The 64920-nt window shown below is 43.3% G+C and overlaps 2 protein-coding genes across 3 annotated transcripts; one reads left to right on the top strand and one right to left on the bottom strand.

The window, feature by feature from the left end:
* Positions 1–32046: 32046 nt before the first annotated feature.
* On the bottom strand, positions 32047–38607 carry oat (ornithine aminotransferase). 2 transcript variants are annotated; one of them, XM_034570263.1, is made up of 10 exons: positions 38433–38607; positions 36877–37102; positions 36520–36744; positions 36336–36431; positions 36012–36139; positions 35265–35387; positions 34052–34180; positions 33795–33908; positions 33513–33657; positions 32047–33277 (listed from the first exon to the last, which is right to left on the bottom strand). In XM_034570263.1, the coding sequence occupies exons 2-10, from the start codon at positions 37088–37090 to the stop codon at positions 33117–33119; spliced, it is 1335 nt and encodes a 444-aa protein (XP_034426154.1). In that variant the 5' UTR covers positions 37091–37102; positions 38433–38607; the 3' UTR covers positions 32047–33116. The 2 variants fall into 2 exon arrangements, with proteins under 2 accessions (XP_034426154.1, XP_034426153.1); XM_034570262.1 differs by having other exon boundaries at positions 38384–38605.
* Positions 38608–40116: 1509 nt separating this feature from the next.
* Positions 40117–59463, top strand: lhpp (phospholysine phosphohistidine inorganic pyrophosphate phosphatase). Its single transcript, XM_034570265.1, has 7 exons — positions 40117–40457; positions 40693–40880; positions 41560–41713; positions 41811–41874; positions 41978–42070; positions 42886–42977; positions 58853–59463. The coding sequence occupies exons 1-7, from the start codon at positions 40327–40329 to the stop codon at positions 58947–58949; spliced, it is 819 nt and encodes a 272-aa protein (XP_034426156.1). The 5' UTR covers positions 40117–40326; the 3' UTR covers positions 58950–59463.
* The last annotated feature ends 5457 nt before the right edge of the window (positions 59464–64920 follow it).

Consider the following 64920-nt stretch of genomic DNA (forward strand, 5'->3'; position numbering starts at 1 on the left):
CTAAAGCTGATGTGCGCTTAGCCCAGGTCAGGGTTGTGCAGCAGTAGTCTACGTTACATGTTATTTGTTTGGACAAATACCGATTGCCAGCAGGCCCCACAGGCTCTCTTTATAGTCTTTAATAGACAGAAATGATCAATACTTCTTTGGACGCTACAATTATATACTGTGCAGCATCAGAGCAGAGGCGCATCACAGGCTACATCCATACCAATAGGTTTTTTTTTGTATAATGTCATTTTGTCCGTCCAGACAACAACACAGTCCCAAACTAAAACTGGGGCCTGCAGCTTTTCCAAACTTAAAAAAACTTGTAAACGTGGAATAGTGTGGACACCAGGCATAAACGTAGCAACAGCAATATATTTTAAAATTTAAATGTTGTGGTGTGGATGTCGCCTCGGAGTTGCAAGGTCCTATCACGGGACTAGAAGAGATTTGAGGAGGATTTGGTGTCAAAGTGAAAAAGTAAAGGCAATAGATTGGAAGTAAACCCACTGCCAAGAGGGAGCATGATAAGATTAATGAGGCAATCTGCAAACTTCACTTCAAATCTACACACACACACACACACCCCTGAACACCTTTTGACACATGTCGCTTCTTGTAAAATGTCTGGTGCAAAAGGTTACACCGGTGTCGTCAGAGGTTTATAACCTGGGAGGAAAACTTCCACACTGTTCCGTCCCTGGCCCAGATCAAAAGGGAAAACTTTATTCTATGTGTTAATCTACTATAATGTGCTTTCAAATACTGGCATCAACAATCACAGGGAGACACCAGTACCTGACTCCACAGAGAACAGTGCTGCCTCAGCACTTCAGCAAACCGGGAGATTCGATCCAAGCTGCCACACTCCATCGTCCCCGTCATACCTCTGTGCTTCAGGAGGCTGCTCTTTTCACATCAGGCGGATGAACGGAAAAATGTAATAATTCTGTTGCAATTCTCAATAGAATCAGTAAACCACGGCACGTGTCGACTCAGCTGAGCTCCCAGAGACGTTGGAGGGAAAACGGAAACAATTTTCTCCTTGAAATACTCGTTCGATTTATGTGGGACTGCTTATGCTTGTGGAAAAAAAAATCTTCAAGGGTTCCTGTCTCTGTGGAGAGTCAGTAGAACCTAATCCTGTAGCGTTGGACAGGATGTCATTCATCAGTTTACCCAGCAGGGTAACAGTATGCATACACAGTCCCAAAGGGGATACAACTTCTTATATTGTAACATAACACTGAATATACATATAATGCATGAATGAAAGCTTAAAGAAGAGAAAGAGATATTAAGAAAACCTGTAGATTAATGGATTCAGTAATGGTTTGTGGAGGCAGAACCGCGATTAGTCAATTAATCACTTAAAATATTTCTAAGTAGCAAATATTCTTTGTTTTCAGCTTCTCACATGTGGGGGTTTGTCAAATATAATAAATGTCTTCAGGTTTTAGATTGTATATAAAGATGCACGACGCTTCTCCACTTCCTCCCACTATCCAGAAATGAGAAATTATCCTGGATACAAACGCTACTATCTTGCGGATAAGGAAGCAAGGTCCCACCCAGGACACACCCTTGATGAATCATGAGTCTCTCTTCGCTGTCAATCATTATGTTTCACCCCGTTTTTATAGAAACAAATAAATGATGAAAACCAAACTTACCTGAAAAATGTAAACATACAACAGTGTGATCAGAACTAACCTACACGACAGAAACCATCTTCGGGAGAAATATGTTTGACGTGTACTTTTGACGTTTGGTCCATGTTCCATCCATTAACAGGAAGGACGCAGGGTTTATGACCTATAATGTAGCCAGCCACCAGGGGGCGATTAAGATGATTGGCTTTACTTTTGGGACAGGGTGATGTTATCCATCTTTATATTCATTCTATGTTTTGAACTATCTGTCAGAAAATTAGGAGCAAAGAAGATGTTTTTCAACATTTTTTAGATTGAACAAATTATATAACTAATAGGAAATGATTGGCGGATTAATTGGTGCTGGGAATAACTTTTAGCTGTCAAACAAAACTGAATAATTATCGGTTCTAGCTCCTGAAATGTGAAGATATTGTACTTTTCTATGTTTTAATTGCTTGAAGTAAAATTATGGTTTTAATTTGAAGTTGTCTCGTTGGCCTCTGGGTCATCGTGATGCTGTGTATTGTATGAAATATTATGAACTAAATAATACATAAAAACAAAAGGAGAGTTTTTAGGTAATCACAAAGGAAAGGATTCATCAGTTGCAGTCCTTAGGCACAGAATGTCTCATAAACACCCACACACAACTTGAGCTTTTCCAAAACAAACACTGAGCCAAAAAAACTACACCCCGAATGTGTTTCTTTGCCTAAAAGTGAAGTGATGAAAAGGCTTTGTGAGAGAACTGTTTGCCCGTTTCTTTGTGTGTCCACAGACTGATGTTTTTAACAGGCCTCAGTGAATGGAAGCTGTCACTATCTTAACCTTGAGCTCAGTCCCTTTTCAGATTTGAATTGTTTCTTTGTGATGAGAGAAAAAGGAGTTTTCGAAGTCGTACAGATCTCGAGGGGCCAAGCGACGTTGAGCGAATGTGTAACTTAGCAATGACAATGACGCATTTTCTTAGCGTTCACCACTCGCATATTATTTGAACGGCTCCGCCTGTTACATATATATTATTGTTACACACCATAATAATCAGCAAAAGGGCTCTCCTAATGTTATTGCCTTTATCAATATCAATAGTTGTTGCTCCAGAGAAACTTGCTGGCACAGGAACTAAATATTTTTCCATGTAATTGGAAATAAACACTATTCTATTGGATGAGAAATTCTTCCTCTAGCGCCGTCCGTCTTCTTCGGGAACATTTTACACCAGATGCCAGGTGCCAGGAAGCAAACACAGTGGGTTTGCGAATGCAGATTTTATTAAGCCGACAAAGGAATTCAAATAGCAACCGAGACACAAACATGAACTGGAGGATGGCTGGAGGTTAATAAGAGTACATATCACTTGCTCGGATTTAATACGATTTTTAAATGGCATGATCATGTAAATACACTGAAGACTCTAAGATGGTTATGGCAAAGCAGAGTAATGATAACCTTTCTTTACTGGTTTGATAGGCCACAGTGAAACCCTGCTTGTTCACTCGCTTGAGGAGTATTTTTTCCTGACATTTATGTTTGATGTGATGGAGACCACATGAAGGCTTTTTGAAGCGATGCAGAGTTGTGAGTTCACCGCTGCGTCGCTGTGTGCCAGAGCATGGATGCACATGTTGTTTTTCATTCAGCTCGACTTTAAATCTCGTGCTCAGTCTTTCAAAGTGTGCACCACAGGGATCACATTTCCTCTGCTTCATGTGAGACAGTTTGATGGTGTATCCGGTTTTTGATATCCCCACCTTTGCATACCCGCATCCTGCCGGTGGAACTCACGCTCGGAGGATCCGCACACTTTGTTGTCTTTCTTAGCTTCCGAATCACATTCTCATCCTGTGATTGTTGACTTCACTCAGGGCACAGAATAAGAAGTAATGAGAGATACTTTCAGTGGCGTAGCTGCGTGGCTATTAACATCAGTCAATATCAATTTATATGCAAATCAACGTGATTAAAGCGGATTTCACAGCCGCAAGAACTCTTCAGTGTTTCGGTCACAGATCAAATCAATCACAGATCAAAAGGAGATAATTGGATTAATGCAAAGGATTTGCACCTTTGCATTAACAGCACAATGACTGCCCGCCACCATGTCTGACCATGGAGAAATTAACACAGTTCTGATGGGTTAAGATACTGCCATATGCCCGAACCAGCTCAGGCAGAGATAGCCCAGCCGAGTGGCTAACCACAGCCATTTCATTACACCTCATGGCCTGCTTGAGGCAACTAAATTGGATTTTTTAGCTCTGTCATCACTGGAGAGCATAAGGTCATAAAGCAGATGAATTTCCCAACAAAATGGAGGATAATTTTCATTACTGTGTGTACTTACAAGGCACAGCAAGCTATTATATCTCTAAACGTGAAGAGAGAGCTGCTGCCGAGTCTGTTGTGTGCAGCAGCGCATAAAACTAGACAAGATTAGGGTGTTTAAGGGTCACTAGTGCTAATCAGAGAGTAAATATTTTAACTAATTTTAACTAAATTTCTTTCCTTAAACAAAACACATAATTTGCATTATTACTCTTAAAAGAGCAGATCAAAACATTTTAGAGTTGTACTTCAACATGCAATATGTGACTTGGCCACTAGGGGTCTCCCAATCAAATCATGAACAAAAGATGATGATGAGAGACTTAAATCATGTTTAGGGATGAGGTTATGATAAAGTTTTATTCACCTTACGACACAAACGGCAATATATAATCATGACTCTTTACGAGTGACAAGTACAAACAGTGGAAGAAAAAAACAGCTAACTGGCTAGCAGTTTGTTTTTCCTTCGTCATACGTCATTTGCCCTGAAAGTTATAGCAGAGAAGAGCAAAGCCACGGGTAAACGGGTTAACATCTTCATATTGTTTGAATTGCTTATTTTATCCAACTAATAACAAAACAAGCCCAAAACGTTCATGTTTGACCAATCGCAATAGAATGGGCTTTATTGGGAGGGGGTGTCTTTAAGAGACAGGAGATAAAACCAAGCATTTCAGACAGGGGCTGAAAAGAGGAGCTGCAGCAATGGACTGTATTAGGAAAGTTATGTGTAGGAGCATGTTTACCTTTTCAAGGAATAAGCCAAATTAAAGTTATGAACCTAAATCTGAGCATAATATGTCTCATATCATGCTCATATTCAGGTTATAAAGGAGCCTCTCCTTTAATTTGATAGATTTTCAGTCTATGAATGTATTGATTCATTGTTTCAGCTCCTGTAGAACACTTCAACCAAGTTCAGTGTTTGTATCAAACATGCCAAGACAAATGGAAAGTGACTTAAGATTGACAGACAGTCCTCCCTCCATGGAGACATGCTCTGTAACTTCAGCTTCTGAGCAGAATGGAAGAAAGAGTCCTGAGGTTAAGGATTCAGGAAAATCCAGCCGATGGTGCTCATACAAAAGAGCCAAAGTCAACCTCTGTGCAACAGATTATTTGATCAGGTTTCAGCAGAAATGCGTACATCCTGCTGGACCTCAGAGTGCTGCCACGTGTTGATCTCTTATATTGAAGAGACGGACAGCTCTGGGTATAATTCTGCATTCAAGCTGCATTGTCAAATAAGTTGGATGCACGTCTGTGGTTGCTGCTCGGTTGTATAAATAGAAAATGGGGCTATTATCTAACCGGCCTCCACTCCACTGGTGTCGAATGGGAACACAGGTGAGTAAATCTGCACCGGAGCAGCGGCCCGTAGTCAAAATGGCTTCGAGGCTGATGGTGTTTGAGATTAATTAAATGGCCTGTCTCCAGGAACGCTGTCTGCCAGGCTGTGCGGCTGCTTGTCCGGGCTCCCAAGCTGAAATCTGTCAGTCACAGACGGTGAGACAGCTGCTCCGTCCAGGTGCCAACCTGTGTTACTGTGCCAAGGGGGGTGACTTCACATCCTCCATTAACACTGAGTCCCATTCATTCACAACTGAAAGAATATATCAAGCAGGCAAGAGTTAAGAAAAAAAAGGAGGGGAAGGAAATGGAAAGTATAGACACACAAAAAAAGAAAATTGGGAGAAAAACATATTGTGCTCACTTTTCACCTGTGAAATGGAAAATACTGGTCAGACAGGACATGACCTACCTGAGCGGTGATCCTTTTCATTATGGATACATCTGTTGAGGACTTTGGTATTAATTAATTAGACATGATCAATTTAAAATGATCAGTAAAGATGGAAAAATGCCAAAATATCTAGGTGTATTTTTTCTTCGACCCAATATTAAATTCCCACTGATATAAATAGGAATGAATATCACTTTGTCTTCATTCTTAAACTGGTTAAGATTGATTTTTTTTTTGCTTTGTGTTTGGCTAATCCTCATTCATCATTCCTGTTTAGTGTCCATTTGTTTGGGTCAAAATGTAGAATCCCAGCTGAATGACAATGACCTCTCAGACAGATGCGACTCCCCCGGGGATGATAATTAAAATCGGCTCAAATTAGAAGCCGCCACAGCAGGATACTCTTGCTTCTCGTCACCGTAAACAAGCTTGTTCCATTCTGATACGTCGGCTAATTTCAAGTTAAGGCCGAGCAGCAATGGAGAGATTCAAATTTGTGAATACTCAGATCTGGCTGTAACCTTCAAATCAATTCTCTACAAACACCCACAGGTCTGCACACACACACACAGACGCACACACACACACACACACACACACACACACACACACCTCCTCTTGAGCATTATCGTGATAGCTTGCTGTTTCACACTCATTCAGGTGTCGTAGCAGCAGCGCTCTCAGCAGCAGCAGTCTGCTGACTCAAACAGATGCGGGCACATGTCCAAAAGTCATTATTTCCCTTCCAAGCTGCTGTTTCCAAAACACAGCTTTGTGCACACTTCCTGCACTGATTCATAGTTTTTGTCATTATCTCTCTAATCTTAATTTTGGGGGTATTGAGATTATGAAAGAAAGTTGTTCATGGTTTGATGCTGTCGTGGTATTTCTAAAAAATTTAATGAAAAGCTGGAGTAAAAGCAAATAGAGATATACTTGTACTTAACATTTCCAAGTTTCTCCATTTTTGTGTAAGAATTTAGAAACACAATTTCCGTGGAAGGCTACTACATGTTCTAAGACTATAAATGTCACCATTTTCAGACAGCAGCTGTAAACGTTCAGGTATGTTCAGACTAAACATCACTTCGCTCCACTTGCACAAATTTGTCTGTAGGACTCATTGTTCGACTTGTGCTAATCTGAGATATGCGAGGTTTGGCTTCAATCTAACTCTGGGAAAGTCTGTGAATAAGTCTATTTCCCCAAACTGAACTTCTCCTTTCATATTGTGATCCATTTTTCTGGTCATCTGCTTCCATTAATTTGTCCGCCCTTGTTTCAGCTCTTTGTCATGTTCCAGACTCTTGTATGTGCGAGGCAAACCCAATCGGATTCCGCCGCTCGTTCTCCTTTCATATCGGCGAGCCGGGAGAGTCCTTTCAACCAATTAGCTCCGACAGCAACAGTCTCCGACATGCGCCGGGAGGAGGGCATGTAAAAAAGATTTAAAGCTTTGAGAGCCAAATTCGCCCTCACGTCTTATCTCATCCCCCAGGGCTTTGGCCACCATACAGCGTAGCCAAAGGCTTTATTGGCGGATAATGGCGTGGTCCGAGCTGCTTTCATGGGGGAACAGTGGGAAGATGCCTGCTGCGTCTGGCTGTGAGAAACTGGGGCATTAAGTTCAAAGTTGTGGCTCAGCTGTGTGTCCCACAACACAAGCGGAGTGCCGCACTTTTTTTCCTTGCAAGAGTGACTCAGTTTACAGACCCATGCACATTGAAGCAACTTTATGCGACTGCACACACTTACAAAAGGGAGAATGGTTCCTCTTTCTTACCCACTCTGTGCCTCCCAACACCTGCTCGTACTTAGAAAGACTTAGAAGTCATTAAAAACTCACATAATAAGCACAGAAACTTTAAGAATATCACAAATTATCGATGGATGTGTTTGTTACTGCGACGGCACTTCTGGTTCGCCATGAGGAAGATCCACCGTCCTGTGTCTCACTACAGTGAGTGGGACTACGGAGTCCTTGTTCTAATCAAGCAAATGATAGGCTTTGTTTTCCTGAACATGAAAACCGCCTCACCGCTCTGACTCAGTTTTAATTAACACTTGTGGCTTGAGAGGCTGCAGTGGATCACATAAGGTTAGCTTTGCTTTAAAGCCTGTTTATCAGTGTTTGGTGTTTTTTAGTGGTGTGATTACTCTGCAACTGATGAAACTTGAACTAGGTCTCAGGATTAGTACTGTAACCACGTGTCATCCTCCTTCCTGTTCACCACGTGTTAGTTTCGATTTCATTACCACTGTATGCTTAGTGTTGATTTGTCTGTAAATTCTTACGCTGACACACAGAGTTCCTGCTGGGAAATCCTTTCTTTTTGTTTACAAGTACAGTTTCCACTGCACATTCAGGGATTACTATGCAAATTATTACTATTAAAAATGCAATCCACGCAGTGCTTCTACATTTCTAATGCTGGACATACACATACGTTTATGTATAGTTCCAGGGCAATCGTCACAACGGCATCAGTCACAGTTTCGTGCTCAAGACACACAACATAGCCGGCTCTTGTGCTAACATGCCATGCTAGCTAGCTATGCAGTACAAACATGGGAAATAAAATCCCCAACCAGATGAACACACAGCTGCCTCTGCCTCCTCTCTTATGTATTAAGCAAGATGTGATTGGCTGGTACCTCCACTGCCACATGAAAAATTGAGGTCTCTTCAACTTGAAGATGCAGCATGAGCAATGCAACACAACCGAACCACAGTTTGACAATGCATGATACCCCCCCATTCAAAGTGAACGAGCCACGTTTTGGTTGAAGCCTCCAACGTATAGATGCGAGTCCAGTGTAAGCTCATTGGAGTTTGTCCTTGTGGGCCAGTGAACTGCACGTTTGTTAATGCACTAACTCGAGTAGGGCAAAAGTAGCACGCAGCACTGTATAAATTATCTACCCCCCACTGAATTTATAGTTGTACAGCTGTTTGTGTAGCGACTGTGCATAAGTACACCGAGTGTGATGTAGCTCCATCACAGCTTTCTTTCCCATGATGGAAGACACGATGGATTGATCGACCGCCCTGCAGTGGCCCGTTATGGCATGTTAATGGAAATAGCATTTCAACCACTTACAAACCCATGAGGGGCTCTCTCTCTTTCTGCCTGTCAGTGCAATTTGAACATTTATTATGCTCATGTTTCTTTAATGTGGAAAGTATGAGGGCCACCATATTCCCCTGGAAACTGTTCTCTGGTCAGCGCTGATGCCCTCTCAGGTTGCCAAGTTTTTTGAGCTGTCGGTACAGAGTGTCTCAGAACATCTACGCAGAGTTTCCGGCCCTGTCACTCGAGAAAAGGTCAGCGTTGTGCTCTGCAGCTGTAATTGCAACTGCTCGCTTATGTGTTTCTATAAAGGAAGCAGTTTTGAGGAGGGGACAAATGGTAGGATGGACTTGCTTGTTTACGAAGTTAGCGTGTTTTCCTCCTGCTGCCCTCGGCTTTCTGGTGGAAAACATCTGCAGACTGTTTGAAATAGAGACTTTTTGTCTATTTGTCTGTCATGTTCTGGGCAAAACTGTTTGGAGGCGACATGCTTGGTTAAACTGTCAGACACAGGATGTTAGCAAAGGATTAGATGGAGACAGATATGTTGTAGTTTCTTCCAACCAATACCTGTAATTACCTCCACCGAGGAGGTTATGTTTTCACCCCTGTCCATTTGTATTATGGTTTATTTGTTTGGGAGCGACATGACACAAAAACTATCGGAGGGAAGCTTTGTCGAAGGATGTGGTTGCGAGAGAAATTCTTGACATTTTCCTTAATTTCTCAGAGAACAATTCATGGAGCTTGATGTTATCTGGCATGTTTAGGGGACTGATTTAGTTTTAGACTTTGGATTTAGAGTGTGTGTGCGATTTGGTGCAGATTCAAATAAAAATCCAGATTTAGTGAATTTAAATGAGGTTTCAAGGTTGGGCCTTGGCGGAGGTGCATTCTAGTTTCTTATGTGTCCACATGCTTTCTAACATGTTCTTAAATGACATATTACCTGAGTAATGCCAACACTCAAAGTATGTCCATTATTGTATTGTAGAGTGCCCACATGATTTATATGAACTAATCTGCCACAGGAATCTCTGTCAGAGTAAAAGTCTAAGGAAAGATAAATTAAACAAGGCGATCACAGAGGATCAAAGGAGACCTCTGAAGTCCCTGAAAAGCCTCAGGTACGTATCTGCATAGAGCTGATAAAGAGCCACATTCTGTTACGCTCGTAACCCCCCGCTCATGAATATTCACGAGGCTGCATCCTTAATTGTGGATAATCCCCTGTGTTTGAATTTTCAATTTCTAGCTAAATATCGCACATGGGATTGCTGATGTCAGACCATTAAATAGCGCGATCATCCGTCAGCCTCACTCTCCGAAACCTGAAATGTTTAATCAAACCAATGTCTGTGATTTATGATGTAACCTAAATTCAAATTTTTCTGTCAGTGGCTCAATCGCTTGTTTGCTTGTTTCACATTCTTCAGATGGTGCTGCTCACCTTTAAAGGTCCCGTTCTACACCCCAGTGTTTTATTTGCAGCTTTGACATATTTGTTGTTTTAGGTGCCAAAAATGTGTGTTGCTTTAGTTTTTTTAGTTTTACTCTGCTTGTTTGTTAGAAACGTCTTCAACACGCCTGCTGTGAATCCATAAAACATTATCTTGCTGTATTCTCACGCGGGTGAGTGAGTTTTTTCTCTTGGGGACTGGCAAGAAATAGTGATTCACATTTTATATTCACTTAGGAATCATTTTAATGGGCACAATACTGTTTTGTTTTATCTTTGCTGCTTCCATCCAGTGCATCTTCTGCTAGAATATTAGTGTGTTGGGTATTTTTCTTTTCCACAGCTTCACACTATTCTAACTCTGGCTCCGCTCGAGCGGTTCCTGATCCGGGATGGCCCCTGTAAAAAAAACAACAACCTCAAACTCCAACATGGCGGCCGCTCACACGCCTCAAGCAGACGGTGGCAGGTGCTATTATTGGAGGCAGATACTCAGAGAGACCCCCAGCTCACACATGATTGTTTTTTCAGCCCAGGAGGTTAGACTGAGGCATTATGGACTAGATCCCCGTGGGAAGCAGTGCAGAGTTTTACGGCTGCTGCCTCCCACAGCAACCCTCGAAAATTAAAATAATATTGTTTCCAAACAAGCCCAGAGGCAAATTGGAGGCTTTGTAACGGAGAGTAAAACTGACACCGTGGACCTGCTTCACCTGCTGAACACCTGAACTGTTTGAATGAGACTGTGGCCTCTGGAGACAATAAGGAAACGCCTTTTGAGGTGAATCGCCTGCAGTGATGTTATCTGACATGAACAGGATGGCATCGCTCGCTTGGAACTTTTTATAGAAAATCTTTTAAAACATATGCATTGTTATAATAAATAAGAATATGATTACCCCAGTAACTGCACAAATTCAGAGCCAGCCTAATCTAGTTACATTAAAAGACTGTAACACAAAGAAATGTGTGACAGACAATTTGTCCTTCATCCTAATTTACACATCATTCAGTAGATACTTGTAATTTCACGTATTTATTATGTAAAGCTGCACAAAAGCAGTTTGCTGTTTATCTGAAATGGATGCCACATTATTTGATGCACAAAATGAAATATCCTGTAGCTTACTATTCAGCTGCATGCAGCCTACAAATTTTGAATATAAATGGTGCAGTTTGCTTCCCTTTGCATATTTTCTCACCTTTTTCTTCTGGTGATACGAGGAATGTGAGAATCTGCCGAAGCTCAGTTCGGTGCCGATGAGACTATTAACAGCACAGAGGATCTCAAAGGTCAGGGCGCTGGTACGGAGCTGACACCAGATCATACATTTATTGCAGTCGCTCACTTCAAATTGCAGTGAGAAAGAGGGGGGAGGGGGTTCCATGCTAACGTGAGAGGGGGGGATTCATTCTTTGGGCCAGATTTTGAACCCCAGGATAGAGAGGAAGGGAGGAGATGCACATCGCCATAGTCTAAAAAAAGAGATTGACCTATGCTGTAAACTAAAAGTCAATCTATCCTGGCCTTAATTAGATATTTATATGGGCTGTTAATATTGCAGCTGGGTAGATAGTAAAACACAAACAGTACCTGAACTTTCACAGGACTCCATTAATGAGCTCACTTGTGATAGTTACTCTTAACTCCTATGATATTTGTTTTATTCGGCGCTCGTTTAATTTACGAGTGGCAGTATAACTAATGTGCCGTATATGTGAAGTAAGTAAAAAGGTAATAACATTTTAACTTTAATGTTGTGCAATGTTAAATCTATGGAGTGCACTTTTAAACAGTTTTATAGAGCAAAAATAGGTTTCGTCTTCGTATATTTTCTGCTTTTCTCTGTTTATGTAGTCATTAAAAATGTTATTTTAGACTTGAAAGCTATTTAAAGATGTCATCATGGGCTGCAGTGGGAATTTTTCACATTTATACACTAATTAATCAAATTATAAAACACACAATGAAGTGTTTAATCTGTGATTAAAATAATCATTACTTGCTGCCCTGAAAATGTTTTTATTAATTAATAATGGCTTTTTTTCTTGTTTTCAGCGATAGCAATATAATAAAAGTCCATTATATGTCTCATATATTGCTTATGCATTGATGCAAACTAATTGATATACCTCAGATTTGTAAAATGTTCTGCTGTTTATCAAGTGTTTGTCATTATCTCAAATTTATCTTGATAATTAACAATACTGAAAATTATATTACAATAAAAAAAATTGGAATTGTTAATTATTATATCGTCCACCCCTTGGTGTAACAGTAGATGGATTTTTTTCCATGTTATACGCTACATACATTCATATTCATGATGTTTCCTGTGACAGTCGTGATCGTGCCCTCCATTCCGTTCCTTCACAGAGAGTCACCTCTGCTGTCACTATGCTGCTGCCTCTCCAGACGTGTGCTGTTGTGCACACCTGGGACGCCACGCCGCTGAGCTGCTCAACAATGTGCAAACATGAAAAGGCACATTAGGGTAATAGGTGCTCTCCCAGCACGCGTTGCTCAGCATAATCAGCATCTCGGTGCTTCACAGCAGCAGCCATTCAGGTCCAAAGAGGCATAAGGAAGGAGACAGAGGCAATCAGGGCGATGGCTTCACTGTCAACGGCACCGTGAACAAGCCAGGAGCTCTGGGAGCCGGTTCCAGCCGGCTAGATATTAGGCACTGTCTGAAAAATCCCCTCACACCGTCACACACAAGGGTCACAGAGCTTGGACCACCATGAGCCTCGGAGCCCGCTGCATTCCCACAAGACTGTTTCACCTTTCTGCTCTCCATGTCTAGTGCAGGCTTGGATTTCCAGCTCCTTGTGATTCCTGCAAGTGGAAAAAGGATTTTCTGAATTTCGGTGTTTACTAGTCGTGCGATTTTGCAGCTGGTTAAAGGTAATTGCCGAGTGTGTGAAGCAGGTGTTTTGCAGCTAGTCTGCGGTTGTGGAAGCCATGCTTAGACTGAGAGAGACTTTCTATTTAGGCGAGGATCAGTGGACCGGAGTGGATTGTCAGGGAAATTGCCAGAACATGGACGGATTGATTACATTTTTCTGTCCCCTAGTGGAAAATCCGACCGTGATATGTATCCATAATATCAACATAGAGATGGCATAATCAAAACAGGCACTATGGAATTCAGTCTAAATACGGTGTTGATGCGCTCCTGTATTTACAATAGAGGGAATTTCTGTTATTGGCTGATACCACCAGTTTATCTGCTGATGCCACATCATTATCTCGGCTTTCAGCAAATCTCCTGATTCCGTCCACGCTTAAAACAGCAATTGTCCTTTGCAGCCTGATGTGAGATTTAGCGCTCGCTCGCTTGCAGGTTCCACCATCTCTGGCAAACGGGGGGGGGGGGGGGGAGTTTGCAAAACAGTGCACGTAACTCTTCATTAGATGGATTTCTTCGCAGCGTATACTTAGTATACTTTAAACAGAAACTTGCAGTGTATTGTTGGAGGTGCGGTCCCTGTGTCTCTCATGATGTTATAATTCACTTTGAGCCTTTGATTGTGCAGGCTCTTCAAAGTCTCATCTAAAATGTATAGAAGATGGTTGATATCTGAGCCGTGTGTGTGTGTGTGTGTGTGTGTGTGTGTGTGTGTGTGTTAGTGAGTGTGACTGTGAGGGCCAGGGTGTGTGTGTGTGTGTGTGTGTGTGTGTGTGTGTGTGTGTGTGAGAGACTTTTGATGTTCCTCTGCTTGCGTCTCTGAACCTCTTGTCTCAAACTGGCTGGGGGTTAAATCTTTGATGTTAAGGACTGTCAGTCATTGTTTCCTGTAGGTATGAAGTTGACCTGGTACTGGATTTTTTTGTTTTTATAATCTGCAGGCCTCCCTCTGGACTTCTTGAGTTGAACTTGTTACGTCCACAGTGTTTTGGCTCAGGCTGAGCACAGAGCCGCCGGCGAAAAAGCTCCTATATCCACCAGAAAAGTAGGAAAACCCCAGAAAATTATTCAATTAGCTTTTAGAGACTTTTCAATTTCGTTTTTTGGACATCCTCAAAACAGCTACAGAAGAAAATGGGTAAAGAATTGCCTCTGTGTTGAAGTGCCAAGACTTTATTTATGCAGTTTTGATATTCCCAAGCCCGATGGACCCCTGTGGGGCAGCATTATAGAAGTGTCACCCTCCAAACTATTAAAAGCGCTTTCCAACAGTCCATAAACACGGCTAAATATAGGCTTGTCTGCTACTATGGACTTGGCAGAGGCTCTGAACAGTTGAAGCACTGTGCAACAAGCCCGCAGGAATTTCTGATGTTGTAATATGAAAACCTGGGGCCCCTCGTGGATATAAACTCTGGCTAGCCCTGTCACCAAGGTGCAGGGGGAAAAGCAAACTCTTCACAGATTTCACGTGGGCGGAGGGGGAGAAAAACTCGATGATGGAATCGTGGCAGCTTCTGAGCAAGGCTGTCAGGAAAGTACCTACGGGCTACGGGTACACTTTGAAATCATCATGGTTTTATCGTGGGTCTGATGATTAAATCGCACAAATATCAGTTTTTGCATATTATGCATGAGGATGGCTGCAGAAATTCCACCATCTAGTCATTATGCTCATACAAACAATACAAAGACATGCAGAGTTAAGAGATGGATAAAGTGATGCAGGCACATGATATATATTTTATGGAATGAATCTGGCAAGTGCAAGGTACGATTTTAAAGCCCCTGAAAACTTGTTTTTACATGTTATTCTTCTCTAGAACATAAAATTTTCATGACCAAGTGTTGAAATTTGGGAAAAACCTTCTTTATCGTGTGTGTGGAGTTTAACACTCTCTCATGAAAACCCTAAATATAGAAATCTCTCTTGAGAAGTAACCAAACCTGCTCTTACTTTGGCAGAAAACATGTCAGATCCCATCACTCGCGGTGAGAAGCTTACAGAGAAACTTGGTTTTCAGGGGTTTAAAGAAAAAATAATTAATAACATACACATGAGGCGCAGTCACAAAAATCTTTCTATATTCCATTTTTAGAGTCTCTGCATGTGTAATCATTGCCGTGAGGGTGCATGTATAGCAGCGTACCTGCAGAGCGAGAATAAATTGTTCATAAAGTCTCCCATTGTGCATTATCACCTACTGCAGTTTGTGAAAAGTCCACAGAGAAACGCCTCCCTGTTCCTCCGCTAATGATTTATTCATGCTCTGGAATTTGCCGGGGCCTGATTGTGTGTGTGTGTGTGTCCTGGACTTTTTTTTTGTTTGTTGTTGTCTCACTTGAACAGAATAATGCATTACAATGTTTTCCATCAAACTTGCGCTGCGGTGCTGACAGTGGTGCGGAAGCTCATTAGGAAAGGCGTTCAACCCTGGTGGGCTTTTTCCAGGGGAAGCGGCTGTGGCACCTTAACAACCTAAAGTCAATAAGGAGGTTTGAGCCAGATGCTTTTGTGCTGTGTGTGTGTGTGTGTGTATATGTGTGTGTGTGTGTGTGTGTGTGTGTGTGTGTGTGTGTGTGTGTGTGTGTGTGTGTGTGTGTGTGTGTGTGTGTGTGTGTGTGTGCGTGTGTGTGTGCATGCGTGCGTGCGTGTGTGCATGCGTGCGTGTGTGTTGCTTTCAAGTTGTGGAAATTAACTGGAATTTGTCTTTTCACCTCGCACCACTCTGGAATGTGAGAGCCCATTTAAATTTTTTTAAAGTTTCATTTGTGACTTGATAATTTCCCCCGGTTTTGCATCGTGATGGCTCCCCCTCTTTCATTATTGACACAGGAAGCTTGTTTGCCTACCACCTCGCCGCCCATGATGAGTCATACCGAGCTGAACTCTCTTCTGTTCATCTCTTCACACCAGCCATCCTCCACTTCTCATTTGTCCTGACCCACTTTACACAGGCATCCGTAACAATTTGGACAGTCACACTTTTTCTCATTGATTTGGGCTCTGAACTCCTGCGTAGTAGATGTGAAATGAAACACTAGGATCTAATCCGATATCAATGTCGGACCAAAAAACAAGGTTTTAAAAATCGAATTATCACCTGATAATGTTTATTAGTTTTTAACTTAGGCACATTCCTAATTCAGTAACTCTTGATTTTAATATCAAATCCTTCTGCATGTTATATAACCAGACAATGACTAATGAGTAATTTTTATAATGATAAACACTTAAAATATCCTTATATCTACATATGACTATACTTATTAATGCATTAGAGACAATAGTTATGTTTGTATATCGCTAATAAGAATAAATAAGTAATTTTTCCACATAATTAAATAATTTTGTAGAATTCCACGATTGAAAATGAACCTCATCAGTGTTGTGCTTAAATATCAATACTGATTCTTAATACTGCAATACGTTGACATCAGGTATAAAAGTGCAGTATCTTGCATAATTATTTTTTTATCGTAATTACCTCCACCAGGGTTCTGCATTCGTCTGCAGTTGTTTGTCTGTTCGTTAGTTAGCAGGATTATACAAAAACTGCTGAACCTGAGATATTGTGGAGGCGTAAGACGACCCGAAGAAGAACAGGATTTGGGCGGCGAGATAGGGTGTGAGCCCTTCTAGTTTGTTTCTTAGCTGGAGAACACAAAAGCAACAAAACCACTTTCCACCGAACCAGGGCTTGACAAATACATGATATGTAAGAATAATTCATACAAACTGCAATAAGTTTGAGCTTTTTCTACAATAATAAGGTTACAGTTACTACCCAGTTTGTCTGATATGTATGTGATTACCTTCCACTCGTTTTTATGTGCAGTCCAAAGCCAACAAAATGAGAAATGTCCAAATGCTTTCTGACTGCACGTTACGTTTCACTGACAGCAAATTATTTGGCTGAAGGGACTGTAATTGTGAGGATTAAGATAAAAGTGAGTGCCTGTAGCTTCCATACACACACACACACACACACACACACACACACACACACACACACGCACACGCACACGCACACACACACTGCAGGTGGGACTGACTGAGGCACAGTCTCTTCCCATCACTCTGGCCCGACACTGTCTCGTTGACAGCTTCATCGACCCCGCGATGAAGGCGATGAAGAGACAGTCTGGAAGGAACAGGGGTGAGATCTTCATCGAACTGCTCAGGGAAGAAACAGCACAGACACTCGTCATAAAAACACAGCTGGGAATGATGGGGAAAATGTACGTCTCAGCTCATTAAACACCGCGGGAGGCGCAGTTATATGAACGCACACTTTGTAACAGGCTTCTATGTAAATACTGATGTGCTGATTGAATCAGTGCTTTATTAACAGCTGCAGTTTGAGACACAAATACTGTCTGTTGGAGGTCAGCTGCTCGGTGCAGGCAGACAGAGTTCACTTCACGGCCGATGATGATTGCCTCTATAAATAATGTCAGTGTTTGGGGTTGAACTGAATGCAGTATTCATGTCCTGAGGCGTCTGGAAGGCAACACAGATTCCTTCAGTTAAAAAGTTGCACTCTTTGAGTAAATGTCTCAGCTGTATCAAAAGTGTGAAGATAAATCAGAGGAGCTGTCTCTCTCTGCCTGCTGCTCCCCTTTGTGGTGACAAAGCAGGTTCACCGAGACAACAGCCTCGTTCAAATCCGCTCTGTGTCTGTTACCCGTTGTTCACCTAATCTCGAACCAGTTTGTTGTGTTTCGACAGCCAAAGAACTGGCTCTCACCCCAAAAAAACAAATAGAGTGATGTAATAGCCCGTGGAAACTGGTTCTTAAAAGGTTCGCAAATTGAATCGACTCCAGACCAGCTCTTGCACCAGGTTCACCTTGGTCAAAAATGGTTATGCAAGTTCTGGCAGTTTGTCTCTGTTGTTCTCAGAGTTGCTTTTACTTGAAGCAAACTACTCAGGCCGAGTACAGAAGCATAGAATCAATATGCTGCATATTGCGATGACATTTCATTTCACTAACTCAATTAAATGTACCTTATTTTTAGATTGCGAAGAGAAGAGATAGAAGTCATTGATCTCCCTGCCTTCATTATCCATTCCCTCTCTCACACGCATTCACGGTGTTCGAACACACACTCAAACACACACTGCTCTCATCTTCCTTCCCACACTTGTACCTTTTTTTCCGGGGAGCTCTTCGCATTTTATCGTGTCCTGAATAAGTTGTTCCTAAAGGTTTCTGGAAGGAAAAACGGAGGCACCGCACCCTTTCCCCAGCGGTCGTCCCAGCTTTGTTCAATAAAAAATAACCCTCTCCACTTTAATGGCTGCCATATTCCACAGCTGGCTGCTTCTACATTTATGTGAAGCATTATATGCATCCTTTTTTTATTAGCACATCAAGTGCAGCTGAAAGCACAATCCTCGCTGCCTCGTTTTATACACTGTACATGTTTTTCCAGTTTTTTCTCTTGTTAGCAGCTCTCTTCAGAGAATCTGGGACTGTGAAGGGAAGTAAATAAATCCACAGGCAGACCACGATCGAGATGCACACGGTGTGAAGATGCTGTGGCCCAGAAGAGTTTTTGAATCAGTCGGGGCAAGTCGAAGTGAGAAGTAAGAAAAGTCTAAATTAATTATTTGAGACGAGTTATTATTAGTAAATCCATTGGCTGGTGTACACAAGCTTTGTATCCTTTGGCCCAGAGTTAGTTTTAATTATTTCTGGAAAAGGTGGGCTTGAGTCCAACTTCGAATCATTTGAGAGTCCAAGTCACGTGTCAAGTCTTTTGAGACACGTTCAGACTCAGGTCATAAGTCACTGGAGATTTAGACACGCCCAAGCTCAATCTCCTAAATGGGGGCAGGCCTTAGTCACGATTTAAGTCATTACAGACTAGTCCAAGTCTAATCCAAATCAAGTCCAAGTTGTTTTTGAAGTCAGTTTAGATTTAGATTCTTGAAACCTTGAGCCTAGTTAAGTCAGGTATCCAGTCCTTATTTTTTTCAGAAGTGTCTGTTTCAGATCTCTGCTCAGGAAACACATCATATGAGTGAAATAATTGGATCAGCTTTACATTCTGAATCACACCATTAACTCCCAGAGCTCAGTATCTAACCCTTCAGTGTATTAACTATTACTGTGGGATGATTGGATTGTTGGCAGATGTCTCCAGTGGATTACTTCAGTGGAGAGATCCATGATGGATAAGAGGTGCAGATAGAAATCATCACTGTGAGAGGTTGGATCTAAAAAGTGCAAATAGATTTTGGAGAAGAGGGAGGCAGGGGAAGATTGTAGAAATAGATAGATTTGATCTTTGACAATTTGTCAGCCTATAGTCAGTGTTACACTTTCCACATTGGTGAGCACCCAAGGGTTTGTCATCAGGGGGTGTACGTGAGGCTCCAATTTGCTGGGTCCACATGGACACTGGTGCTACCCTCACCTCTACAGTTCATCTTTAGAAGAATACAAAGGCAACAGCAGACAAAGCAGCACTTCTTCTTCTTCTTGCACAGATTGCACATGTAGGGACCCATCTACTCCACATTTATAGAACGTCTCCTCCAAGTACAAACATGTATGTATCCATGGTGTCCACAATGGAGAATATCAGTGGCCTAATGGAACCTGCAGCAGCCTGGCTCTTAGTCTGAGCACACAGTATTGTCCAATCTTTCACATCCTCCATAAGTGCAAGGGTCCTCCACGGTCCACGTCCCTCACCAGAGATGGATGTTGCACCAATGCCGCCCCCACATAAGCTCCGCACCTTTCTTTTCTCAAGGACTTCCAAGGACCTGGAAAATGCATTTCTTCTATTCCTGTTGTTTTGTGAAAGAAGAGATAAGCGTCAGTCTAAGGTTTACAAAGACAAGGACATTTGCTTTGATGGATACAACTCTCAGTAGTTACATGGGCAGATGTGAAAGATGCTCCTCTGTTTGAGTGAATGACAAAAACCCAATTCATGGTCCCTTTATATAACTCATGATAACAGACAAGTGACCATCGCAGCAGCCATTGACCCCATCCTTTCTCTATCATTCAGTTTCTCTCTCAATATCGCAACCACACATATCATGTTGGTGGAAAGCCTCTCTAAATGCAGCCCATTTATTTTCTGTCACCGGAAAATCCCGGGCCTAACACTTTGAAAGCTTTTTTTTTAGAAAGCCCTGTTTCTGTGATGGTGTTTCCCTCCTCCATCCCCGGCTTCTCCACTCTTGTCTCAGCATTAAATCGATACAGACGAGGAGGAAAAACTGGATTTTCTGGAGAGTCTTTGTGTCTGAAGAAATGTAGCTTGAATTCCAGAGACTACATTTAACTGGGGAAATGTCAGGGTGGATAACATTACCTGTTATCTATCTGGAGGTCGGGCCCAGACTTGGCAACCAATGAATTCACCATTAATAGATGGACAAGGAGAGAGGTTGGTGAAAAGAAGGATATCCACTGTAGGTTTTTCCCCCCCAGCTCTTGGAATGTGCTCACAGTCAGAGTGCCAGCCTGAAAGTGCAGCTTTGTGAGACACAATCATGGGTTTGTTCCTAAATCCACACGATCGAGTTTCCCTGGACATTTGCCATAATATTCACAACAATAAATCACAATTAAACTGTTACACCATGTTGTTAAATGGTCTGTTTAAATTATAAAAACTGTTGTGTGGTTTTTAAATGTAGAAAATAGCTGATGTCGGTGAATCTGCAAGTTTGTGAGGAAGTGCTCACAAAACAGAGTTTGTTGAAATTAGTCCATAGAACCTTTGGAATTAAAATATTAGTAATGCATTTTATCATCCATGCACCATAAGTTGTAGCTTAGTTTTTAATCCAATGAAATGTGGATTATATTGAAATGTACGTTTCTGAGGTAACTTTAAAAAAAACATTTTAGAAATGCAAGCACGCTACACTTACAATTGTGATATCGTCGGCTGAATAGTTTCTGGCAGGAGATTTATATGCAAATTCAACCGCAATTCATTTGGCTTTGAGACATTCTTGTAGAAAGTGTTATGGTCCTCCGTCGTCCTTCGGTTTTAACTTTCTTTTCTGACTTTTCCTCTACATCACTGGCTTCAAAATGAAAAGGGTTTGTAACCGTGTGCTTTTCATTGTCAACAATACAGCTTCAATAAGAATTTAAGTAAAACATTTGCTCATATGGATGTTTAAAATTAGGAAACAGAAAACAAAGATTCTATTTTTACCCCCTTCTTTTCATTTGCTACTAAAACATACAAACAAATTAGAGGACAGAAAGTGTTATAAAATGTTAGTGAATTAGGGAATTTCTCTTGCACACACACACACACACACACACACACAAACACACAGACCTTTTCTCTTAATATATATAGGCTATATATATAATTATTGATATATACTGTTCTGCCTGGATCTTTGTTTGAGAAGTCCTCTTATTCTGCCGGTCAATAGTAATGATAGTATTTCCCATTGCTGTGGTACTGTGTGCATTTGTACCAGCCCTGGATAAAGTGTCGGAGTCCGGCTCTGAAAATCGACAATAGTGACAAGCCGTCACCCACTGGGCGAGAACACCTGTCTGAGCCCGCGCTGCCTCTCTGATTGGCTTCTCTCTGCTGGGGACATGGTTATCGAGATAAGCTAATGATTCCCTCTAAAAAAAGCCACAAGCGGAGTGAAGGTAGGTGGCTGATACAAAGCCGTGTCAGCAGTTGGCAGTCGTCACTGTCACTAATTGCAGCATCTGTCACGGTGGAGGGGAGAGACAGCTGTTCCAGGTACAGCGCTCCAAATGCCAAACCTGATTTTATCACAATCTGTCAGGTAGCAGCGAGGCTCGCCCCGGCAGCGCAAACTCCCTGTCAGGCACTTGATTTAAAATCTTAACTGCACACATTTTTATTTGAAATCTCTGTCCGCCTCTCGATGTCAACCTCTGCTACAATTTGGTGTCGGGGCTTCCCACAAATCACCTCGCAAAGCTGTCCTGCTCTAGCGTTCGCTGGCTTTGACCGATGTGCGGCCTGACCATCAGTTATCTCGAAACAGTAAACGCTACAAAAGCCAATCTAAGTTGGCTGGAGAGCGCCCGGCACATTTCATTCCACCCTCTGTCACATAAAATTCTCCATCTGACACCAATGCAATGGCTGGGAGAGAGAGGCAGAGCGAGCGGGCTCCAGCTTCTGTCACCCAGCCACACCAGGGGCATACTAATATCAGCCCAGTCCAGCTGCTCTCCACGCTCGGATGGATAAGCTTGATTATGAAACATTACAAAGCCTCCCTGTCTGCGGAGTCGAACCACTGAACTGTGTGTTAGAGAGGTGATTGGCCGGTATGCAACAATGTAGGATTCTGTGTCTGAGGTGGCTGACTGCATATTGCTGTGCCGAGGTCTGAGAGTTGGATAAAGGTGCCTGGCTGAAATTTGTGACTCGGTTTATTGGAGTAAAATTTGACTGCCAGACTGTTTCACTGCAAACAGACGTTAGCTGTAGCTGATGCGTGTGGAGTCATTTGTGTGATGTGCAGAGGATTTATATTATTGGAAGGACATGGGTTAGGAAAGATCCCATTGCATTTTTGCGTGGATTCGGATCAAGAAGTGCATCAAGGAATTATTTTTCTATTTCTCCGAGAATCAAGTGTGAATCCTGATTAACAAATTCTGAAATATTTAGGGTTGCCAATCTATTACGGATCCAAATAACAATCTGGATCTGATGGATGTAAATGTGTTTTCATGTTGGGTGTAGGCTTTGTTTCAGCTACTGTTCTTTTTCTTATTTTCCTCCAGATCCCTGCCATTTTGCCTTTTGGTTTATTCACATTCATATAGTTGAGTAAAACACCCTCAGAATAGGATTTGTTCTTTCCAACAGAAATCAAAACACTTAATATTCACGGAGGTCTGATTACTTTACAATTCCTTTGTAATCACAGCCTTCCTCCCTATAAAACCCCTTTGATTAAACAATTGGTATCAATTGCATGCCAATACAAATATAAATCTGTTGCCAGTACAATGCAAGGCTTTGTGTTTCTCCCCAGTTTCTGCTAATTAGCAGTAATCTGTTTCTTAGTTTCAAATCTTTTCCCTCGATACAATCGTTTGTTGCCTCATCAGCACCTTAAATTAGTATTTTCACTCTCTGGTTAGATGTATAACTGCATTTCATTGTACTTGAATCTAGTGGATTTATATATAGGATGTAAGAGTGGATGGATTTAAATGAAGGAGTTAGTAACCTGTATCCATCAATGTGTAGCTGAGAAACAGAATGTGGCCTCAGCTACAAGGCTTGATTGAATTTAAGGGACTGTTGGGCCTTGGCGGAGGTAAGCGCTCTACTGAGTTCCATTCTAGTTAGTTATTTTTCTTATTTCCAGATCCATTCCATTTTGCGTTTTGCTTGTGTGCATTCACAAAGGCGAATAAAACACCCTCAGGAAAAGATTCTCTTTGTTTTTCCCAACAGAAATCAAAACACTTCCAATTTTCACAGACGTCTGATCACTCCAGAATTCCCTCGTGTTCCAAGCCCTCGTAACAAAACAACCCATTTGATTAAACAATATATCAAAAGCTTTTCTGATCCGACACTTCAATGGTTAAGGTCTGTTTAGGTCCGTGGAAGTAAATCTACTTGGATAAGGTGAGGAGAAAGATCAATGTCTTTGCTGAAAATAAACCAATATTTGTACGTGACAGGATGCAAACTGCGGTCTCCTTATGCGAGAGTGACACGCTTTGTTGACCCAACCAGACTCATCAAGCTAAAAGAGGCTAAAGGCCTCTGCTTAGTGGGACTGCAGAGAAGACACCCGATCAATTTTTAATATAGAAACTATTGATTGATGGAGCTGTAAGTGTTTCAACAAACAGCCAGCGCCGTCAATCTTCAGGGGGCGGGGGGGTTCTACTCTAACGCCGTCCCCGCCGGCTGTGTCTGCCTCAGGAATGCTTCTGCAAACAAACAGGCACAGATCTGTCCTTGTGCCGTCAAGGGTTTTATGTTTTTCGGTGAGACATTTTCATTGAGACTTACATAAGACCAACGCACCCAGAGAGAACCAATCCCGAGTCCAAAACCTTGGCGTGACATCACCCGCTGCATAACCAGGACCTTGCTGTATGTTTTCCTTTGGTCGGCAGGTCAAAGTGTTGCTAGGCAGACCTTTTCATTACTCTCATTACGAGCTCCAGGCGGCCCAATCATAAATACGCAGAATTTATGGATTTCATAAAAACGGTGCCTGAAAATGTGGAGGGTGTGCTTGTTTGGCGTTTCGCTGGTGAGCAAGCGGCCATTAGGAGGAGCCACGCTGAAAGCGAGGGTTATTGCAATGTCAACACTTTTAGGAGGATGGATGTATGCTTTGAAATGGAGCAAAGTAGACCTAATCACCCCATTAAATCGCAGTTAACAAAAAGGTCAGTGATTTTGAGCGAGTTGTGTTTCCAACCAGTTCCAGCGGAGAAGCATCGAGGGAGTCTGAGGGAGAGAGAGGCTTCGTTTTTAAAAGGGGTGAAGACTAAATATCTGCAAATAACCATTCTCTAACAACGGCCGTATTCAAGTTGCGGAGAGGAGCTGCTCAAATAAACGATTTTGAAATTAATTTTGTATGTGACCTATATGTCTAAAAAATGTAATTCTCTCTGTCGTCTTGTGGATTCCACCACAGAGGGTAATTTCTAATAAAAACGGAAGGATCGTTACAAAACCCAGAAGAGTCAGCACGTTGCATTGTGGGTATTCCCTCCCCAGGCTACTAGGAGGATATTGTGCTGTCGTCCTGTTGCACCGGGCCTAGAGCGCTGATAGCCTCTGGGCACGGAGCTGTGGTGCGGAGGACTGCGGGGCGAGGGAGGATGCTTTAAATCTTCCCAGTGGAACGGCCTGTGTGCTGCGAACACACGATGAGGTCTGCGTGTGCAGCATCAGCAGGACTGTGGACACTTCCAGGAAGCGTCAGAGCTCTGCAGAACGACTCACATGAGCCACAACTGCAAGTTAAAAAGTCGTGATGACAGAATTTAATTTTGTAACACAGGAGAAAAGGAGCAGAAAGGAAAAGAAAGGTGTGAATCTCCTCAACAGTGTGAACGTGGCAACAGCCTTTAAATGGAGTCCCACACATTTACTCGCACGTATAAGGAATGTCACACGTTTTGTCGGAGGAGGCTCGGTTGTCATTTGCGTGTCGACTGCTCTTGTAGTAATCTTTTCAGCGTGTGTTTCTTCCTACCTACCACGTGTCTTGGGGGATTGCTTTTTTTTTCAGAAAATGGCGTGTAGCTTTTAATTAAAGCGTCACTCTCTGATTGTGCTTCTGTCTGTTCTGCCGGTGTCGCTGCTCGTTTCCCACACAGACAGAAAACTCTCGAGTAATATTGGCTGGTATTGTTCCAGCATGTCAACAGCAGCCATGCAGCTAAGTCCATAGATAATGTCATTAATAATTACCTGCGCTAAGGAGATAATGTGAAGTAATGCATGGGTTTTGGTGAACAAAATAAGGCATATTTAGGGAAGTGATATCTATTAGTGTGTTTAATTGGTTGCAGTTTGAGAAAGGTAATAAGTTATGATATAGAAAAAACAAAAACTATACTGTACATGACTAAAATCCAGTCAATTATGGAAACTACAACAGCACTCGGAAGAGCACATCCCACCACCAAGGCCCAACAATCCCCTTCAATTCAATCAAGCTGCACCAAATTCACACACTCACAGATATCAGTCCCCTAAATGTGTCAGGTTTTTTGCCTGATGAATTATTGCCTGGGAAATTTGTCAAAAAAGCCAAATCTCACAATGAAAACAAAAATGAAATCCTGGATTCGGCCCCTGATTCAGACCCGGGCAAATTTTTGTTCTTCCTTGACTCACACTTCATCCTTCATTGTAATCTGTCCAGTAGTTTTTGTTTAATGCTTCTAACTAACAAGACAAACAAACGTAACCTCCTTGGCGGTGGGAATAAATCCACACAATCCACAGTCATTAATCCCACCTCTCTTTAATGACTGGGTCTATCTAATGAAATATGACATCCCTCATTAGTAATTAATTAGCTCAGACTTCAAACAGGAACAACATTGCTGATTCATTTCACCTCAGCCGGATGATGAGAGAGGAGAGCTCTTTCCGTCCTTCAGCCAAGGGCAGCTCCTTTTACACCGTGTTGCACCGTGTTGGCATTAACAGCCGGCTCTGTGCATTGTTGTACTGTACCTTTCGACGGCCTTGCTCTGCGAAAGACGTTTTTACAAAAGCTGCCGAAGTTCAAAAGTCACATTTTGTGTTTGCCAAACTCCGAGGGAGTGCTGCATCAGACGGAGAGCGCCGCGGCGATGTTTAGTGCCGTGATTTATCCTTTATGACACTGAGAGCTTCTGTGGCAGCCTGCCCAGCCCAAGTGCGATGCTTCGGGTTTGCTCCCTCGGACGACTCCTCCTGTCTCTGCCTCCGTACACAGAGATGGATTTTTCTTTTGATTAACCTCTTTGGATCTGAGCTGCACACACACAGCCCAGCACATCCCATCCCATTGTTGAAGGAGCAAGCACCATATGTACAAGGCCAATTTATCCTTCACCTCCTCACCTCCATTTTCTTCCTCTCCTTCCCCCAGGTATCTTACACCGCTCCTTTGTCACACAAACTGATGTGCAGGATGGCCGCTCCATGTTTTCAAGCCCTGACACTTGAATTCCTGTGGGCACCATTGTGGTCCCATGGTCATTTTTTTTTCCGGCACTGGAAGCTGAGACCTACATCTCTCCCACTTGCCCTCCTCCTCCTTCCTGCTTCCTCCTCCTCTTCCCGAGCCTCAGCCATGAACTCCGTAAACACTGAGGCTTTGTCTGCAGCTGTTGTGGTGCGTCTGTAGCGTAAAGCCAGGTCCTTACGGAGCATCAGTTTGTGTACGGCCTCGGCTGAGTTAGACGACTTGCCACCAGCCACTTTCGTTGACCTGAAAAGAGAAGAGGGCGGCGAAAAAAAGGCAAAGCCATGCTGACTGCTGCTGTCTGCGGCGTTTGCAGCCTCCAAATACCCGAAGGCGTATTTTATGGCCGCAAGTGGTGGCGTGGGCTCATTTTACTGTGGTCGCAGTGTTGTGGCTGCCACATGTGGGCCTTGTACCTCCTACTGGAGGAGAAGCTGCACACGAAACCAACTGAAATATCAACTTTAGGAATAAGTTGCATGACTCTGACATGATAAATTTTACCTAATATTAGTTTAAAATAATTAAATCAGATTTAAAGTTGCGGCTACTGAGTTTGTTTTCCATTTTTTGGCCACTGGAGGGCAGCAGAAATCCACAAGCTTGTAGGTACTGCCCATAGACTTCACATAAAGATGGACGACATGACATCTCCACAAAAGCGAAGCCAACGTTTCTTTCTCACCGTCCAGAAATGACGCTGCCATGTTGCGACAATGACGTCATTTGGAGGCAGAGTTTGCGTAGCAGTGATGGAGCTCGACCAATCAAGCGTCAATCTCAGCTGTCAATCACAACAGTTTAGCACATTAGTTTAGCCCAAGCCCCATGCAGCCAGCCACCAGGGGGCGATGCAGATGTTTTGGCTTCACTTCATTATGTGCCACACAATTTTCCTGTATATATTTTTGGAAATGCTGATATCATGGGCTCACATTAATTCTAAAAGCCAATTCAGTGAATCACAACCTGGAAATAGACTCTCACCACCCAGGGTCTTGGTTTTAACCATCACTTTCCTCCACTGTGAACCTCTCCTCATTCATTACACTGAAACCAAACTCGAACCAGTGGAAGTCCATTAAATCTCATCGTGCCTTTCAAGTCAAAAACACGCAGGGCCATGCTCCCAGCTGCGGATAATGCAATTAAACAAATTTGTAATTGAGTTGTTGTTTTCTAACACAAAGTGAAGAGAGCATGTCCAGAGACATGAACAACAGAAACATGAGTCATCCTCCTCGTGCATAAAGTGGAGTCACAGCCAGACATTTTACATTCAGTACCACGGGGGCCAGAGAAGCACACAGAAACGTAATGCATCAGATACTCTTCAATGTGATTCATCTAATTTCCTGCATGATCACTGCAGTGTGAGGACACTGTTTATTATTGGCCTTTGCGTAAATGAAATCTGTGGGAAGTGGGAAATTACATAAAAAATGCCATTCATTTAAAGACGGGGGGGAAAATATTTTTGCTTGTTTTTGAAGTAACTTCACTTGAATAAAGTTTTAAAGCTAAAACACAGATACTGACATTTTCCAGTAGATATGTATATATTGATGGATCCAAATATAAAAATGTCAAAAAGGAGGATGGAGAAGAGCAGCCATCCACGCAGAGGATGCCGAAGAAGATGTCAACTTGGAAAGGCAACAACATTTGAGAGCTTTTTGGTGACAAGAGCCGACATAAATACAATTTAGGGAGATTTTTTTCTGTGTCATTTGTAGTGTCCCTTTTTTTGTACATGACATCTGTGTTGTTCTTCTGTATGAGTAAACGTGTACTTCATTTGAGAACAATGAAAATCATGTGTGTTCTGCAAATTATAAAACCGAGACCGTGTCCTCTTTGCACGCAGGCCTGCAGCCCAGAAATTAACCAAGTGAGGGTGTGATGACTGAAACCAATGGCGTGAGTGTCTCATGTCCCAAGTGGGGCCTCAGATGTGCGGGGAGGAAATCGTCCTTCTGAGAACCTTGCTGCACTTGATCAATACATAATAACCCCTCTGCATGGTGGGAACTGGAAGTGGCTCCTGGAGGAGGGGAGAAAATGGTCAGTGCACATAACTCTTGAAGGATTATGTGTCTTTTGCCCTTTAAGATGCACATGTATTTCATCCATGCACTCAGGTGTCATAAACTTAATGCAAAAGGTCCATTAATATGAACACTGGCAGGCGAGCCCAACATTTTCTCAGATTTATTCGTGGTCCAGGAAAAAAAATGAATAGCTTATGCCGCCCAGCGCGGTATCCGTCATAATTCTCAGGCCGACACCTTATTTTCCACACATTTAATGGAGACAGAGCTTTATAATTCATCCTCTTCTTAACTGCAACTTTACCTGAATTATATTTCAGCCATGGCCCTTTGATTACATCCTTGCAAAGCACCACAATCTGATTTCCCCATTATGTAAGGGGTGAATACAAATGGGCTGGCGGAGAGAGAGAGAGAGACAAAGGGGCAGGAAGAGAGAAGAGACAAGGGAAAGATAACAGAGTTAAAAAAAAAAATGAGTCTGAGAAGGAGAAAAAAAAGAGGGAAGACAAAAGAGGAGGTGAGGAACAAAGAGCTGAGAGAGAGAGAGAGAGGAACGAGAGCAGCTATCCAGTCTGCATGAGTCCCTCTTGACCTTCTTGGTCCGTGGAATTGTGGTGGAGCACACGTCGGTCTTTGAAGCCAGCCTCACGCCACATGCTCGAATAGGCCAGGCTGAGTGTTGGCACCGAGCGCGTGGTGGGGAAATTCAAGTAGCTTTACAGGAGCGTCTCTAGGTTTTGGCTGAGGCTGTCAAAAGCCCTGCTTGGAGCCTGGACCTCGGTGTTCCCAGATCCTCACAGAGCCTGTGGCCTGTCACTCCCCTGCCAAAACTGGAGCTCATTTGTGGAATACATCATGCCTTCCCCCTATCATGGCGGCTCGGGATGCAGGTCTCCACACAGCGCAGGATCAAAGCCCAGGCAGGACACAAGCGTATTGCACGGTGTCACCCGGTGTTATTCCTCATTTCTCCTGCCAGGCCGAATTCCACTCATATTTCACAAGCAAACTCTGGGACTCGCTGCTCTCTGCTCCGCTTCATATGAAAATAATGACCTGCCCTACATCGTGGGCCGACGTGCCCCTGAACTACAAGCCCTGTAGTTATCTATAGTAATCTGATCATTAGGTAGCAAACTGAAGGTCAGGGAAGATTAGAGCTTATAGCCAGTGGTGGAAAGTGTATTTAATTATTTACGTTATTTTACTTTACAGTATAAAGCAGTTCAGAAACTTACCTTTTCACTCCAATTTGAAAATATTAGAGCGTATAACCCAAACGTCCCCTTATGAAACCAGTTTTATGTGTGCTAGGTTCCAAGTTTTGTGGAAATCCGTTCAGTAGATCCTCAATAATCCTGCTGACAAACCAACAAACCAACAAACAAATGGACAGGAGACAAAAACATAAGCTCCTCGGCACATTAAACCTTGAAAATATGCCAAACTTGTTAGCACACGGTTGCGTTTCTGGCCACTTGGTGTATTTAAGCACAGTATTCACTCTCTTAAGTCTTTTTAATGCTGACAGGTGTGTCTCTTTAGCTGCTGTGTAGTTTTTATTAGTCAATCACTAAATCAACTAAGCTTCAAAAGCTTAAACGCACATTAAAGTCGACAGGAGCTGCAGATTCAGGTAACGATCCTCCGCAAGGTCACATCGTCAAAATACATTAAAAAGACATCTGCATCCTAAAAATGTATTATAGCCAACATGCAGCAAAATGCTTCACCTGTTAGTGTGAACAACATTCTGATGCGACTGAAAAAAGTGGGACAAGCCAGCAAGCCGACCTTTTGGTGTTTAGTAGCTTTACTCCCGGGTTCAGCAGCATAAATGTAACTCCTGCTGTTAATTGACCGGGAAATCAGACAGTGGGAGTTTGTGTACGTCCAAGTAATAAAAAATAAATGAGATAATAGTGCCCAAAACACCCTCAACACAAGGTCTTCTAAGTGCAGCTGGCCTGGAGCGTACCTGTAAAAGTGCAAAGCACTAAACTAATTAGAGTGGATTTTATTGATCCATAACATCATGCAATATGTAGCTGGAGCCTTTCCTAAACAACTTCCCTGGTTTTAAATAAGCAGTGAGAGGAGCGGAGACCCTGTGGTTTGTTAATTACTGCTGACTAATGAGAGCTTGTCAGGCTCTGCTGATCTCACAGATTGAGTGGGAGAGTTTGCCAGCAAGTCCCCAATTTCACATTTATTTCAAATTTCTAAAAATATTGTTTTTGCAACGCGTTCTTGTTCTTTAATTAAATCTACATATGTTATACACACACATGTGCATGTATCGGTGGTGATATTTGATCTGATTCCATGTTTCAGGCCTGTTTTGCTGTATTAATTATGAAGCTACTGCTGTTTATATTGTTGTTATATAAGAAATTAGATGCGGATACAGTCTGTTGTTGTTTCTCTTGGGAATGACTAGTGTGAATATATCAAAGTCTGTAAGTGTGCCAGTGTCCTGCTGCTCAGGACAATTGTGACTTGTTTCATCCGATCATCCAGTTTGTGCCTCATCACACGTGCTCTGCAGTTCCACCAAGATCAGTCACAAAGTCTGGAAATTGATCATCAGTGTGACTGTAATATCACCACATTTCCTCCTGTTACCTAAAAAGGCATTTAACCTGTTTGCTTGCTACTTCATCTAACTACTCGTAATTGTAAAGATTCAATGAGGGCACAGCACCATCTAGTGTCAGAGATATATATAATATATATATATATATATATCATTGCATAATACTGGACTAGGTGCACAGACAGTATTGGCCAATGTGAAAATAATCTGCGTGCTTTGCCTTGTGGTGACACAGACGTCCATCCTCCATCCAGGGTGGATCTATTCCCAGGGGACATTGGTTGAGACACGGGGTACATCCTGGACAGGTCGCCATCTTTTGGCCCAGCTAACATACAGAGACAAACATTCACACCAACGGTTGATTCCAAGTTTCCAGCTGACCTTATCTGCATGTTTTTGGACTGTGGGAGGAAGACGGAAAAATCCCACACAGAGACCAAGAGGACATTCAGACTCAAAGAACATTCTGTTCTTGTTGGGCAACAGTTCTAACACTAATACTAACAGCGAGACAAGTCAAGACGAGACAGCAGTCGTTTATTTAAGGAACGAGTTTTGTAACAAGGTGAAATGTTATATAGTCTTTGCAATTGATTGTTTTGCGACAGTTAAAACATTCATCAGAAGCAAGAAGCACAGGTCCTCCCTAACGGCCAGTAGCCTCACACAACATATTTCCTCGCAGAAATAAAATAAACGCCACAAATTACACAAAATGAAGGAGCATAAAAATTTCAATAGTAACAGCTCCCAGAAAAGTTACAGTCATAACTTAGGTTAAATTAAAATAAACGATTTTAAATTAAAATGCCGTCATGATTGTTTCCGACATGGAAAGTTTATGAAATCATTCAAGACCTGGAATCTGGAGAGTAAATTCACATTTCAAGGCTTTTTTAAATCGGTTTGTGAATCTCTGCTATTGGGATTTTGAATAACCCAGAAGTTTAGGTAACAAGGTGACTGTTAGCAGGCAGCAGTAGCGGAGTAACTAATACAACTGTGAGCTATTGTCTGTACGACTGTACTGCAGACAGGGTTTTCATGTGAGTGACAGTTGGACTTCCTTTTGTGTAACACTGAAGTTCTACACAAAAGCGGGATTTAATTTTGTGCCTCTGATGATAAAGTTAAAATAACGTCTGTTACTTTACACTTTAGTTCACTGGTAAAACCGCTTGTCCTTTTTTAATTAAAAAATGTTTCATCCAAGACTCACTGCATTATTTACATTACCAGTGAAAATCTAACTTTAGATGAATTTGGTGTAAAAACAAATTAAGAACATTTCAGAAAAACCACCGAAGTGTTGCAGTCTTTCTCGAGGCGCTCTAAAGGAGCCGTTATCTTTACAGACATTTTTCTAAAGTGCCATTGTATCCTCACAGAAGCCCACTCCACACACAGTCTCTTTATACTGTATATCTACAGTAATGCCCTTCAAAGAGCCTTCATCTTTGAAGAAAACGAAAACAACGAGAAATAAGAAACAACTAATAAATCTGTGACTTTTCCACAAGTCACAGCTTCAGCTAATGTGGATCGTCGATTTGAAGGATGTGTTTTCTGTGTTACTAAACAGAAGTTTAGAAGGACATGATGGTTCTCTGGATGATGTCCGCACATTCGAGCAGCTCGTGCTCCTTGATGACGAGGGGAGGAGCAAAGCGGATGATGTCGCCGTGGGTGGGCTTGGCCAGTAGTCCGTTGTCACGGAGACGTAAGCACACCTTCCAGGCATCGTATTCTGAGAGGAGAGGGAGGTGGTTAAAATACATGTAGAGCTTCATTAAGTGAAAGCAAGATGCAAATAAAGTCTATAAGGAACGTATGAAGCTGCCTTGAACCACCAGAAAACATTTTTATCACATTTATCGGTATCACTTTTTGATATTAGGGCTCCTATGATATTTTGTTCCACTAATTCAATGTAAATGAAAGAATTCTACATCTAAAATAACCAATTAAGGGCTCAAACTGACCTTTAGCCTCTTTGATGACGATAGCGTTGAGGAGACCTTTTCCTCTGACCTTTGTCACTATGTCTTTGGGCAGTTTTCTCAACTCGCTCCGCAGCAGCTCTCCCATTTTCTGAGCGTTCTCTGCCAGCTTCTCCTCCTCCATCACCTGGATGTAAGAATTTTTACATAAAAAAAACGTTTTTATTACACTTGACATTAAGTCAGTTTAAAACGAAGGGGAAAGTGATGATTTGTTAAAGGGTAGGTAAACAAGAAATGGATACAGTGCACGTTAACACTGACCTCAAGTGCTGCGATTGCAACCTGACAGGCCACAGGGTTTCCTCCGTATGTGGAGCCGTGTTCCCCGGGTTTGATGGTCAGCATTATCTCATCATCACACAGCACAGCAGATATCTGACACACAGATTGGTTCATGCAAAGATTAGTTTACATCGCTGCTATGATCTATACTCCTGGACTTGTCAGGTACCGAATAAAATACAATATGGCAAATCTGTAATGGTATATGAAGTGTGACTGAGCGACAACAAACTCACAGGGTAAACTCCTCCAGAGAGAGCTTTGCCCAGAATCACCATGTCTGGACGGACCTCCTCGTGGTCCACGGCCAGCCGCCGGCCGGTACGCGCCAGGCCTGTCTGCACCTCATCAGCGATCCACAACACCTGGACAAGACACAGAGGACACAGAGCTAAGGGAGCTGTGTATATAGGAAATACTTGTTCTCCACGTAAACTGTAAAGCTGCATTCAGACGTGCACTGAACTCTGCAGATCCTCCGTATTTTCTGTGTACGTGGGAACACCCTTTTCAAAGTGGGAGCCTCCGGACTATCTGGAGACTTTCTTGCTCACTAACAGGCGACAGACGCAAAAAAGAAAAAAAAAGACAAATACCTCCCGGTGAAAAAGCGTTTCCATAACGACGTGTCAGGGTGTTGTAAACATGATCCCGTGATCTCCGTAAGGGAAGTAATAGGTCACTTCCTGCCTCTGCCTGATGCACATTCCGTATATAGTGAATGATTTGCTGCTGTTGTGAATGTGTCTGTGCAGAGAACCTCCCGCTGCGTTGTGCATGTGTGAAAACTGCAGGTAACCTCCCAGACCCAATTCTCTACACTTTACCCCCAGGGCATGTCTGGGTTATGGCTTAAGAAAATGTTGCCTCTAGCCTTTTGGTGTAATGCAGCCATTTCCCAGAAAGCACCTTGATGAATTTTAAGTTGTTGTTGTGTTGCCAAACTACACATTAGTATCCACTTTAAGTTTCAGTTTAGTTTCACTCCACCCGTCTTCCCAAGCACCATGAGAAGCATTAGCACTCTCCAGTATTTGTTATTCACTGCTCGGATGCCTGCGGGCTGTTTGAAGTCAACATCACATTCTTAAACCCAGGAAGCTTCACGCAGAATAATTGAATTGGTCAGATAGAGAAGATAATGCAAAATATACTGTTTTACTATAAATTAAAAAATGGTAAAGCTGCTTTCAAACATGCACTGAAGTCTGGACATTTACCGGAAATGTTACAGAGAGGCTGTTTGTGAGAATACAAATGTCCAAGTCATCTGCTCTGGACATTTTCTAGAACTTTCCCTATCAGCCCCCTGGTAAAATGTCCGCAGGCGAGGGGGCATGTTGATGTTTCTGACACATGATGAACGCAAAACAAGTATCTCATGTTGAAAAAGAGGTATCAGGAGACGAGCTGTGAACAAAAACACAAATTCGTGGTGTCTTGACTTACGTTGTATTTGGTGCAAAGCTCTCTGACTTTGGTCAGGTAGCCCTGGTCGGGCACCACCACCCCGGCCTCGCCCTGGATGGGCTCCACCATGAAAGCTGCCACGTGTGGGTCTTGGAAGGCTTGCTGGAAAGAAATAAAAAGGGTCAGACATTTTTATCCGTGTCCCAGATAACCTCTGTCAATAAAGACGTACTGTTTTAGTCAATCATTAGGCTCTTGTGTTTACAAAGAAAAGCAGCGGCTGACAGTTGTAAAAGCAGCAGTAACAACTTCAGTCAACAGCTGGTTATAGAGGATATTATGAAATATACATCGTTTTTGAACTTAGGAGGATTATAATGTCAAAATAAGATACACCTTCAACTACAAGTCTAACAACTTTCCTTCATTTCAAAAGCAGCTGATGTTTGTTTTTGTTTTCCTCCAGGTTGGGCTTGTCAGGGGGGGGGAAAGAAACACTAAATAAAAAATAATTTGGCAGCAGATCGAGTTCCTGCAAGTTGCATTCGTCTGCCAAGAACATTACCACAGACAAGTATGATGAAACTTTTGCTGCCTTTAACATCCTGGGTTAACAGCTGGGTTGAACATAGCGAATAAATGCATCAGTTTAGAGAAACCAGTTTCAAACAAATGAAAACAACTTAGAAAGTGGATGTGTACTGTGTGTGTGTGTGTGTGTGTGTGTGTGTGTGTGTGTGTGTGTGTGTGTGTGTGTGTGTGTGTGTGTGTGTCAGAAACTTGTACCTCCAGTGCAGGTATGTCATTGAATGGGATGAGCTCAAACCCTGGCATGTAGGGGCCGAAACCTTCGTAGCTGCTGGGGTCCGTGGAGCTGGAGATGGCCGCCAAGGTGCGGCCCCAGAAATTCCCATCTGATCAACAAGTGGGAAGAAAACCGCAGATTTGTCATATCGTTCTCAGATTCAATCTTAATGCTGGGACTGCTGGGTAGTCTCATTGTTGTATTAATATAATGTTTGCGCTCCCGGCTAATTTACTTCAACAAATCAAGCCACAGAGATAAGTTGAGCTTCCAAACAGTAGGATTCAAGTCAGATATTTACTTACCGGCAAAAATGATTTTGGCCTTGTTCTTCGGAACGCCCTTTACATTGTAAGCCCATTTGCGGGCGAGCTTACAGGCCGTCTCGCCACCTTCAACACCTAATTCGTCACATGGGTAAAAAAACAAGCGTCAACATGAACCTACACAAGAAACCTTTCGAAAAATGCTCCGGGCGCTTTTCCTCACCTGTGTTCATGGGTAAAACTTTGTCGTAGCCAAACATGTCCGTGATGTACTCCTCGTAGGCCCCGAGCACGTCGTTGTAGAAAGCTCTGGAGGTCAGGGTGAGTTTGGAGGCCTGGGCGTTGAGCGCAGCTATGATCTTTGGGTGGCAGTGCCCCTGGTTGACGGCGCTGTAAGCACTCAGGAAGTCATAATAGCGGTTGCCCTCCACGTCCCACACGTAGACGCCTGAAGTCAAGGAAAACACACAAGCTCTTGAGAAGTCTCTGGGATAATTTGTAAGAGATGAATAATATTTTGAGGGAAACGACCGGAGGTTATAGGTTAAAAACATCTGTGAGCATCTGTCGTTGAACTCACCCTCCCCTCGCTCTAAGGCCACAGGCAGGGGATGGTAGTTGTGTGCTCCGTGCTTGTCCTCGCGGGCGTAGATTTCCTCTGGGGTGAGCGGGCGTTCGACCCTCAGTTTGGAGGTGGCGCTGGAGGCAGAATGCGTACCCAAGTAGACGCTGCTGCGGAGGACAGGGGCGGCGCGGCTCAGGCTGCGGCTGAGCTGAAGGATCATTCCCTTCATGATTGTATGGAGCTATGACAAAAAGAAAAATAATTCAGTTTAGTATTCATAGTATACAAAGACCATAACTTATTTGTTTTGTTGTTGTTTTTATCCTTGATAGTTTTAACTGTCTATTTATATGACTTACTGACTGTTTGGCAGGTGTATACGTTTTAAACCGTTTCATTTAGATATATATTATATCATTTTACTTATTAAGGTTATCAGAATTGATTTGCCTTTTAACATCCTACGTTTTATCTCTGGTGTTACTTGCTCCTCTCTTTGATCATTTTTAACTTTGTTGTATTACCTGCCTTTGATGGTTTAATAGTCACTGCTAATATTGTTTGTGCTCTGTGGATTGGGAGTTGGCTGGTCTCATGTCCTCGAAAGATGTATTCCCAGCCCTCCCCTCTCAATAAACACGTAAATCCTGTTTCCCTCATCGGCTGCGATGCTGTCACCAAAGGCATCAGTAAAATCTACAAATTCCGGGCCCTGATAATCTAATACACAGCTAATTCCACAGAGCACACGGGAATTTGCAGGTCTGCTGAACCACGCGTCTTTTTCCCCCCACATTCACTGACAGACTTTTGCTTTGTCTGGGCCTAACAAAAGATAAAACCACAGCAGAGTGGCAGCTCCACTGTGGAGTTCCAGACTTTTCTATTTCATCACAATCCCAGCAGAAGTTCTCCTTCACTAGGACCAGCTAGTACTGCTTGTACATGTTTATTTCCAAATGTTTTAACACTGACTCATAAGGTTCCTGTTATGTCATGATGACACTGGAAGCTTTAGAAGTGTCTGGGCGAGCCCAAAAAAAACTGTTTTTGTTTTTTCAAACGTACCAGCTGAGACATATCCTGGACAGCATGTCAATAGATAACACGGGGAATAATAAATAACCTGGCACAGTGAATAAATACACAGAGTCCCAGGGCCTGGACAGATTCAAGGACATTGGACCTGTGCTCCTGATGGGACATGATAGGTCGGTGGGGCTCTGCCTCCATCCACACCCACCAACACCACAGCCAGGAGCTAAATTAAGAATTAAGCACCAGCTCCTGTTGCCAGATGATAGTCAGCCCCAGCAGCCCCATTACACTGTGCGCTTCCAGATCCATGTGATAGTCACAGACACGTTTTAGCTGGTGGACGTATGTTCAAAATCAAAACACGTCCCCCCCCCCCCCTCGATCAACTGTAGATTTTAAGATCATCGCTAACCACACAGGAGGGCTTCGCTTCCTGGATGGCAGCACCGGCTAGCGAGCTAAAGCTAACCCTGCCCCCCCCCCCCCGGGTCTGTGGATACAGCAGATACAGGGTGTAATGGAGGAGACGGTACCAGAGAAGAGGTGACGCGGTGTCCCTGAAGGTGAAGCTTCCTCCCGGATGGTGCGTGAGTCTGGTCCGCTGGTGGAGCTGCAGGTTCGGCTGGACACGTGAGGCGGTATAAGCAGCAGCAGCGTCACCGCGGATAGGTTCACGTGTCATCGTCACAGCCTCGCCCCCCTCTATACGACACGCCCCCTATGGTGCAACTCCGTCAGCTGATTGCGTGTAAGGGCGAGTTCAATTCTTCTTTTACATAACAACAATTTATTATAAAACAATAAAGAAGGAAAAGATGAATGACCACGAAACACGATAATCAGTCATGGAAAAATACATGAAACGTCCGCAAGTTTGAATACATGCAAAAATAAATACATAAATCCAAAGAATAAATAAATACGATTTTCTGATCTGTTTGTTTATTTATTTATCGTGACACACGAAATTGCTGTAACTTCCGTGTTCATGGCTCTATCTCACTCAAACTACATTTGTGTAGCAACAGCCCCCTGCAGACATTTATATGGTTTTAAGGAATGGGCGTGGCAAAATAACTGACTAGCGCCCCCTAAAGGATAGCCCCGGCACTACGATTGGCCGACATCTACAAAAATCGATAGGGACATGTCTTTTCATGACAAACAAAAAAGTCTCTTGGATAAATATGCTAGACCAAACAGGAAGCCCGCTATTTTGGCTTTGGTGGCCATTTTGGCCATTTTCTACAATTTTACTCTGATGAACTTGTCCTAGGGCTTTCATCAGATCAACTTCAACTTCTGGGAATGTCATCTCAACAAGATGGAGATATAATCTGCCTCGGTATATTTGATTTCGTCACACGGTGTGACCGTGGCGTGGCATCAAAGTTTGATTACACGCCATCAAAACATGAGGTTCTGTATCTCTGACATATTTGTTCCAATCGAGTTCCAAACTAGACATGTAAGACAAGAGTCCCGGCCTGGGGACATCTACACAAAAATCTTGACTTAAAATCACAGCGCCCCCTGGTGGAAACAGGAAATGTCTTGTTTTTTGTTCTTTCGTACTTTTAGTTACTTTCGTACTTTTAGTTACTTTTGTACTTTTAGTTACTTTCGTACTTTTAGTTACTTTTTAGTTACTTTTGTACTTTTAGTTACTTTTTAGTTACTTTCGTACTTTTAGTTGATCGCTCTCCACTAACCGCAACAGGCTTCAAAATGCCTGTGCTCAGCCTGTTAGTGATACAACGTAGCCCTAGTTTATTTCTGTATTTCCACATGTATTTGTTTATTTATTTATATATTTCTACATTTCTTGATTTATATATGTTTACTTCTGTATTTCTGCCTTTATTAATAAATATCTACAAATATTTTATTTATGCATTTATTCATTATTATATTTTGACAGGAAGCTATGTCTGTATTGCTACTGTTATTCATTTATTTATTTATACTTATGTCATCATTTGTTTTTGTCCTGCACAGGCCAGGTGTCAGCTACACTTTCATCCTGCTGGTGTGCCATGTATAACATTATCACTATTGATTCATCTGTTAAACATCTTCTTTATTTATGAATTTATTGTGTATTTAAGGAAACAAACAAAAAACACTGTAGAAATTCACATCACATCACTTTCCAGATCCCTTGTAATTGACTAATTCAAATGTCCTGTGTGTTGAATCTCATGTGTAAAGTGCCTCTGTCAGGTGAATGCAGTGGAATGTGAGTATAAAATGTAAAATATAATATAAATGAGGAAAACACAGACATTTTAAACGTGGTGGTGATTAAAACAAGGATAAGAAGGTAAATACAGCGAGTCAATGTCCACATGGGGCTGAGGCGTGGTTTGACAGCACTGCCTCCCTCGGATCCATCCGGCACATGCGCATTGATGCCTTCACTCCGTCATGGCTGACACGAAGTGGCCGGGCTGCGCGAGGGGGTTGAAGGCTGTGGTGCTGGACATGTGCGGGGTCCTGTACGACAGCGCGGAGGGGGGCCCTGTTGCCATCCCGGGCTCCGCTGAAGCTGTGAACAGGTGAGAGAACCAACACAAGAGTCTGACCGAGCCTGTGGAGCAGAGGTGCAGCCATGTATGTGCACTGTTTCCACTGTGCCGGGAACATATGGAGATGATGAGATGTTTTTTTGCAGTGCTCCTGAAGCTTCTGCATGCATGTATGAACGCAGTTAACACGGGGTCTCTCAGTATCGCTGTGTTAGGATCAGCTGGGCGCCCCCCCAATCTGACCTCTTCTCCCTTTGCTTTAAAGGCTCATGTCTTCAGACCTGCAGCTGCGCTTCTGCACCAACGAGACTCAGGCCTGCAGAGACAAGTTTGTGGCCCAGCTGCAGGTCGTGGGCTTTGACATTTCCGTGTCCCAGGTCTTCTCTCCTGCCCCCGCTGCTGTAGCTGTCCTCAAAGAGAGGGGGCTCCGGCCTCACCTGCTGGTGCATGATGGTAATGCTGCTCTATTATTTGTCAGAACTTATAAGAGAGGCTGTGACAATATCTCTAGGTTATATTCCTGCATGTGATCCTGTAAGTGCGGTGCTTGTGATGTTAAGCCTAAATTAAGTTAAGTTAAGCTTCTGCACACTGGACACAACAAACCAAATAAAAGACTTGTTTGTTTATGTTAATATAGGGTCCGTTTTTGTGTTTGGCTGTGGCTCCGGGGGTTTAGTGGATTATTCTCTCTAAACAGAAGGTGTAGTTCGATCTCAGTCTTCCCCAATGTACACGACGCAGTGTCCTTGGGCCATAGGCTGAACCTAGATGAAAGTGCCACACCTAGATTCGCTGTGTCAACGTGTGAATGGCACAAACTGTACAGTAAAGAGCTTTGAGTCGTCATTAAGACTATATAAGTAAAGACCATTATAAATTCCTTGAAACTTGTGTTCGAGGATAAGACTTGCAATAATATATATATTTTTTGTCCTTGTCCACACATCCCATTAAAAGACCAAGACACTGTAGATTTGACTAAACTTTAGCTAAAGCAGGAACACACTCAGGGTTATTTTCTTATCTCATGTGACATCACAATTCCCCATGAAATCCCTCATGAGACTTGTCCTCCACCTTCTGCCTGTTTAAGTGTCAAAACATGAAGTGTGTGTTGATTCCTCTGCAGGAATTCTCCGTGAGTTCGACAGTGTTGACAAGACCGACCCAAACTGTGTGGTCATCGGAGACGCAGGCGAGAAATTCTCCTACCAAAACCTGAACGATGCATTCAGGGTCCTCACAGGCCTGGAGAAGCCAGTGCTGTTGTCTCTGGGCCAAGGGTAAATACATTGTTTATAATATTTCGTATTCCAAATAATAACCACATTGTCAACAATGTAATATCGTGAGAATATATCTGTTTTACTGTGTTCGTAGGAGGTACTACAAGGAGACAAATGGTTTGGCATTAGACGTCGGGGTTTACATGAAGGCTTTGGAGGTACAGTACAGTAGCTGCATAATGTGCATTGATAAGAATAGATGACAACATTTCTGTGCATGTGAACAAAGAGTTATTATTGTTAACTCTTTGCTCCCTCCAGTACGCCTGTGATCTAAAGGCCGAAGTCATTGGAAAGCCATCCCCAATGTTCTTCCAGAGTGTTCTCAATGACATGGGGCTTCAACCACATGAGGTGCGTAGCAGCAGGTCAAACTGCGTGTACAGGTTTGTTGTGATTCTTGCGTCTTGTTGAGTATTTTCATCTCAGTCTGAGACTCGCTCCATTCTCTGGATTTCCTTTCTTTCACTGAGACACGGATACATCTGCTTCCCTCTCCAGCAGACGGTCTTTGTTGAGTCAGTCACATAATGATCAAAATCAAGCAGTTATCATTCCTTTCATTCCTTTTACAAAAATTCCTTTTCAAATCCGAAATCTGATTCCTTTCACAGAACAAACAGCTGGATTTACAAGTTAGATTCACAGGATTCTTTTTAATCCGCATCTACATTTGATTAATCTTTACCATTTCATACATTTTTTAACACCAACAGCTTCATTCATGCTTGTGTAACAATAACCACCAGGTCCGTGGAGAGGATTGCTGAGCATGTTTAAAAAGAAACGGTTGCCAAGTGCCAAGATCTGCCAAGTGCTGATGATCCGTGGTTAGGAGGCAGAAACAACAGGAAGAAATAACAACATGCCCTTTTGGCAAAACAAAGATAGGAATCTTTGGAATGACAATCACGTCATTAAATGTTTTTTTTAAAAACCATAAAGCTGCTAAACTAATGCTACCAGGGAAAGAGTGAATGGATCCCTACAGTTGTCCACCTTTGATCTGAAGTTTATGTTACATGGATCAAACTAAAATACATCAAAGTCTAATAGAAAATTAAAGTAAAATGTGTCCCCCGAGCTAATGGATACAGATAGGCAGATATTTCTAAGTCCGTCTGCTTGAGAGGATCCACTAAATAAAACTCTGATCTCTCTTCTTCCAGGTGCTGATGATCGGGGACGATCTGGTGAACGACGTAGGTGGGGCGCAGAACTGTGGAATGAAAGGCATACAAGTCAGGACTGGAAAATACAGGTTAGTGATGCACAGATACATCGTCAGTGAACGGTATCGTCCTTGACACAAAACCCGAACTGGACTTCTTAGTGGCCGCTGCTGGTGTCAAACTATCATTTACCCATACCTAGATGTGTCCTGCTGAAGGCTCCTGGACAAAGGTATTTACTGGAGAAACCTAGGCCTGAAGGTAAAAAAAAAAAAAGAAGTTACATAAAGTACCACAGAAATCATACATCTAAATTTTAAACCATTCTGCTTTTAGAAAAGGTTAAGCACCCTTGAAGAAATTCATTTTTAAACCGTCCCATATTTTGGGTATGGTGTGAAGTTAGTCTGGCCACATTAGAAACAAATCAATTCATCTTTTTGTCAGAAGAGGGCACCCTTGCACTAGTGTTGTGCCTCAAAGTTTCCTCTGTAAACTCACAGGCTTCCTGTGAGCCAACCACCCCATTCTTCACTCCTCCAGATTTGTTTATTTGATTGAGAATCCACCAGAAATAGCTTTATTCTCTCCACATGTTGAGCGCTCGTCGCTCACAAGGCCGGAGTCTCTCCGTAGGATTTATGGTCCCGAATCTGGAGATTACTGGGGGCGCCCTTCTTACGGTGTAATTACAAAAACATATGGTTGATTATTTTAGAAGATATATAGATGTAGTAGTTAGGGCGTGAAGAAAAAAGAAAAGCGAGCGGAATTAAGAGGGGACACTTTTATGGTGCTTCGCATTACATCACACATGTGCTGTATATTATAATGTATGTTCAAAGTCAAATCGTACTTTCATGGACTAAGACTACCTCACTTTTGTGCTGGTGTTGAAAACCATATTTTTAAAAACCTTTTTGATAAAAAAAATTTGCAGTATTTATTGAGAAGCAGCAGTAGAGGGAGTGTTTGGATTCTTGGCTTAATTAAAAGTATAAATACAATCCTACCAATCAGGAAATTGTCACATTTAAGTGGTAGAAATTATATTCACTTACATAAATTATAGCCTCACTGGTATGCAGTGTGGTAATGTTGTAATTGATTGCAGTCGTGACCATTTAACTGCAAACTGCTTTACTAGTACTGCTTTGTAATTTTACATAGATTAATGCAGTGCATTGCATCATATTTTCTGACTGTATCTTATGTATTGCATGTAAACTAACAACAAAAGCACAGAAAAGAGCTCAAACCTCAACCAAGGTGGAGTATTTTCCCTCTCACATTTATTGGTATAATATAAATTCTCGAATACAAAATAAAAAATAGAAAAAATCCTTATAATAGTTCATAAATCAAAATAAATGCTCTTTTTTACTTTCTCTTCATTCTTTAGAAGAAAGATAATTCTTTCCTCTTTCCTAACATTGCTACCAGCTTGTTTGGCTACAACCCCGCTTTAGTAGTCTGAAGAGCGCCACGCTCGCTGACCTGCTCCACTGCTGTGCATTGGCATGCAGGTTTTGGTCATGTGACCCGAGAACGCTGAGTAATCTGCTTGAGCATCAGTCAGCTCTAATCCTGCACTAAGAGCACAGTCACTCACTGTACAACCTGTCCCCTGTCTGTTACTCTTATGTGCATGACCGGAGTATGTGGGTGTGTTGTGGCTCCACCTTTCCGTGCTTTTGTGTGTGTCGCTGGCACGTACGGGCCTGCATGTGTGTGTCTGTATCTGTGTGTGTGTGTGTGTGTGTGTGTGTGTGTGTGTGTGTGTGTGTGTGTGTGTGTGTTCAGAAGCCGGCAGTGTTTCAGCCACATGTATCTGAAGTTTTTTTTGAATGCAGATTCTCAGTGGACTGAGCTGAATCCATCTGGGTTATGTGACTTCACAATCGTTTCCCAGCAGCTCAGTTCAGCTCCAGTGTTGTGACACTCTGAACAGCGTCGCAGATACTCAACTAAACACAGGATAAAGCAGATTAAATGATAGCATATGGAGGAGAGAGAGATCTGGGCAGAGGAACATATATTTAAATTCAGTGTGTTACGTGACGTGCTGTGTTTCAGCTGTGGTGGTCTAGATGTATGGATTGTGTGGTTTATGGAGTTTATATGGAGAAACTGGTGCATATACAGCGGAGTAGACTTAGGGATTTTATATAATATTCATTTAATGACAATACAGTTAAATTACACAGGTATATTTCCGACTGAAATCGGTGTAAATATTTTTCGAATTGCAGCGTAAGACGTTGCATCATGTTTGTGTGTGAGCTGCAACAGAAGGTTTTTCCATTTGTATCATAGGAAGTAAAACAAAGTGTGTATTAAAATTAGAATTCATTTGTCTAGAATGATTTGTCAATTACTCATTGAACATAGACACCTTACAATAATCCAGATCCTTCTGCAGACTATACACACTCTCTGACGCGTGTTTCCGTGGGACGGCGGGTGACGGGGGAGACGTGAGATTTAGCGTTGTTTAGCCGAGCAGGCCCAGTGAACCCAGGCTTTCTGGGAGCAGCTATAAACCCTCAGTCAGATCTATGAAAACACAGCTGTTTCCAAGTCAACCAGATGCTGCGCAGGCCTCCAGTTCCCATCACGCCCGGAGAAAAGACTGCCTCAAATGCCTCAGGCCCGGTGACAAGGCCGGAAGGGGAAAAGATACAAATCACAGACAAATCTAATCATATCGACTTCTTTTACAGAAAAGAAAAATGCTTTCGACTTGACATTCTGTTCCTAAGAAAGGGCTGACCTGACATTATTTAAAGTTATTTACATCTGGGTGACACAAATTTTCTTATTTTGCATGTTTTAACTATCTGTTCATTCATTTCAAAAGGTAAAAAGTTGATAAATGTTTGCCTTCACTTTAACATAATCTGACTTCACTCTACAATACTGCAGGATGTCAGATTTGTGTAAATGGATGCATGTTGTTTTAATCATGTCAGCAGATTTAATATTTTTATGCTCAATGCACCTTTTAATATGATGCACGACACATTCATGTGCGTATAATGTCATTGTGATGGTTCCTACAGTTTGAAGTGCCCTGCAAATATGGGCTGTTAAGACTATAGGTGTAAAATAGAGGTAATTTCAATAAGGGAGTGTTCTGCTTGCAGTCAAGGTTTCCTTGTTCTTAAATAACGAGCTTAAGTTAGCACACGCTTCTCTCGGGGGAGCAGCGAACCCTTTGCTCTTTAATGTAGAACAGGTTTGCAAAGAGGGGCCTACCACCAGAAAGTGGTTGGAAATTAGACTGGAGATCTGGCTGCTGATGTAAATCAGCTGCATGTGAACAATCCGCAGACGCCGCGCTCTGCTCCAGCCTCCTCTCAGCTCTTTGGTTATTATGTGTCGAATTCAGTCACAACATCAAAAGCTGCATATTAAAACCTCAATACTTTAAGGCAGATTTCTGTCCAGACCAGGGTATCAGCAACCGCTGCATGTTTAAAAATCAGCGCCAAATGCTCGCTCGTGTTCTCAGTCTGGTTTGCTCAGTCTTGAAACAGATGCAGTATATCCGGATTTATTTTGTTGATCATTCTGATAAAGCTTAGCTGTGTTTAGGAAAAGAACTTGGACTGCAGTTGTTTTTTTAGTGGAGAATCTGGCACTATTGCACTGTGTGTTATTTGATGTTTTGACCACTTAGTGGCAGTTAACAAAACGCAGGCCTCACAGGCCAGCTGGAGAGGGTCATCCACTAACCAGAAGGTCTGCGGTTCAATCCCCAGCACCTCAAGTCTTTGGGCAAGACACTGAACCCCAAATTGCTCCGGACAGCTGGTCCGACAGTGAATGAATGTGTGTGTATATAGAAGTGCTGTGAGAATAACTGGGTGAATGCAACTTGTACTGTATAATGCTTTGAGTGGATGATAAGGCTGAAAAAGTGTAAGTACAGTTAATTTACAGATCTCTTATATTATTTTGGGGCAAAACTCAGAACAAAGAGCTGAAAGACTCGGATTGAACCCTTTTGAATCAATTTTTGATATAACAAAAGTTGATTAATGCAGCTTTAAACATGCTTTTTTGTTTTACTTCTCCATCTTGAAATTCTCACCAGTGTACGTTACTGGCAGAACTGTGTCTCGGTGACGTTTTTTACACAGTCATCTCCCACGGTTTGTGGCCTCGGCTGCCCCTCTGTTCTTTGTTTCTGTTCTCTTATCGTCAAGGAACTGCTTTAGCACGGAGCTGGGTATCTTTGAAGCCTTCACAAAAGCAGGTTCACACCATGCTGTTCCTTCATGCACTATTTGTAATCCAGTTTAATTGCTGCTCCTCGCCGACAGTATTACTTTCTGAGGCTTTTAATCTTGGCATGCGCTCTGTTTCTCTGTGTATCGGTGGTAATCAAAGGAGCTGACTTCCAGGCTTTTGATTTAACCAACACCTTCAGTACTGGTGTCTGTAATTCTGCTGTGAAGAAACACAGTATTGACGCGCCGGACGCTAACGCTGTATTGATGCAGGTATTTTGAACGGGGGCCAGTGAGTTAGAGGAAGCCCTCGCTGGATTCCCGTTGGGATCTGGCTCAGCAAACGTTTTCACACAGCGGCGAGCATCTTCAGAATGGTTTACACTGTGAACCTCTCCCTGTGGCCGACGCTCCGCTGCCAATGTGAGTGTTGGGAAATGTTTTTTTTCCAAACAGGCCGAGCCAGATCAAACCTCTCCAGTGAGAATTAGCCCCTGATGATTAAAAAAACCAAAAAAAAACGATGAGCCACTTTTCAGAAGCCGCACCCTGGTTTCTGTCTTGCAGCCGTCACACATGCAGGGACACAACAGGAAGTCAGCTTTGCAGGGGTTCAGTGGCCATGTGATGCCGTACAGATGAGTTTTCCTTAAGTGTTATTGTTTCTGCACTATGAGAGGGGGGGTCACATTTGCAGTGCAAGCTCACACTATATATAGAAAAACAGTTTCACAGAGAACACGCTAAAGGTAAAACAGTTTCAGAGAGAACACGCTAAAGGTAAAACACTTTCAGAGCATTTGTGCCTGGTTAGCGAAACAGAAAAAGACAGCGAAACCTTTCATCATGATGTTTCACCCGTCACCTTTCTCACATGCAAAACATACCTCGAGCTTGCCTTGCAGTCACGCCGGATAAATGTTAGCTGAGGTTCAAGTAGCTGTTTTATATCACATTACACATTTATCGCGGTTTGTAAACAAGTGAAATCCGAGACAGACAACCAGTGGAGGCTTTTTTAATTGGATTAATCGACCGTGTTTGTGGCAGAAATGGATTTTCCTCAGATGTAACTATTAGGGATTGAAGTCGCCCGCTCTCAGCCTCTTCCCCGCTGCTTTGTTGACTCTTGTGTTGTTTTGCTAAACTGGATTTTTTATTGCTTTTTCATAGAAAGCAGGACTTCTTGATATCTTTGACTTCATATTAAACTTACCGGAGGCTGACATGAACGTGTTTTCCCTATCGGCAACTTTATTTCATGTCACCTCGCAACAAGAAGGTTCCCGGTTGGAATCCCGGCTTGGCCTTCTGTGTGGAGCTTTTCTCCCACAGGGCTCGTAATTACGCCCCCAAACAATGTGACGTGAATGTGAGTTTAGCATATCAGAACACTAATAATAATATTTTGGTGAACTGGTAAGCACAAGATTCCTGGTTTGAATTCCGGATATGCCGGTGCTTTTCCGTTTGGAGTTTGCATGTTCTCCCCCGTGTCTTAGTGGGTTTTCTTCAGGTACTCCGGCTTTTTCCCTACGATCCCAATACTTGTAGATTGGGGGTTTTGTTAATTGGAGACCTTAACCCTAAATGTGAATGTGAATAGTTGTTTCCTGTGGTACACTGACGACCTGTCCAGGGTGTACCACCGCTTCTTGCCAAATGTCAGCTGAGATTGGCTCCAGCTAACCCCCCTGCTACCCTCAAAGTGTAATCGGTAGAGATGATTGATGGATTTTCCCTCCATGAATAATAAGAATCTAAGAATATGTGCAAGAAAATTACATTAGAGCCTCATAGCATCACTACATTATACATACATACATATTAACAGTCTTTTTTTCCATTCCATGACTGTTGTAAATTGTCTCACATGCACTACAAAGTAAAGTAGTTAACACACACACACACACCACTTATCAGTAAAGCTGTTATTATCGTGCACACATGTCGTTTTGTGTATTGAATAACTTCAGTTAGAACACACAGTTCTCACCAGATGGCTGGTATGCAAATATTCAAAGCTATCAGTGCAACTGCTACTCCTATAATCAGAGTCGTCTGAGGGCGAAACGCAATGTGGGTTTTCTGCCACAGTGAAATCCTGTAATGTGACCTGGTGAGTCTCTTTCTCAGACACCAGGCAGGAGCGCTGGAAGCTACAGTTCGTTTCTGACAGAGGAACGCACCCGCAGCTCTTAAAATCGTTACGACAGACTTCCTCCTTATCATCTCCTGGCAACAATACACCGTAAAATAAACGTCCCAATCAGATCCAGGGCAGGTGTGGTCCAGAGGAACCAGTCACCAGTGTCCAGCGTGTGTGCCGAGCCCGTCCCTCCCTCCTTCCCAGAAGGCCAGACTGGAAACGTCACCTGTGATGAGTGGAGGGATATATCCAGAGCCGATTTCCTCTGGTACCTGCTATGAAGTTGTGAATAGAGTGAAGGACTTACTCATTAGCAGAGCATGAGGTCAATAAGGCTGAGCAAACAGATCATGAGAAATCAAAAATGAAAATGATTTTTAAAAAGCCTTGAAATGTTGTGTTGTATGCATGTTGCTCTGTTACCTGATCCATGATGGTGATACACCTGGACTTGTGATGTCGCTCGTGAACGACCCGATGGTTTTCAACAGCTCTTTCGTGCAAACAAAAGGAAATGAGTCGCACTAGAGCTGTTCATTTTATCACTGTCATAAATTTGCACTGCCTGCCTAGTTGCTTGGTTCTGTGTCGCCAGGCCCACCATTACCATGGCGCCTCTCGTCATCGCCCCAGCCCTACGATGATAACGACTTGGGAGGTGGCTGCGGTATCAATAAAATAAGCGATCGGCGATTGGTAGACGGAACGTTTCTGTGACTTTAACCTGAGTTTAATTTAAAAATAACCACTTTCCCTTTACGGAAACAGTGAGAACAGGCCAATCAATAGAGGTAGAGGTGTAGACGTGGCCCTGCGGTGATGGACCCCCATAGAGCGACTCTTGGAAAAGAACAGAGCCATAAGATCTGATTTCCAAAAGGACTCTATTACAGATATTCTGCCTTTAAATCATTTAACACATACTACTAAAATTCATTATTTATTACTAGTTATTACTTTCATTTATTCCAGTTTCTGCTTTGTTTTCTTATCTTGTTTGCAACATGTAATTCGTCTGTTTTCTTGGTGCAACAGTTCTCCACAGTGAATAAATGTACGGGCTGAATGACAGACGGAATGAAAGGCCTCAGTGTGAACGTTTCACTGCATCATTATGTGTGTCTACAGTAAGGTGATGCCCTCCTGCGTGGACATTACCGACCTATCAGATCTCAGTTCTCGTGAACCACACAGACATTAGACTGAAGTGTGTTAGATTTATAGCCGCACAGGTCTGTGACACCGGACCTTGACAGGGCAGACGTGTATTCTGTGCACGGCCGTGGTGGTGGCACCTTTATCTCCTTTATGAGCCCGGGGCTGCCCTGGGATAGCTCTCAGGTACATACTGTATTTCAGCCTCGTTTATCTTTCACTCGCTCGCTGGTGTCCTATAGCCTGAGCGGCTGTGATAATGTACAGGGTTTCAGGTGTGCCCCCGTCAGACAGGGAGTGATCGTCTGGAACGCATGTGACATACTATGTTACGAGGCATTGTTCGTATGTGTGTCGCCCAGACGTTTATGAAATCTCTCTCACGCCGGAGTATGCTTTTAGTTTCCATTTTTGGAATGCATTTTTGTAGAGCTGGATCCAACGTGCCAAAGCAGGTTAATGCTTGAGTTGCATTTTCTCTGCATGGCTGCTCTGTCTTGACCTTTTGTCAACTGTTATAAGAGTGTAAGCATTTTATAGTGTTTAGGAAGACAGCACAGTCCCACACCCTGTCCTGTCCTGCTAACCACTGTTCGCACATCAGTGTTTGTCAGTGTGGGAAGGAAATGAAGTTATCTCATTTCTCTGCTGAGGCTCTGGGCTGTGAACTTAAAAGCTTGTCAGCTCGACAGCTGCAGTATTACTCAACGTGTCCTTGAGGTCCGTTTGCCTCTGTGCCTTCACAGACACCATTTACACCGATCCAGTGAATCATACTGTGTGCACAATATGACCTTTGAACTGAGGCAGGATCCACAGGGATGTGCTCAGATCCCCCTGGTTCATCAGAGGCGCTGAAATCCAGAGCAGAGTGACCTGTTGGGTTTTGTTTGTTCTGAGGCAAAGAGGCAGATTGAGTAAACTGTGTTTAGTTTGTTACTGTCCCCGAGGTGACACTGTAGGCTTGGAGCAAAAGAGATGAAATATATATTGTATATCATCTATAGTTTGTATAATAGGTTGTATAATGACAAATTGAGGGATACAAAAGGCCTATACATGATAATAAATATGTACCTGAACATAGACGAAATATAAAGATGGACGGCACGTCTCCACTTCCTCCCACTCCTCTAGAAATGAAGCTAAAATACCCCTGAACGCTGCCATCTTGTGCATTTGGAGCCAGATTCTGTGTCGGACCAGCATCTCCTTTGTGAGCCGTAGGGCTTTTGCATGATATTTACATGGTACAATAGGAAAATACATGTTACGTAAGGTTTCCATTTCCACTGATGGATTTCCCCGTCTTTAACAGATAACACATGAACGTTTTGTTGGTTGGATATCTTTCCTGGCTGCACACTCCCACCTCATGCAGCCGTGTCCAGGGGACAGTGGGTTGTTTAACCTCTATTACTTCTGCCTTTGGTTTGCAGCAATTAACGTTTTCACAAATGAGAAGAGTTTAAGCACATATGAGTTTAAAAATGAAATTTCCCTTAAACGTTGTCAAGGGCAGCATTTTACCACAATAACAACAACAGTCTATCTAATTAACTTTGTATCTAATCTATGTTTTCATCCTTTTCCCCTGGATTGGAATCGGCAGCTTTGGAGGAAATGTAAACACAATCAATCCTTGGAAGCAGTTCCTCGTCCAGCCGGCACTCTGATGTTGGCGTGAGACCCAACACTGCTTTGCCTCTTTTTGCCTCGTTTACATTCATACTTCTGAGCTTTTAATAGAATATTCCACAGAAACGCGTGTTTTGAGGCTCGCTCGTTTGCTCTCGTTCACACGGGACAGCAGCTGTGATCAACTTGGATTTATAACAGTTGCAGTTTCGTCCGATGGTGGCCAAGACTCAAGGCAAACAAATCTAGAAACATCTACAAACTGCAACCGCAGGATCAGCTACTGCATCATTGCTTTGTTTCTGGTTATGTTTACGTGTTAAACTAGTTTATGAACAAAGGGAAATTCAAGTTTCTTGGTGGTTAAAGCCAGTGCATGGAAGTGCTGATGCAGCAAACTGTGCTGTGTCAAAAGTCTTTCAAACTTGTCAAGGGGGTGGAGTCTGACCAACATATTTGCATTTACTTGAAACAACAAATATTTTTAATTTCCTGTGTATTTTCAAAACAAGTTTGGTCTTAAATTTCATTTTCAGTGGAATTGAAAAAAAGTATTATAGTTAACTTGTATATACAGTAGCTGTAGACGCCCTGGACTGATGACAGCTATTTTTACCTATGCAGCTATGTACACAGCCATTATATCAAACCATGTGGTTGTCACTCGCACAGTTTACCGTTAATATTCACGGCAAAAAAAAAGTACTTTAGCAAACATAATTACATGTGAAGATAAACCTATTGAGTATTTGCTTTGAATTCAACAGGGAATTTGAGAGTCCACCCACACTAATGACATTTATTATAACTGCTGTGAACCAAAATGGTTAATTTGTGATGGAGCTAATTAAATCACCCTTTAATCCCTGTACATTCATTCAGTGAGTATTTGCTACTCAAAGCTAAGGTTTTCAGTGAAGGACGCCATTAACCCGTGCCCTTTCCATATCAACAGATACGGGGTGATTAAAGGTCACAATGATCAGTGACCTACTCGTGTGCAAAACCCTGTAAAGCTAAAATTGATGCGAAAGCGATAAAGTGAGATTCACCCCCACTTCTCTCTCATTCAAGCTGTGTTTTGAACCCTCTGTTTGGATCAGATAGACGTGAGATAATAGCATAAAAGCGCCGCACAGACTGAGTGCAGATCGTAGATGGATAAGGCCGTAGCTGCACAAAGAGGTTAAAGAGTTTGATGAGACTCCACTGGGTGCCCGAGCCCCGGCCCGCCATCCCTCACCACCCCGGGGTGACAGCTTCCCCTGCCCGCAGGCTCCTCTAAAGCCTGCCGTGCGTTATAAGTCAATGAGATATTAATAATTAACCGAAGCTTTTTTCACAGTGAGACTATACTCCCACAGCGAGACAAAGGAGCCGGTCGGGCCTCGACCACTGAGCCCCTCAACGGTTCTTTTCCACCCATGAGAGAGCGAAAGGAGAAAGAAAGGAAAGGAGCGAGAGTGGGAGAGAATCGTGAGAGCTTAAGCCCACAGATGGCCAGCTGAAACATAGCACTGCCTCTTAAATACATGAACACAGGCCCTTGACCGCTTCAATGGGGATCCAATCCGTCTTGCAATTACCAATAGACAGGCTGCTTGGCTGGGGTGACTTGGGGCATTGCCTGGTTTCTCCTGGAGCCATTTTTTCTCCAAACTGTTTGAGTGGAGCTGCACATGTTAGAAGCAGGTGAGGCAGCAGTCCTTCACCCGCCAGCGAAACACGCACACACATATAGAGATGTAGAGATATACACTCGTAAGTGAATGCTCAGCAAGCCACCGGTGGCACAGCTATTAATAACACGCAGAGGAAAAGAGTCTGTTTAGATCTAGGCCACATGAAGCTCTGCATATTGAGCACAACAACTTTTATAAGGATGTGGTCAAAGAAATAGGAGCCATTCTTCTAAAGTCAAAGCTCTGTGAGAACTTTTAAAAAGTGAAATATTAACTTTTAATTTATGACTACGAGAGGATGTTGAATCTTAGCACAAGAAAGGAGAACTCTGCTGAAAGTTCACCAAGTATTGTCCTCCTAAAACATTGTATGACTAACAACGTTAAGCTGAAAAAGAAAATTCAATAATCAATGTAGCAGAAGCAGAGATAATATCGTTTTATATCCCATGCGTTGTTCTTCCTCGTCAAAATCTGTGTTGTCGAACTGTCAAATTGTCATCATCACCCCCCCTGTAGTAGATTTGACAGTGAAAAGCATCTTAACATTAAAAGTCTGCTTTCTTACGACAAGGACTTTTCGCCAATGATTGAAATAATTAGCTTTGGGTAATCAAATAATAGGTGAAAATAGTTACAGCTAAAACAGTTGCAAAAAGGTTTTAATAAATGTGAAATAGTCAGCCATAGATAATGACTTAATAGTTGAAATAGCTGAATGTAAAAGATGATAAAATAGCTAAAACTGCTGAATTATATAAGTAGGGTGCCAAAAGTTATAAATTATCTATAAAGGTAATTAATGAATCGTTGAAATGGTTGGCTTAAAGTACTAAAGAGCTCAAACTAATGAATTAACAGTTGTGAAGCTAAAAGCTATGAATAGACTTGAAGTAATTAGCTGAAAGTAACGGATGAATCGTAGAAACGTCCACGTCTACAACACCAAACAGTCGTAGTGTGGCTACAATGAACAAAGCAGCCCAGACAGTTCCATTGTAAGAAATATACTGTAACAATATCCACAGTTAGTAGCGTGAAATAACATCCAGTCTACTCAGAACATGTTTGGAACATGATGATGGGCCACTTGAGTTTGTCTTTTTCTTCCTTTAAGGCTGAGAAGAAGAAATGGGAGCCACTGGCCCTGGAGGGTGTTTCAAGAGCCTGGTAATATGGAAATGAACAGAAGTCAATGAGGCAGGACACTAATCTAAAACTACACCACAGGCAGTTGAAAGTGGGAGCTGTACTGTTTAGCTGCAAACACACTGGTGTAGGACTTTTAAAGTCTGAGGGACAGAACGTGAATGTTTGTCGCGTGCGTCCTGTTCTCTCGGCCTCAGATGTGCATGTGGTCGGGAAAGACAAAAAGTTTCCAGCGTGGTTTCGATGGTTCGGGATTCTCTCGTTCCGTATCTGTCTCTCGCACATTCACAGACATACTCACAGACGGAGAGCAACAGGGTGGAAATGCATCAAGTGACCCTTCACGCTGCGTTCAGGGAATCCCCTTTGAGTCGGGGCCCGAGTCGTCCGTGTGAAGTGTGAAAAACCTTGCAGCAGCTGTTTGCTGATCATGACTCATCAGCCTTTTGCACAGTAAAGTGATAACGGCCACAGAAAAGGATGTGAAGGCTGCAGCATAGCATCTGTCGTTGCTGTTGCCATAACACACACATGTAACATGGTGGTTTCCCCAGTTCAGTTATTCTTTTTTCTGAAAGAGGCTGCAGCTGTGTTGCATCAAGCGTGTTATGTGTCTCTCAGGTGGATTCAAACAAAAAAGGGAGTAAAAGTGAAGTTGAAGTGGACAATGATGATGATGATGAGGATGATGATGATAAAACCAGGCTGGAACATCTCTCCCTCTTCCTCTCCCCCCATGACCTTTAGAGTCAGTCGAGCTGCGATCTCGCCCTCGAGGCCAGAAGACTCCTGCGACATCACTGAGCACACGCAGTGAACGCACCTCCACCGATGTGGGGAGGAAGCTTTGTCTTGTGTTCGGATCTCATGTCGCCCACAAGGCTTGGCAGAACATAAAGGCCGCAGTGATAGTCTGGGCCGTGTTCTCCTTCGGGGGTGCGTGGCTGTATCGTCCGCTTCAGTTTGAGACGAGGCAGTGTTTTGGCTCCACTCCAGCGCTGGTATGAAAAACTCACGTCGACACAATGAGTGTTTTTCCGTCTCTCCCTGGCAGGGGGACGCTTCCTCACAGCGTTGTGGCAGCTCTCATAAATGTCACTACCCTCTGTAAAACCAGGCGGCTGCACTCATTACAAAGAGGCTTATTTATTTGGGGATTTTACAAAGGAAGGTTTAGGAGTTGAGATTTATGCCTGCTTGCATTTTATCAGAGTCCTATCCTCACTGGTTGCCTTCCACACCTCATCCCTGTTCTCGTTTTGATGCCGTTTGTCTGCTCTGCATGTACCATAGAGACTTTCAGCATATTTTTCATTTACATATAACTTACTTCTGCTTTAACCAGAGCACCTGCAAGTTGGGCACAACTGATTTGTCCTCTTTGGAGCTGTTACAGGAAAGAGGGGAACCCTGCGGAGGTGAGGGGAGTGTAAAATGAAATCAGGTGTACCCGACAGTTTTGCTTCCTTCTGCGTGCACGTGTTTCTATGTTTATGTACTAATGTGTTAAGCATTAACTGATGAGATCGCTGTCCTGCCTTTCACCCTGCGGTCAGCTACCGTGACAATGAACTGAATATATCTGAGCAAAACAAACAAAGACACTGCCCTCGTATCCTCGTTTCTATCAACCTCCTTTCCCCTTATTTTCGGTATTTTTTCCCTTCTTTTCTTCACAGCTGACATTCACACACAAGTGAACTCACTGTATGAGTCATTCGTATCCACTTTCATGTCATGGAGCCATGTCTGTATAAAAATGTATCACCATGTTTTATTACTCCAAATATCATGTTGAGTATCTCTCCATGTGATATCCTATAATCTTATATTGCCTGAGCAGTACATACGTGATATCCATGTTCTCCTGACCAGCTCCTACATCTGTTAAATCCACTGTCATGTCAAAGCTGTTGTAGAGGATTAGTACCTGTTTTGAAATCTCATTTAAAATAGGTGTTTCATAACTTTAAAACATGGGAACTCAATGTTCCAGTCTTCATCTTGGGAATCCTTATCTTCAAATCCAAACTTCTGCTTCTGTTGTTCTTTGCCCACTCTCAACCCAAACCTTGCGAGCATTTACCGACTTTCAGGGGAAGTTTTAGAGTCGTTCAACACGGCTGCAGCGACGTTTAAGGCTGTGCAGAGTCCGTTAGGCCCGGGGAACAAACCTATTCCTCCACGTGTGTTGATATATCATTGACTTGAAGGACAAGCCGTGAGCTGCAGATTACCTCATCAGTAACGAGAGCCACATTGTGCTGAATTTTGCATGGTCACATTGACCTGGTTACTCGTACATTATTCATTGCAATGCGAGGAAAGCAGCAAAATGAATACACACGCATGCATGCATGCATGCATATCTAAAGGGCAGGAGGCTGGGGCAGATTTAAAGGAGCATCAGGTTGGAGAGACGCTGTGCTCTGCGCTGTTTGAAACATAAGAACCATGTGACTAAGTGGCGTGTGTGTGTGTGTGTGTGTGTGTGTGTGTGTGTGTGTGTGTGCGTGTGCGTGAGTGCGTGTGTGTGTGTGTGTGTGTGAACTCAATCAGTCCTCAGGCAGAAAAGGGTGCAGGAGTGATCCAGCACAGGAGACATAACACCTCGACCATTAGTGGAGCAGCTCACGTAACCCAAGCACTGGCGGCTGACAGACATGCGTAAACATATGGCACTGGTTCCCTGTATTCAGTGCGGCCTCAGTATTCAGCACCTCTCCTCACCCCCCTCCCCACAGGCCTCTTCTTTCTGTCGCTACACTTGGACAGCTCACAAATATTTGCCATGGTCCTCCGCGAGCTCTGAGGGCAGGATTAATGGTGGTGTGTGCCGCACACCCCGGGCCAGACAAAGCCTCCCCATCTGGAGCTCCCAACCCGTGACTGGGGGAACAGAGGCAGCACACAGAGCCCGGTCGAGGCGGCCCGCGGAGGGCGGATCTATAGGCACTGCTTCATAAACGAGCAGGACAGGAGTCCTGAGCAGCCCTGCGCATGAATGAAGGGGGCGTCTCCGTCTTTTAATGTAATGGGGAGGAAAAGGGTCCTGCACGTTGACCCGATCCTGGTGCCACGCCAAATGGATCACATTTCCCCTACCAGCTGATTAAACAGCCATATCTGTATCCATCACTGGGCCCGGAGCCAAACAATGGCAAGAGCGAGGCAGCACGGCCCCATACCTCCTCATCTTTGTTTATATGTTTTTAAATACATACTTATATGTAGATACATATCTGTAAAGATAAAGCCGTCTCATAACCCATTCTAATAAACAAACTTAATATGAGGACACATTATCTTTAAAAAAGCCAAAATCTGCTGGCTAACCTTCATTTCCATAGAGTCTCACTTCTAGCATGGCTAAAAAGAAAGGTTTATATGTTACTCATATCACAATCGGGTCCTAAGGGACCAAATTATTCTCTTGCTTCTATTTTTAGAATCTGGTATTTTGGGGAATTAGTCGGCAGTCAAGTCTATTAATTTGCCCACAGATGTTCTAGAAAAAGTCTGGGACACGGTGTGATCGCCGGTGACGGAGACAGAGAAAACACTCACGACCCTGCAGGGGCTTTTGGCAGCCCAGCTGCACAGACACCTTGAAGTGTGGCGATAAGCAGCACAGCAAAGAACCCACATGGAGAAGTTAAACTTGCTGTTGATCATAAGTGAGCTCTTATGATAATTCTGAGAGTACACAGACCCCATTTATCACCAGAGCTTCCCCCTTAAGCTGAAGCTGTAGAGTAATTGTGTTTGCCTCTGTGTAAACTCTGCCTTTCCTGAATCTTCTGAGACCATCACGTCCTGCTCTTTTCCAGTTTATACAGTCGGTATTGTTAATGTGGCCGATAGCATCTGACTGTTGGCCCTTCTCGTTTACGACCCTTGTGTGGGGACTTGTTTGTTCCTGTTTTCATTCGGTCTTTTTGCTTCTCCTCCCTCAGGCCCAGTGACGAGAAACACCCGACGGTGACGGCCGACGGCACCGTGGACGACCTGTCCCAGGCTGTGGACATGATCCTCAGTCAGAGGGGGCGCTGAGTACGAGGCAACAGACACCGGAAGGCTCTGCATTTACTGTGAGGCCTCGGTGATACAGGCTCGTGCACTGTAGCATTTTCATGTAGCTGTAACTTTCTACAACCTAAACTACCGTCCAAACACTGTAACCAACACACTCCCTGTACTGTGAAATATGAAAAAACACCCGCCCAGCTGCTGCTACACATCGTCTTTCTAGAATAAAGTTTGCAGAAGTGTAACCCAGGTCTGTACCGTGCATTTGTCAGTGTAGCGCTGGCACAGATAAGATACCACAGCTTGACATGGATTGGCTGTAACCAGCTGCTGAATGACGGTTAGAGGGGAAAGTATCGCTGTGTGTTCAGACGCTGACGTTACAGAGCTACTGTTCATGGAGTCAACAAATTAAGACACTATTTTGGGCTCACACTTCGTAAAGAGTAGCACTTTATAGCTAAGGAGCGGGAAGTTGTCAGTTATGTTTGCATTTGGATTTGATAATTATAAATAAAGTTATTTTACTACCAATCTACCAGCTGAAAATATTCATCTTTCTTGAATTTGCCTGTTTTTCTCGGCCATTGTCGCATAACTATGTTATAGTTATGCTTGAGTCTTATTTTTTAAAGACTCAAGCTCTTGAAACACTGGGGGAAACTTATCCCTGGCTCTGGTTTAAACTGGACTCACATCGGAGCAGCTTTGGTTTTGAAAAAAAAAAAAACAAGTCGCTGAAAATGGGAAGTGAGCTGCTCTGAGAGATGATAAATGCAGAACTCTTCCGAGTGTGATGAATTACGCCGGCGCTCGGGCTCATGTTTCTCCCTCTGTAAACAAACTGAAACAAGCTCTCCATCTCCAGAGCGCTCTATCTTTATTTACTTGCCTGTGGGCCGCCTCTGTCGGGGGACGTCCCATCGCAGTCACATTGTTAATTCCCGCTCATTAGACGGACGCACATTCACTCCAGTGTCTGATAAAATGACGTGGGTACAAAAAAAAAGGAAAAAGAATTGGTTGTGGGACTTGTGTGTGCCAGCTGGATCGTTGAGGCCTCTGGAAGTGGGGCGTAAAACAAACGATTCTCCAACGCTGCCCCCGAGGTTTCAGTGTACCAAATAGATTCATCAAGAACAAAAGCCCATTGCCAAGTGATTCATCGAGGTCTTTCTGGTTCACTTCACCATTAGCTGACACAAGCTTGAATGTTATTGGGCAATTAAAGGTAATGAAATGCTATGAAGTATTATGAAACGAGCGGCTGCACCGTTCCTACTTCAGATTTGGAAATGCATATTAATACACGCGGGAAAATGCGAGCACCTGGCAACCAGTTTTCTAACAGCTCACGCTTTTTTTCGTTGCTGCCCATCGGCCTTTAACGAAGCTATTACACGTGTATTTGACGACTCTCGGGTGAATTCACTTGGCTTTCACTCTGTTTTTTTTTTTTTCCTCCTCCAGTTCATTTAAGTGCAGTCGCTCTGAAGGATATAGGCCACGGTTTTCAACACCTCCACTCGGGCTGGGCTCGTCATCGGCAAACGCACACACATGCCTTCAGAGGAAGCCGGGTGTCAACCACACCTCTCAGGCCAGGGCCCGAGGTCGTCCACCCTTTTCCACACAAGTTACAAATTAGCAGCAGTTTACCTCGGCAGGGGCCGCAGCGATCAGTAAACACTGATATATTCCTCCTGCAGGGCAGCACATTGATTCTTTCCCTTGTGACCGCGGCTGCAGAGCAAGATTACCTTTCACATAATAGAGATGACCTCTTTTCAGGAGACGTGTCGGGGCGCGTATGACCTCACCGCTGCGGGATCCTATCGACAGACTTAATACACTGTCGATTGACTGACTGACTGACTGCAGCTGTTGTTGTTGCTCACGCTCCAGTTGGGGCCTTTCGGAACCTTTGCATCCAAACGTACACGGAGTGTCGTGATGTGTAACGTGGCCGCAGTTAACCCCGGTGTTGACATGCATCAAGTGTGCTCGCTCAAGTAAACACAGTTAGTCTGAGGAGATTAGCCGCTCTAATCACTTCAGTCAGCTCAGTCAACGGGGAAAATTTACAGGGAAGAATTTTAATCACTGCTTTAAGTCATTTATCAAATAAAAAAGCCAATTAATTTGATAGAGAGTCATTCCAGAACCGTACAAGTACTTAATACTCTGAGGATGATGTTTACCGGCAAACAAGTCTTCATCAAACCTACAATCACGGCTTTTTTCACTGTTTCCTATCAATATAAACCAAATCCCTTTGGGCTTTTCTCTGTTTTTCAGATTTAGGTATTTGCAGGATGACAGATGCGACTCTGGGAGTTTGAAAAAAGAAACAATCGTGTGTATTTTATCTGACATTTCAAAGCCTGAACAATAAATTACAATCAATACTTAGTGGTGAATCACTTTTTTTCTCAGAAACCTTGATGCAACTTTTAGAATCCGGTTCTACAGTCATACCAAAACACTGTCTGCAAGAATATCCCCAGGTCTTCTCTTCTTCCTCCCTTCTCCTCTCTTCTCTTCCTCTCCTCTTCCTCTTCCTCGTCCTCTCCTCTCCTCTCCTCTCCTCTCCTCTCCTCTGCTTCTATAAACTTCAAGTCATTAAGCTGATGATCTCATTTTCCTCATTGCATGACTGACACCTCAGGGATGCAAAGCCCCTGCAGCATGTGTCAGTCAGGAGGAGGAGGAGGAGGAGGAGAATGAGGCTCTTTGTTAAATGTGGCTGCTCACGCTCTCCTTACTGCACAAAGTTTGTAACTGAATCCAAGAAAGTTGTGATTGATTTTAAAACACGTGTCATGTCACAGAATCAGTGGCGTTGACTTTGAAACAAATAATTTTTTTACCATCCTCAAGGACATTTTCACCACTGTCTGTTTGTTTGTTTGGACATATTACCACGGAACCTGGTGGGAGGATACAATATGGGTCAGGGAAGAAACCATAACATTTTGGTGCAGATCCAGGATTTATGTTTCTGTTTCCCAGAGAATAATTCATGGAGCTAGACGGGGGGAAAAAATCTGGCACATTTAGGTGCATGATTTCTATGTGTGTGTAATTTGGTGCAGCTTGATTGAATTTAAGGGCCTGTTGGGCCTTGGCGGACGTATGCGCTCTACTAAGTGCCATTCAGATTTTATTTGTTGGAATGATTAAAATCTTGAGACCCTTGAGATCATTCTAGATCTTTACAGAGTAGACTCCACACACACACACAGACGTACACACACTGCTGGAGAGTGTGTCTGAGCAAACACTCGTATATGTTTCTATGTCATCTGTTTGGGTTCGACTCCGCTTACATGGCACGCACACTGCCGCTCTTGTAACGCACCTGCACTAACCCACCTTTAACAACTGCCAGCTGTGTGTTACCTTGAACTATTCGTCTCCGCTCGTTTGGCTCTTCCTGTTTGACAGGAAGCGGCGGGTCAGCTGACCAGACAACGCCGCACACCTGCAGGCCCTGAATGCGCCGTTATCCTTGGAAACATGCGCTTGTTTTGACAGCAGCCAGTTATTGGTCCCCTCCCTTCAGTGCACGTGTGTGTGTGTGTGTGTGTGTGTGTGTGTGTGTGTGTGTGTGTGTGTGTGTGGAGTGCTGGTCCATGCGGAGGCCTCTTTACCCGCTAAGCCACATGGTTTCCCCACATTTCATCACTCTCCTTCCCTTGTGGGCAGCAATGCCGACAGCCCTCGGTGACGTGGGCGTGCTCATAGGCTGCAGGACGGGGTTTGGATGGCGATGCCTGAATTTCCTCCTTCTACTCATTGCACCCCACCCACCCCCCTCACTCCAAACCCCCGACCCCTCCCTGCCAGTCTGAATGCAATCTGAGAAGCGCCTCGGCTCGTACACAGAGCACTCTGTACTCTGCTGACATGGTCAAAGCCGTCACAGGCCCCCTCCAGGGACGCGACCCCTGCTCAACCGCCCGCTAAAGCCTGCGAGACTTTGCCTCCCCAGACACAAAGCGTGACCTCCGTGATGTCATACCACCGAGTGCACGTGTGTGTGTACAATCCGGGGCGGGAGGGTGGTCGTATGTCACCGTGCAGTGTAAACGAACTGTCTCGCTCTGCGAAAGGTCTGAAGGGGCTTAAAGCTGACCTCCATTTTAAAGCCGTCTCTCTCCGCTCCAGCTCTCTGCCCTGAGGGTGTCCAGTTGCGTCTTGTAAAAGCCAAAGGATTCAAAGCTGGAGCGCTCACACCTCCGATCCTACAAACGCTTAGTGTCACTTTTCCCGACTATTTTACGTGAGAAGTCTTGTGCGACCTCAATGCTTCTCTTCTGTGTGGGTGCAGACATAACACTGACTCAACTGTTACCAGCTTGTACCTCACACACACACTCTGTAATTGGTTGTGCATCAATCTGACAAAGTGTGGGGCTGAAATGATACACAACAACTTAACTACACAACGAGCTCGTCTGGAAATGTCTGGGTGGTGCTGCTACATTGCTTATCACCCTGACCACATTCGAGTTGCCAAGCGGAGGTAGAGCGCCAACATTCAGCTTTATGATACACACGGTTTGATTTTGTTTATATGAAAAATTCCACGTCGGAAAAATAGTTTCTTTTTTTGGTGAAATGGAAAATAACTCACAAACCTAAAATATAAATGAAATTATAGTTGTAAAAAAAAGTAATAATAATAATAGTGCCCCTCCTTATAGGTTGTTCAACAATCCACTGATTAAATCACATTTAAATTCACAAAATTAGGATTTTTATTTGGATCGACGAGAAATCTACGAAAATGTTAAAAAAATGTCCGATCTCGCAATGTTGAGAAAGTGAAAAAAAAAGTGATCCGCACCAAAATTCAATGGATTCCTCTCTGACACACACCGCATCACTTTACCAAATTTGGTGGTTATCCGTCCTGTAGTTTTTGAGTAATCCTGCTAACTAACAAACAAACGTTGACGAAAACAACCGCCAAAATAGTAACGAAATAACACAAAGAAATCTGTGTCTATATAATCTTTAACCCACCATTAAAACCTCTGACACATCTGCACTGACTGTGGCTCATCTGACGAGACCGTGAATAACCTTCGGTGACAGTTCTCAAGTGACCCGCCGCCACCCTGTTGTGCTGTCAGTGCTGGTGGGGGTTGTGGTCATTGGGCACGGCGTGTCCCATCTTGTTGTCCTGCTATCTTCTCCCCGAACACAGCCTCCTTTCACTTCTGTCACTCCGCTGATTAAAGGCCAGGGGCCCCTCGGTGTGTCGCGCCGCCACACAGACGCTTCTACATCGTTACTGTTTAGCCTTTTCCCTCCTCGACTCATTACGCTAAAAAAAGAAAAAAGGGCCCTAACTGGTGCAAAGAGGAGGCTGGTGCATGTGTCTGACAAAGTGTAAATGTGACCTCACTGTGCAAGCACACAGATTCTCATGCAGCAGTGATCCAATCCATCACAAGTATGCTCTGGCCTTGTAGGCGAGTTGAACGCCACAGTTATGCTCTGTGAGATATTTGAGCATCTCAGTCTCCAAATTTATGAGGTGGCGTGCTTCCCTCAGAGCTACCTTACGCTCTCAAAGAATCCCAAGCATCGTCGCAAGTCTGAACAAACGCTCAGATAGTGGTATGCACTGTTGGATCAGTGATCCTGGAGGGTTTTTTCTCAGGCCTCAGAGTTGAGCAGGGGGGGGGAAGCAGACGAACGCAGCAGCAGCAGCAGCAGCAGTAACCCTGACACATGGCCCACATTCACAGCCGCCTCCCACGTCACTGTGCTCCTCAGAGAAAAAGACCCTTTTGTTTCCCAGCGCAGGGGAGGGAGCGAGGTCTCTGGGGTAAACCGCCGCTCAGCTCCACCACTCCACCCGCCATCAAAAACACACAAAAAGAGAAAGAAAGAAAGAAAGAAAGGGACCGGACTTCCCACCCCTGCCTGGCGTCCTCCCTACTCACTCGCCGCTTCAGCACACAAACACAGGCTCGTCAGT

This window comes from Hippoglossus hippoglossus, chromosome 19 (genome assembly GCF_009819705.1).
Source record: "Hippoglossus hippoglossus isolate fHipHip1 chromosome 19, fHipHip1.pri, whole genome shotgun sequence".
Classification (NCBI taxonomy): Eukaryota; Metazoa; Chordata; class Actinopteri; order Pleuronectiformes; family Pleuronectidae; genus Hippoglossus; species Hippoglossus hippoglossus.

Bases quoted from the DNA above. Each gene is read 5' to 3' on its own strand.
- oat (XM_034570262.1), bottom strand. From the start codon at position 38,581: ATGACACGTGAACCTATCCGCGGTGACGCTGCTGCTGCTTATACCGCC. The intron at 36,432-36,519 runs GTGAGGAAAAGC...GTGACGAATTAG, and splicing joins AGTTTTACCCATGAACACAG to GTGTTGAAGGTGGCGAGACG. The intron at 33,278-33,512 runs GTCAGTTTGAGC...CTCTCCTCTCAG, and splicing joins CGTCATCAAAGAGGCTAAAG to AATACGATGCCTGGAAGGTG.
- lhpp (XM_034570265.1), top strand. From the start codon at position 40,327: ATGGCTGACACGAAGTGGCCGGGCTGCGCGAGGGGGTTGAAGGCTGTG. The intron at 41,714-41,810 runs GTAAATACATTG...CTGTGTTCGTAG, and splicing joins CTGTTGTCTCTGGGCCAAGG to GAGGTACTACAAGGAGACAA. The intron at 41,875-41,977 runs GTACAGTACAGT...TGCTCCCTCCAG, and splicing joins TTTACATGAAGGCTTTGGAG to TACGCCTGTGATCTAAAGGC.